This window comes from Tachypleus tridentatus, chromosome 10 (genome assembly GCF_004210375.1).
Source record: "Tachypleus tridentatus isolate NWPU-2018 chromosome 10, ASM421037v1, whole genome shotgun sequence".
Lineage (NCBI taxonomy): Eukaryota > Metazoa > Arthropoda > Merostomata > Xiphosura > Limulidae > Tachypleus > Tachypleus tridentatus.
The window spans coordinates 76,979,669-77,045,339 of NC_134834.1; the positions used below are offsets into that span (position 1 = coordinate 76,979,669).

The window sequence follows — 65,671 nt, forward strand, 5'->3', positions numbered from 1 at the left end:
ACATGCTCGCCCTTTCAGCCGTGGGGGCGTTATAATGTTATGGTGAATTCCAATATTCGTTGTAAATGAGTAGCCCAAGAGTTAGCGGTGGGTGGTGATAACCAGCTGTCTTCCCTCTGGTCGTTTCACTGCAAAATTAGGGACATCTACCTCGAGTAGCTTTGCGTGAAATTCAAAACAATCCAACGCTCGAATGAATGACTATGGCTTTTCACGAGTTTATAGGCGCTGTATTTGCTTAACGGATAGTTTTGTTTGTTTTAAAATTAAATTGAGAGATGTAGGATCATTTTTGTATCAACAATGGATGTCGTAAATTTATGAATATTGCTTTATAATGTAATGAAAACAAAAACAGTTAATTTCATGATTGCAAAATCCTGCTCACACCATCTCGACAGTCGTGATGTAAACAACGTCGTCGTGATATACAATTTAAAGATTATTTGGCGTTTAAAATCATGTTTGACATATACTGGAAAACAATCAGGGCTACACATATATATTTATTTAGGATAAAGATTCGTTTCACGTGGTTTGCGTCATTTGATTTGTTTGTCATCCATGTTTCAAAAACTGTATCAGATTGTTTCGCTATATAGATGCTACTTAAACGGATTCTTGAAGACAAGTGCAATAAAACTGTTCAATATAAATATGAAACAACTATGGTCGCCATAAAGGTAATTTGTGAGCTTCTTGTTACTTTAAAGTTTCGTGTTTAGTTTAAACTGATGAAAGAAGCATACTTCAATTGAAATAAAACATAATATGAAATATATCGACCATCACATAAATCTACCAGTTGTCTACCGATACTGAGTTCACTTGGTTGAACAAAAACAAAGAAGTTTTGTACGTTCCAGTATAAGACTCTGTTGAGTGAAGGGATTGTTTTGGAATTCCTTATACTTCTCTAAACACAAAGAAAAGGGTTTCAACATACTTGGGAACTCTTTTTAAAGGAAGAGTAAGAGGAAGATTCAAAATACGTTAAAATGAACCCAGTTCACAGAAGAAAGAAAATGGAAGGTTTTGAAATACTTTGAAATCCTCACTAAACAAAAAGGACATTAAAATAGCTTCTGTTTATAAGGTTTTAGGGTACGTTACATAACTTTAAGTGTTTTGGTTCTTCCTATGGTTTTATAGGACTTTGTATATCCGTGTAAAATGGTCCTTACACACACATATATTTATACGTGTATATACTTTCAAAGCGCAAATAATTTGCGATTGTACGTACCATGCGTACTTTTCTTATACGAATTTCTAACGTTGCATAATTGAGTGTAGACACAAGTGACATGTTCCATGCAGCAAAATCAACTCGCTTATAGGAAGAAACATATATGTGTTCGTTTGTTGACTTACACATAAAGCTACAAGAGAGCTATTTGCTCTAACCGTCCATAATTTTGAAGTGATAAACTAAAGGAAAGGTAGCTAGTCAACACCAACCTCTCCTAATTCTTGGACTAATCTTGTTAAACCAAACATATGTGAAATCGATGTCGTGGCAGGAAGCTTATACGATTACTTAAGTCTAATTGTTAATTAGTTACTAGCTAGTAGCGATAAGAATATAGTAACTTATAAGCAAGTAGAGTAACAAATCACGACTGATCACTGTAATCTTATTGTCCTCAAATAAACCGTATAACGATTTTCTTACCAAAATATTGTAATTAGTTGTTTTTGCACACTTGTCCAACGTAATAAATAATTCATAACCGGATAGTTATGCCCAACACATTTGGAAAATATTTGAATTTGAATATTACACATTTCAATTTATCCATTTAGTAAGCACAGCATATTTAACTTCTGTAGAATAGTTATAGAAGTGAAAGTGATGATACCAGAGATCAAACGTTTTCGAAGAGTGGTTTCTGTTTGTAAAGAAGTATCAGAAAACAGTGCTGAAAGAAAGCACTGAAAACTCGATTTTCTGGTCACATTGTTGCTTGCGGTGATTGGCACTCTCGTCTTCGTTTTATTTAATATTCATAAGAGATCCGAAGAGCGACTGCCTCCCAGTTAACTACGTTAAGGCTATGTCGATACAGGTTAAATTTTAAATGTAGTTTTTTGTTTAGAGTTAAGCACAAAGCTGACTACCACGGGTGTCAAAACTCTGTTTTTAGCGGTGTGAGTCCACAGACATACCGCTGTGCTACTGGGGGCTTTAGATGTAATCGCATTTCAAATTCATCTTCTTTATACCCAAATATATACTGGGGAATGAAAATACTTTTTGTTACATATATATGTATATGTATATTTTTAAGTGGAATATAAAATAGTATTGAAATGTATAGATAATTCGAACTTAAAACTGTTGGTTTTGAGAATGATACTGTAAACGTATCGTTAGTACCAGGCAATTAAACTATATAAATAAAACCGCTTAACCACATGTAGCCAAAAATATACTTGTCTCTCTAGGAATGAAGTTTTAGAGTTGTTGAAATTTAAAAAAAGCGTATAATTATTATATAATTAAACAAATATAGAATACACGACAACAAATGCATTTAAAATGGGCATCAGGTTTTTACTTACGTTTTAGAAATCTAATTTCATATTCAATATAAAGTTATACAACGATAAGATAGCCATTTTATCAGTAAAATAGTTGTACCACTTCGTTAAGATGTTGAAAATATTTTACAACTTAAAATTATTTTCGTTAAATAGGTATTGCGTTTAAGCCTTTTTTTCTACATTACAGAAATGACAAAGGCACTATAATTTTTAAATTCTATATCTGACGTATTCATAGTTAGACATATATCTGTATATTTCCTGATAGTTAAACGCGTCTGTATTTTTTATGGTTGTGAATTACGTATTTAAACCAGTTTTTACAAATATTTGACATGTGTTGTTATTTTATGATATTTAGTTATATAATTTCGTTCTGTAGGTAGAAGAAAAGTAGTTCCTACACCTTAATACAATATATCCAAGGGAGATGAAAATATCCACCACAACTCACATAACACAAGAATGAACGGTGTCGTTCATTTTTGTTTACACGAATCCTAATTAGGCGTCATACATACAGCTCTAGCTCTGCACATACGATAATCTGATGAACACATTTTCCACGTACAAAAACAGGCATGTTAGAATAAATCGATCAGCCGAATAAAATTGTAATGTCGAAAAAAAATTGTTATATAAAGGGGCAAACTATGTAAAAACCTTAAAAAAGTTAAACAAGAGAAAATTAGACAAAACTTGACCCCATATTATGTTCATGTTGTTGCTTGTTCCACTCGTAATATAAAAAGCAGCTAAGAGTCCCCTAGTTTTTTCTTCTTTAACTTAACGAAAAGAGCTTACCCGTTTATAAAACTTGCGTTTTTTTAACACCGCATTTTCATCTGACTTTATTCCAACTTGGTTCGTTTAGTACATGTAAAGAGCTTTAACCACACATCAGTATTTGTTTTGACTGTTATTTTAGAATTACTTACAAATAACATTTCCCAGTTATCTGAGAAAGTTCTTATATCCCCCACATCGTCTCAGACAACTGTACCATTCTATCGTTTCAGAATATTAATCTCTCCCTAGGCTTAGGCTCTTATGTTTACAGTTTTAACATAATAACTGTAGACAAGAATCCACAATCATAATTATTAAACATACTCACAATATATGTTAATATATATCTATTACAGTTGTCAAACCTGGTGGAAGTCTGTTTCGCGACTCACTTGTTTATTTTACGTCGTGTATTTTCAGAAAGAGAAGAAGAAATATTTACTCATTTTTAAACTGCTTATTTCGCTTAATTTAAAACATGTATAAAGAAGATATTCTAACGTGATGTTAAAGTGTTTATATATGTTCAGAAACATAAGATTAATGACATTTTAGCATTCGGAACAACAGTGGCAATAGCCACGATTTAGCCAAAAGGTTATTTCAGTGTTTAGAGTCATGGCATTGTTATCCTTATAATTTGCCTGAAGCCACTACATGCCTTTAGATTTATATATATATTTTATTTTGCTTTTTCAAATAACATAGGATAAATATCGACAACCGCCGCTAGACATACATAAGGGGTACCCTGGTCGAAACATAAGTCTAGATGCAAGACGTACAATATTTCATTTCTCTTGTTTGTTTTTTTGAGTGAGTATTAAATTATATTCGTCCCTTTAAAAAATAGAAAATAATTGTATATGGAATCTAGGAATGTAAGGAATTTCACATTTCTGATGGACAGTTTGCCTTCCTCTTTAGGATGTTTTTAAAGAATTTCTATTCATGTCTTCACATTTTTGTAAAAGTTAGACGTATTAATGTGATGCTGGTAAATGAAGCTTTGAATTGGTACTTTCAAACAAAAACAGTTTAGGAGTTAATGTGATGCTGGTAAATGAAGCTTTGAATTGGTACTTTCAAACAAAAACAGTTTAGGAGTTAATGTGATGCTGGTAAATGAAGCTTTGAATTGGTACTTTCAAACAAAAACAGTTTAGGAGTTAATGTGATGCTGGTAAATGAAGCTTTGAATTGGTACTTTCAAACAAAAACAGTTTAGGAGTTAATGTGATGTTGATATTATTAATTATTTCGGACGAGTCTCAGATTTATTACGTTATGTACGCTATTTCTTACGATCTTAAATCACTTGAAATCTGAATTTGAATTTAGTAGTTTATTAAATATTAACATGTATTAAATTTATGTTATTTTCCAACAAGATTGATACATAAAACTTTCATTTTTTGAAAACAAATATATTTTAATATACAATTTATAGTAACGGTTATTACTAATAATTATTACAAATGATGGTTTATATACTACAGTTTTACAAACTTACAATCTCTGCTGAGTCTTATATCTGGTCTAGAACTCAATATTTTATCTATAGTTCAGGTCCACGACGAGCAAATTAATTCTGAGTTGATATTCTTACGCCTCGCCTAAGCTAACGCTGTCTATTTTGGCTGGCCTCACACCGGTTAGAAGTTCGCATCTTATCGAAGAATATATTCAACGTCTTCGTAGAAACAATACCGTCCGAAATAATTCACTGAAGTTAAACGCTCTATAATGTTCATAATCTGTAATGTTTCTGGTCAAATTCTGTAATTTTCGATTAATAGACATTAATCGCAAATATAGCTTCCTAGGCCTATAGCATACTTACTGTAACTGTTCAGTAATATTCTCTTTTCCTTTTTCCGCGTATCTGCTAGCCGCTTTTTATAAGAATCATGCGAGTTTCTAGAAATTTTCATAATATTTTCGCACGCTTTCGTCAAACATGTATTGTTGAATTTGCATTCCAGAACGTTCTGCAAAATTCAGGACGGGCGGAACCTGTGCAATGCACAGTTAAGAACATACGTCACAGGGAAAATAGGAAAATTATACACAATCAAACTAGGCACCAAAATAAATGTATAACGGCAAATCTGTTACAATTGGTAAATTGAACATTAAATCTGTGTGTTCATATAAAAGTCATTTTTGCTGCGTTACATTTTTCAACAACTTACAAAGTTTCTTGTTTGTTCAAATTACATATTTTAATATTTCTATGAACTAATGAAGGAAAACAAAGAATAATATACAAAATCACGCCAAACAAGTTATATATGCCATATCCACCGTAGATGAGGCTTTCGCCAAATATCGGGGCTCATCAGATATTACTATAGGCATAGTAATAGTCTAAGCACTATTCATATCAACAGCTGCATGAGTAAAAGTTGTCATGAAACAAGCTACGTTATGTAAGTGGGGTGTAATTATTACTGATTTTATTTAATCATTTTCTATTTAGAATTAGGGTATGTTGACACTGTTACATTTGTGTATCACCAAATAATTTGATCACCATCTTAATAAGTTATATTTTTTACCTTCTAAATTCTTGTTACGAAGAAATATTTCCTCGAAATCATAGTCTTCTACAAATCTGTTAAATTAATCATTATTTTTTTTCTGTTGTTTAACGATCTAAGGCATTGTGACAATTCGAACCCAAATGCGAAACGTTCTGTTGTATTTTCATATGCCAGAAGCGTGTGCACACCTTCTGAACTATAACATTTGACTATAATTGATGTAACTTAACTATTGAAATTGAGCATTTATTTTTGCAATACTATTTTAATTTTGTTTGTCTGAAGTTAAGAACAAAGCAACACAATGGAATATCTGTGTTCTGCCCACCACTGTTACCGAAACAAAGTTTATAGCATTATAAGTCCGTAGAAATACCGCTGTACCACTGGAGAGGGAGGCCCTATACTCTTGAACCAGCTGAATAATCTTGATGTCTACTCTGGTGGTTCTTGAAGCTAATTCTTGTAAAACACGCCCATCAGCTTTGTAATGAAACTTTCACGTTGTACTTGTTAACCTTGTAGAACTTTAATTTATTTAAAAGGACGTAACAGTTTTGTTCTTTGCTACTAAACCTACGTTCAGTTACACTGACACAGACTATTTATTTCACAACTATTATGCAGAGACTTTAGTTAATGGAAACGTACAGCTGCGTGATAGCCAATTTCAGGTTTAATGCGAAACGTGAATTAACGGGAAATAGAAACGTAAGTACCTCCTTGTGTATGTATGTGTTCATGACATTTCTGTTGCGTTGAAAGTACGTATAGGTAACGCCACTCTATATGACTTCAGAATTTATTATTTTTTATATCTCAGCTCAAATCGTCAGGTGGCAAATGAATGATGTAAAACATTATGAAGAAATATAAAAGTATTTACATCTGTCTTTGTATATTATTAATTAAAACATATCAATGTACGTTAGGTATACAGAAGAAATATTTGCATTTGTGTGCGTTTGCCTAATTTCTAATTTTTTGGCGAAGAATGGTCCAATGAAGCAGCATGTTATAAAAAAAACACATGGTTAAAGAAGTTTATTCGCTTTATAAGACGTCGATAGTACTCAAAACTAAAAATGTATTGCATTTGTAGGATATACCGGAAGAGTTCCCGCGTATTATTATTCCCTTCAACTTTATTGGGTGAAAGAGCCTGTCTGGTGCCTGAAAGCAGCGCGTGCGCGATCAATATTACAGGTCTCGCGAAGCACACAGACAAAGCAATCGTTGGAAGGGTGCCAGATGAAGTATTCAGCCTAACACAGTATACCGTGTAATCAGTGATGTTGCTACCGCACGGTGAGTACTTAAATCAGGGGGTTTAACTTGTTTAGTAGCCTTTAGAAACGTTTATAATATGAAAACACAATGTATATTAAGTTAATATAGGAAGTTCTTGTAATTACTTGTTAAATCAAGTTCTAGCAATTATGTGAAATAAAACACACCAATCAATCAAAACTAGAATCGCTACTAAAGAACTGAAGAAATCGCTAAATGTTTACAGTTTACCTTTATCGTTCACGGAGTGTCAAAAGCAAGAATCGATAAGCAACGCGTTGAGATCTTTATATTTCAGATATTAACAAATATGGCACTCACTAAGACAGTCAGTAATGTACACTTAGAACCCAAATAACCAAAATATTTGCCATGTCATCCTCTTAACGATAATAACTCTTGTTAATTATTGATATTTTAAAACACTTGTAATGAAATTAGTTTCCATGGTAAATATTCTATCTCTATAGTGTGCTTCATTCCGACGTATAAAATATCTGTATTGGTTATTATTTTAATGTTCGACGGTTTTCCCATATAGTTGATTCATGTAGTGTTGCTTACTTAATTGCTTTGGATATAGATGTGACTGAAAGATATCTTTATAAAATTTAGCAAGCCCAGAACGTAAGGAAATGAAATTCTCTGTCAGAGAAATACAGTAAAGTGTTGTTATATAACTTCATTAAGAACAAAAATAACGGCAGAACTTTAGTTAATAACCTCTTAATAACAACAAGCTCAACAACTAGTCATAGTAACGATAAAAACCTCTCATTTGAGAGAGATTTAGTTGCTGGAATAACTATCATAGTATGTGATCCACGTATAGTTTTTTTTTCATCTATTTGGTGTGAAACCTTAGTCAACTGCATTACTTAAGAGTATTTATATTGTTAGGCTTGTTCGCTATTTTCTTTTCATTTTTTTATCTATGTGTTTGGAAGACGAGATGAATAAAGCATTGTAATAAACAATAACAAGCATTTCTTGAGATGCTCACACTGAATACGTGTCGAGTAATACTTCTACAGCGTAAGCGAAGGTGTCAGCAGCACTGAGCACCACGATATTCCTTTTTACTCTTATAAAATAACCTACTATGCAATTGCCTCGTAATAGAAAAGAATATCATCGCACTTTTCATTTCAAAACCTTTATTAAGAGACTGTTAGGTCCAAAAACACCCTTCCTGTTAAAGACTTTCCATATTTTGTCTATTTATTGTACCTCTACAACGGTTTACCAGCACTCGGTTCAACTTTTCTATTGCATAGAAATCTATATGCCCTATGCCCAGCAGCTTGACCAGTATGACTTCGTAAGGGATAGCATGAACATGCACTACGTTTTTCAGTTGCTGAAGAAGGTATGAATAGGTATGTCTTGGAAGCAGTTTGTATACCCGTTACTTGTGCCACTTTTACAGACGAAAATCATTATTGATTATGCTGCATATCATTGACTGGGACGGTTTTTGCCACTGGTCTTTGTGTTCGTGGATTCCTATCTGTTTTCAGACGCTGATTACCACGGTTAAGATATGACTTGTTACAGGTCCGTTTCTGGATGGTCCTGGTATCTTAAATTGATCCATATTTCTTTGTTTTGAAATGCCATTGAGAAAAAGCGATATTTCTCTCTTGAAAATTTTGAATCCCTGATCCAAAAACATGTTTGTGGTCTAAGTATTCAAATATTTTGCATTGGCAACAACTGTTGCATACTCTTCTCAACAACGATCGATTTTCGGTGGATTCACACTATCTACTACATGCCAAATGATATCAAAAAGGAAATGTGATATATACCATTCCACCGTTACTCTATATAGGCAGTAGATGTGTATAACTTGCTGTACTACATATTCAAGATTATTTTAATGTTACGTACCCAATCCCCTGGATTGTCATTAACAAGTCTTTTTCCCGATTTGTTTAACACAAGAACTATATATTTGTACGAGTTTTAGAATGGTGTGTTTTTCGTGCGTGTATGTCTTGTTTATTTGAGCAAATGACATAATTTAATTCTTTGAATTTATTTTGAGTAAATATTAAACTCACTCATTGTATTTGTTTGTCTTTCACCAAAGTGAAGACAGTTTTGAAAAAAGAAATTGAATCTATTATCCGCTATGTGGTAAAGAGTCGTAATGTTTACTTTATCACCTCTGCCAAAATGTGTCGTCTGAAACATTCCTGAACGAATGCTTAGCTCGGTAATATTGTCGTTTCAAGATTAAGATAGCTTTATCAGACACTAGCAAGAAAATATTCAAAAGCATTAAATAAAAGGTATTATAAGAAATATCATGTAAATTATAAATGTGTTATGAATTTAAATTAACGTGTCTCGCCTTATTTTTTCATAATGATTACATACTATGTTTGAAGTTAGAAGTCTTTATTGAAAGTATGTGCATATTATGTGAATATAATGAGGCTGGCCTATGAATTTTAACGTTACGTGATTATCTGGATATTATATATTGATTGTAAAGTTTGTGTTATTACATGTAATGAAGACACTACTACCAAAAAATGGTTGTTTGTATTGTTGAATTTCGCACAAAGCTACTCAAGGGCTATCTGTGCTAGCCGTCCCTAATTTAACAGTGTAAGACTAGAGGGAAGGCAGCTACTCATCACCACCCACCGCCAACTCTTGGGCTACTCTTTTACCAACGAATAGTGGGATTGACCGTCACATTATAAAGCCCCCACAGCTGGGAGGGCGAGCATGTTTGGCGCGACGGGGATGCGAACCCGCGACCCTCGGATTACAATTCGCACGCCTTAAAACGCTTGGCTATGCCGGGCCCTACCAAAAAAGCACATGCAGTATAAGCGCAGAAGAAGTATAGAACATATAAGTGACTAATTTTATATAACTTATTTAATTGGTTAGTCCTATGGGTAGATCTTTAACAGGTTAAATGGCTGCTTTATTCTATGTATATAAAATGTTCGAAAGATTTTCAAGCTAAAAATATTAGTGTGTGAAATGTATAATTCTCACTTAGTAAGATTTTATTATTCTAACTATACATTTCCAATACTCCACTACTATAATTATCAACGTTTTTCACAACTTGTTTTCGCTTCCCCTCGGTGGGCTCAGTAGATAGCCTATGTGGCTTTGCTATAAGAAAAACACAAACACACACACACAACTTGTTAAAATACTTTTCTGACTTTGATGTTAGTGATACAATTCTGATTCAAACCAGTACTGTTTTTGTTGGTTTGGAACTAAGCACAAAACTTAAAAATAAGCTATCTGTGCGCTGCCAAACATGGGTATCGAAACCCAGTTTCTAAAGTTGTAAGTCCGTAGACATATCGCTGTGGAGCGTTACTATTTTTTAAAAGATGAATTATAATCATATATGCTGCTATTATATCGTACCGGACCTCTAACCTTTGTGAAATAGCAGTTTAAGGACTGTATATAAAACTATAACTTTAGTACAAGTGAGAACATTGAAATACACTTTAAACCCACACCATATCTTTGAAACTGGTACTAAAATACTACAACATTGTAAGATAGGGAGACCAGAGATTTTTCAGTACTTTTGTAGGATATGTTTTTAGTGTAGAGGTCTCTAGTAAGTTGTATTTTGTTTTGCTGGAAGGAAGTTTAATGTAACCTGATTAATATTTCTTGGAACTTTCTCCAAATCTTAATACTCAATTTACGAAATAAATAAAAAAGCTGGTTACATTGGATAGACTAAGTGAGTCTGCCACTGTATCAGTAACTTAATGTGTAACCAGTGAATTTATCTAAATTATTTAGTTCGTTAGTCAATTTAGAGCTGTAAAATACTGTAAAATAGTGAATGTGTTTCGACAAAGAAAAAAATGAGAAAGTTACGCTGTTTAAGGAATTTGAAGTCGAAAAAATAAAACGTTTATTATCGTGGATTGGTCTTTGTATTATTATTATTATTGCTGAATAATCTAAAAGAACACGGAGAAAAATAGAAACATTAGGGTCAGAAGTGGGAATGTTTTGGCATTTGTAAAATCTAAACAAATATTCAGTATGACCACGAAATATGCTTGAAACGATATTGAAAACGTAATGGAAATGATAAAACAGTGGTAAGAAAATTAATTAATCAAATATTGAAAATGGGAATAAAAAGAGAATGAAATTATAAGAACATCAAAAATAAATGGTGAAACTTAGAAGAAAGAAAGAGGAACTTGTGAAGAAAATGTTCAAGAACCAAGCATAAATTTTATAGTTTGTTATTAACCACAAACCTAGACAACAGGTTCAGTGTCAACTACGAGTGTGGAACCTCTGGTCTGCGCTGAGACAATGGATGGGAATTCTGATAGTGTTATGGTGATCAAAAATTAATTTAATCAAAGACAAGATCAAGAATTCCATATGAAGTGTACAAAATGCAAGCAATAAATGAAGTAAAAAGAATTGAAGTTGTAAAGTACATCAGTAAAACAAAGAACACCGGTAAGTATCAGAAAGAGTATAACAACAAAATACCATCAGTACCAAGACATCTAGAAAATACGTTAGCGATCAAACTAGTCGCATTTCTGTTGATATTTGATCAAATATTCCATTTTTAAACTCTATTAACTATAGAGTGTTACCACTACTGGAGTGCCACATATGACATCAGGATGTTATCATATTGATCCAAATATACATCTAGCCCATCTTTTAACAATTTAGTAGGCTATTCCAATTGAGAAACTATCATATTACAATGGAAAAATAATATAGGAGGCACAGTTTAAATAATGTGCAAAGTAAATGGATGGAGTATTGAATAGTAAACCATTCATCTAGCTGCAAATTCAAAAGAACCAGTTTTAATAACTTTAAGCAGCCTTTTAACTGATAGTGTAACAATTGCCAGGGATTAATGACCATTTATCAAATACAACTAGAGTATCACAACAAAGAGAAGTATCTAAAACAAAGTCTAGAAGCAAAGGAAGGACGAGACTTTATCAAAAATTTCTAAAGAGAAAAAAAAAACTTTCCCAACTGTGTTCCCCAGATGATTAACGTGAAATGATGGATTTGTTGGTATATGACTAATTCATGAGCACCATAGTGTATTAGAGTATCCGAATTAACTGAAATAAATTAGGTGCACATGTTTAGAGTAAACGGACCAGTTGGAAATGAAATTTTAGTCAGTAAAAGTTGATGATAAAACCGAAAGTCGCTGTCATTGCTTTATGAGATGTTTAGATCAAACAGTGTGTTGTAATATCAATTCCATATAATGGAGGCCTAGAAAAACTCAATTGGTGAATTAGACAGCTCAGAATTAAAGAAATAAACCGTTAAACAGTAGGTGTTTTAATTTCAACTTAAGATAAAATATTGCAAGGAGTTCCAAACAAAGGTTCTTATGAAATAAACATTATTTATAAAGGTTGGCATGTAACGAAAACTGCTGTGAGTGTAGAAAACATTGATGTTATAGCTGAAGTTGTGATGAACCTAGCACATTCAATAAACCAAGGTGACAATGTACTGAAGATGAAGCCCTTCACAATATAAAACAAAAAAATAGCTGGATTTAAGAGATAAAGCTCAGCTCTTCAAGTGTCCAATTTACAAGAAGTACATTGATTAAAGAAACAAGTCCACAAGCCAGTGGATGCATTAGTGCAAAGTCTTGAAACATGTTGATTGACACTGGTTTTACAGAAACTACCTTTCAACTTGACCTGGTAATGAAAGATGGGAAACTGCTTCCAGAGATGAGGCGAGATGAAGGATTGTTGTGAACAGCAGGTGATTATAAAGTCTCACTAATTTACCTTTATCGGGTATCGACCACACACCTACATATCACGTTCAAAAGTGTTAAGTAAAAATAATTATACTCGGCATACGACATTAGTAGTAGACCTATTAAATGTTTAAACTCTGCATGATAGGCTTGATACCAAAACTTCACAGCAAGTGCAATTATAATCATACTTCGCCAACTTCTAAAAGGTATACGTACTCTAGCAATTGTTGTAGCAAATGGCTTACATAAATGGTGTTCCAACCAGTACTGTTCTCGTTGAATCCCAGCCGTCCTGAAGAGCTTTGATTGGAGTGAAACGTATTATTGGTAATGGATATAACAAATACGGTTTGGTTCGAATACCATTATTATACTCTTTTAATATTTGAAATTCCTTAAGGGACTAGATAAATAATGTATTGTTTGAAACTGTAATACGCTTAACACTAATATTTTATGGTATGTATAATAAAATCATGCTTCATCAACTGGTGAAAAGCATACATACTATAAAAATTCTTGAAGTAAAAATAATAATTCCAACTGTATTGAAAAAAACTGTTTGATGAACAAAATTTTATATCGACGTAGCTCCGGGAAGTCTCGCCTGCAAACAATGCACTTATCAATTTAAAAAAAAATCAGTTTATCCTAAAGCAGATATTTATTTTTACAAAGAAACACGAATCTTTCCCTCATGCTTTGTTTCTCTTTTCTCTGAATTTTATTAATGCAGCCCCTCGGTTCACACCCTTTTATGAGTGAGCAACGACTAATGAAACTCAACTTTTAACATAACTACAGACAGAGTTCAAGTAACATTGTTTAGAGCAGAATATAAACTATTTAAATCAATTTAAAGTGAAAAATGTAGCGTGAGAAGTGACTTATGGCTTTGTGGGAAAATGACAAGACCTAGGTACTGAGATAAAACATTTAAATGGAGTGGGAAGTTTAGAAAACTTAGAAACAATTCAAAGACCTGGAAATGTATTTAGTTTCTTTAGACGTGAAGCTATTTTCGTTTTAAATTATATTTGTTTGAAAATTATGAGCAGACATCAGGCACCTTTATAAGGTTTAAGGAGTACAGTAGCGACGGCAAAATATTTAAGTGATGTTCATTGAATATCATTGTTAAACTTGTTGTATTCAAACAATGCAAAAAAGTAAAACAACTATTAATTTATTTAAACAAAGTATATTTACTACACATAAATTTATTCCTACAAACAATATTTTAGATTGGTTTGTTTTGAATGTGGAATTGGCCGTAACATTATAACGCCACACGGCTGAAAGGGCAAGCATATTTGGTGTTATGGATATTTTTAGAAGAATTGTTTCACCTATTTTTATCTAACAATACTTAAAAAGGTTGGTATTAAATTATTAATGTGTTCGATAAAATAAAGTTTCAAAGGGAACATGATAACGAACATTAATAAAATGGAAACCATTGGATAATTAAAGTAGAACCTTCTAATCAACAATAAGAAATTCTAAAAGGAAAGAAAGAATAATATTTAATGTGCTTAACAAATGTACGTAATAACAAGATTTGGGAAGTTTCAGGACATAATATTGTTAGAAAACTAAGTTAAAATACATTATTTATTAAGCTGAAACTAGATACTGTTACTGCTCAGTAACTTTGTTCTAAGTTTCATGTAGTTCGCCTAAGTATTTCAATTCTGAGAGTGAAAGCATCATGAGATATAAGTGATCCTTCTCACTGGCTTGGAAACACCTAAATCTTTAACATGATTTGCTACTAGCTAAACAACAACAATAATTTTAAGAAACTTAAAGATTAAAATCATAGGCTACAATATCGCCTTCTCCCTGGAATAAAGTCCAGTAAACGATTACATTGTAAAGGAAAAAAATCGCACCTTACAATTTAACTTCTATAGTAAGCAGTGAAGTAATTCTTGACTATTAATAACATTAATATTCGTAGATATAAATGAAGTATGTAAAACTTAAAAGGAAATAACAGTTTTGGTGAATTGAAGAAAGTGATCTTTTCCGTGTCTTATGGTACAAATCTGTTATGACCTTTGGCCCTTTATCATTATATGCTGTCTAGTCACTGAAGGAGTGATCTTCGGATAGATGACTGAGAGAATCCGCTAGTGGTTACATTCTTAGCGATACTTTGGAAGTTATCTTGACAGGAACCCCTATATCTTTAGTGGGACTCAACAACTGTTCTGTTCTGTGGATATTGCTGTATCCTTCAGTGTATAAGTTGAATAAAAAATAAGCCTTTTCCGAAGCTAACGATTTGGTGGTTGTCTCGTCAGCCTGCTCCCAGCGATGATCACAGTGGATGACATTTGGCTTCTACTACCAATCTTTTTGAATTATAGAAACCACAATTCTGCATTATCGATTTTTCACCCCTATATCATAGGATCTTTCCTAATGTTTTGAAACTTTGGATGATGTTCAAGACATCAAACTTATGTCCTTTGGGTTACGTTAGACTTCCGATTAAACAACAATACAAATGTCTAGAAACAACCTATAACAGTAAGTTCACGCTTATCTCTAAACATTGTTTATATCAGATGTATAGGCTTCACATCAGTTTTATTTATTTCAAAATATTTTAAAACGTATTTAGAATCGTTTGTATCGAATAGAGTTATGTTAATTTACATTTATATATCTAACGCTTCATAACTTTTAAATTCATTTTAAATCGATTTTAGTGGTAGGCTATTACAGGATTTATTAGCCTAAAATCCTACTTCAAAATAGTTTAAAAAGTGTTTCAATTAAATTAGTAATACATTTTTCTTGATTAATTATCGGAGTAAAAGCCAAAAATTCTAGAGTAAATACTTAAATCAAAAAAGTAAAATCTTTTTCATATCTGCAGATCAGAAGATTTATCATTGTAATATCTTACGTCTATGGATTAACAAATTTGCTTAGATATGAGAGATAACTGGCCTCCAGCCAAAATAGCTGACCAATGGCCCTCGATTCATGGGCCCCAAACTCTAAATTAAAAATGTTCATATATATGTGCATGTTTTATATTTTATGAAACATGTAAAGGACATATTTTTTAATATTGTTTAATTTTCATTTATTACACGAAGAGCGATATATATATCTTAACATTAAAATCTGTGGCTTAGATTTCGTCTAAACTTGTTTGTTTGTTTTTTTTGAATTTTGCACAAAGCTACTCGAGGGCTATCTGCGCTAACCGTCCCTAATTCAGCAGTGTAAGACTAAAGGGAAGTAGCCACTACCAACTTTTGGGCTACTCTTTTACCAAGGAATAGTGGGGAATTGACCATCACATTATAAGGTCCTCGCATTTGAAAGGGCGGGTATGTTTGGTGTGACGGGGATTCGAACCCGCGACCCTCAGATTACGAGTCGAACGCCTAAATCCACCTAGCGATGCCGGGCCGTCGTCTAAACTTAGTTCATTGCGCTGCACCTTCACACTTTCACTTGTGATAAATGAGTTGTCATTCATTGAAATTCACTTTGATAAATGAGTTGTCATTCATTGAAAAGTCTTAGTTCTGCTTATTATCCATTCCATGTACGATATTTAAGAACATCCTTTTAGCAACTTAAATATATTCGAAAAAACACAATTTTGTATTTCCACCATTTAAATAATCCAAAACTTATCTATTTACATTTCAATAATTCATATACAACACTAGGCGTGCCAACCTTCTTGGAAGGTTTCCAAAATATCCACAATTTTCTAAAAATATTTTGCTTACAAATAAAAACACTTTCATGTTCCATACAAAAAATAAGTAAACAGTCATAGAAAAATATGTATCACATAGCTTGGTGTAATCGTTGTTGTTTTTTAAGTTCTAGTACATAAATATAAATTTAAATAAATATGTTTTACAACAACTCAGGAAGTTTAATTTGGTATTTTTGTACATATCTTTTTAAAATTAAATTCTTCATAATCTTGGAAATAGATTTATTTAAATCATGAATTGTCATTTTATCTCTTACATATTATTTTTTTTATGTACTTCCAATTTTTAAATACTACATATGTGCATAAAAGGTAACAGATTTCATCTTGCAACACAAGTTGCAACATGCATTTTATTACCTAGTTTTGTTCTAATAAGTACCGTCCAGTTAACAAGCATTCTCAAGCGTGAATAACTACTGTAAGCACCTTAGTGAAGCAAATTTATCAAATACAGATATTTAGTGACTTTTTGAAATGAAAATGTGTGATTATTTTAAATCACATTGTACAGTAAAAACTATGAAAAGAGTATATTTGTATAGTATAATAAAAAGGGAAGGAAAACCGAAAGAAAAAACATCTACAGAAGCAGAGTGGTGTAACTTCCCGTTTCCTGGAACACCGTTAGGCCTAATGAGAAGGAGTTTTAGTTTATTTGAGAAAACAACCGATGAAGATGCTGACGAATCTTTGATGATTAAATAAATACAGCTTTAACTGGCAATAATGAACTAATCCTAAATGAAGCTAAACTTTAAAAATATTGAAGTCCAGCTGTTAACTACTCACAGGATATTACTTTATGACCAGATATAATTTACCAACAAAGTTATTGAATGTTACATAATATAAAAATCGAAAATACTGAAGACACGAGCAAAGATGTGAGCATTAAGATCACCTCAGACCTTATTCGTCTAAAGTGAAGTGGTGAGAACGGAAAAAACCAATGTATTTTCTACAATACAACAAGCAAATGTGTGTATTATTACGTTTGAAAATTATTACCAAATAATAAAGTAAGCCTAACAAGTGACTTTATTACATGTTTTTGTGACTGGAAAAACGTACAAACAAATAAACTGAGCGTGAAATAGCCAAAGGCCACATATTTGCTACGTACAAAATTTCAAGGCATTATAACAATTGCGACCATATTGGGAAAGCAAATGGATAGTGTACAAAACAGTACCGTGTATTTTTCACACGCTTATAGCTGCTGTACAGTTGTTGTCCAAATTAGGATTAGGATTTAGAGACCATGAAGAAAATTTTAATTAAAACAAGAAAGGTAAGCTGTCTTGAGTACCGTAGTGGATTTGATGATTTAAAAAAATATATTTGGGATGTTATAATAATCAGTGTCCAGAAGGAATTACAAGCTATTTGTCACATCTGGAACAAATTTATTGTTATACATTTATTTTAATATCTACATTTGTTTCAGTTTCATTAATGTGACGTATTTCGTTGAATGTGTACTGGGCAAGTTCCGCCTTTCTTTAAATTTGTAGAATATTCTCGAGAGCAAGAATCAACAATATATGGTTTACGAAAATACTAGCGTGTCTGTGAACATTGTTAGCATTCGAGAATCTCGCACAATTTGTATAAAAGCTAGCCAAGAGAAAATAACAGAATATTTGTTGGTTAACTACAGTCAGTATACTATAAGCCTTGGAAACTATTATTGTGATTAACGCTTATTAAACGGAAAACTACAGAATTTGACGAGGAACGTTTATATGTTTTGAACATCACGAACATTTCAGAGAATTAACTTCTGACGTTAGCATTTCTACGAGGACCTTAAATATCTATCTTCTTCTATGAATAGGAAGCTTGTAAACGTTAGGCCAAACAAGAATAGAGCTAGCTAGCATCCCGTCAAGTAAAGTATATCTGTGTATCAACATAAAGGTAATTTGTGCCTCTTGGACCTGGATATAATATTTAGTTCCAGACCAGATAGAAGCCTAAATATTGTTTGTGAATTTGTAAAATTTTTGTACATAAATAATTATTTGCAATAATCGTTATTATAAATTGTATTGTTGTTTGTACATTAAAATATATTTGTGTCAAGAAAGAAAATTCTGTATTTCAATATTGTTGGTAAATATCATAAAATTGATACATATTAATATTCACTTAACTTCCAACTTCAAATTTCCGGATATTTGAAATCGTAATACTCAACGTATGTAACATAATAAATCGGAGACCCCTTCGAGATAAATTATAATACGTAAGGTTATACATCAAACTTGTGATGAGTGCGTAAAATTAATGTCAAATTAGCTTCAACTTACATTTATAAACGAATTTGAAAGTGCAGTTAATGTTTCCATGGTTATTGGTTTAACACCAGACGTCATATTGATCAACTTATTTTTATAACAAGATACATTGAGAAAAATGAGCAAATAAAGATGTTTTATTTATTCCAATAAACTCTCACACTGTCAAGAAATTAGAGGAGATTGTGCTAAATACCTTGTAAGTAGTAAACTGAGAAATCAAAAACTGTAGAAGACAAACCTACAATAATGCTTCACATCTGGCTGGTAAATGTTAGGAACGTCAATTAAGATACCTGATGTGACTTTTCTGTAAGACAAACACACTCTTCGTGTTAAAAATTGTTTGTTTTTTGAATTTCGCGCAAAGCTACACGAGAGTTATCTGCGCTAGCCGTCCCTAATTTAGCAGTGTAAGACTAGAGGGAAAGCAGCTTGTCATCAACACCCACCGCCAACTCTTGGGCTGCTTTTTTACCAACTAATAATGGGAATGACCGTCACTTTATAACGCCCCCACGGCCGAAAGGGCGAGCATGTTTGGTGCGACGGGAATTCGAACCCGCGACCCTCAGGTTATAAGTGGAGCGCCTTAACCACCTGGCCATGCTGGGCTGCAAACTCTACTGAGTTTTCTATCTGGTCTGGAACTGAATCTTTTATTGACGTTCACGTAGAGCGAATTATTTCTATGTTGGTACACTTTTCTTAACAGCTGGCCAGCTTGAAACCCACTTATGTCTTTCATCGACGACAATATTCAATGTTTTCTTACAAATACTTACGTCCGAAACTAATTCACGTAATTAATCAATTTGTAGTGTTCGAAATCTACAAACGTTTCTGGTCAAATTCTGTAGTTTTTTGATTAATAAGCGTTTATCACAATTATAGCTTCCGAGGTTTATATACATTGACTGTAGCAGACCAACAACATTATACTGTCTGTTGGCGCGTCGATTTATAATATTTAGGCGAAATTGTCGAAAGTTCAGTGGGCGATAATGCAAAACATATATTGTTAATTCTTACTCTTAAGAATCTTCTAAAAATTTAGAGAATAGGAGGGACTTGCGCAATACACATTTAACAATATAGATAAAACTGGAACAAACATAAATATTAAAATAATATTAAATTAGGTACAAAATAAAAACCTGAATGTTTGAAACTTTTATCTAACTTAGATGTGTGATGTAGACACTGAATCATTTAAAGAACCTCTTTATACAGGGTGTTCGGAAAGTCACTGTTCACTTGTATATTTATTAACAGACCTGTTTTAATATAGAATACAGGAGGTAAATATGAATGACAATTATAAACAATGTTGAAAGTGACCTCCTTTGGGATCAGTACAGGCTTGGATCCTTCTTATTTTGTTTCTAAACACCACTATCAGTTGCTGGCTTGAAATAGACTGAATGAATGCTGTTATCGCTGCTTTCAAGTCATCCAGCGTGCACGGACGATCTCGATACACTGCAGATTTTACTGCTCCCCATAGATAAAGATAAAAGTCTAGTGAATTAAGATCTGGTGAGCGCGGGGGCGACACGTCTTTGGAAATAATGCGATCTCCAAAACATTCCTTTAATAACTGCATAGATCTGTAAGATGTGTGGGTATGTGCACCATCCTGTTGAAACCATGAGTAATTGATTTCATCACTTGTCATCTGACCGATGAAGATGTGAAGAATCTCCGAACAATAGCGCTTGTTGTTTATTGTGTTTATAAAGAAAATAGGGCCAACAATTCGACGTTTGGAAATCACAACCCACAGACCAACCTTGAAATCATGTAGGGGTGTTTCGTGCAAACTGTGAGGATTATCGGATGACCACAATCTTGAATTTTGTGAAGTAACGTAACCCGAGAAATGGAACCATGCTCTGTCGGTGAAAAAGGTCACATCCAACACATTAGCTATATTCTTTTCGATAAATCGGTCAAACCATCTGCAATAGCGTATTTGTTTTTCATTATCAGTTGTTTCCAGTTCTTGTACCGCCATTATTTTGTATGGGAAGAGCTTTAATTTCTTTCTGACGGCCTTATGAGCAGTTCCAAGACCAATATCATGTTGCTGAGCTAACTTTCGTAATGATTTTGATGGACTCTGCATCACACTGTCAGAAATATCCAACAGTTTCTCCTCCGATAGCTTTGCTGGCCTTCCACAGCGTTTGGCATCATCCACTGATCCTGTTTCCCGAAACTTATCAACAAGGTTACGAACTGCATTGTGACGTGTAACAGGTGTATTTGGGAATTTTTCAGCAAATCACTGTCGCACCACATCTGTGTATCTACCATCTTCTCGGAATACGTGTTCGACGAGCCATACACGTTCTTCAGTTGTTAAAACCATACTGGGATCAAAATCTGAAATATGATTACAATACTGCACAGTGACTTTCCAAACACCCTGTAGTAAAGCACAAAATTTAACAATGGGCTATACTTGGTTTGCCCATAACAGGTATCGAAATCCGGCTTTTAGCGTTGTAAGCCCACAGACATATGATGTACCACTGGGGGGGTTAAATAATAGACAGTACACTTTTTAAAGTTTGCAAAGAAGAAAACGTTTCTTGCCCGAGTGACATGTATTGAATAGACTGCATTCGACATTTTCAAACGTAGAAACTGTGCTAATTTTTCTTTCACATCTATTAGCGATTCTACGGATGAAGCTTATTTTTTGTGTTGAGGAGTGAAAAGCTCTTTATGGAACAGAAAATCCCAAGATCGTTTAATTTATCTTTTCATTTTTAAACACAAGGAACGAGGAATTATAACATATGAACCACGAAGAAATTAGTCCTTCAGTGGCACAGAGGTATGTCTGTGGACCTATACCGCTAGAAACCGGGTTTTAATACCCGTTATGGACAAACCATAGATAGCGCATTGTGTAGCTTTGTGCTTCATTCGAAAAACAAACGAACAAATCAAATAATTCACTAGTTTGCTCTTAAAAAAACCTGAGGAAAGTTTCAGTGTGAGGTAGGTATGTATTTTCTTTATTTGTTTTAATTTATATGATATGAATATATATTAGATATATACACTAAAACACTTTAGGAATGCCTATCAGAACTATTTATTAATGAATGAACAGTCTGAAGTCCTCAATATGTCACATCAAGGTCCTATTTTACAACAACTATAATTTGTTTCAGTCCTTAAAATATTATGTATTACGAAACATTTATAAGGGTCTTTTCTTCTAAAATAATGCTTAATTTGTGCTAATCGCGTAATATATGAAACTTCTAGCTTTTCGTTCATTGACCATACGTCACACATTACTTCTTTTAGCTTATCCTTTTTTCTATCTGCTAGGAATGAGCAATCAGTGATGATTGGTCATCTTGCTTCTGGAAATTCATGTGTGAATTAAATCCAAGCATTGAATAAAAAGCCAGGTTGTAATAGACGTACAAGAATATGTTGATATTTTCATACTATTTCCAGGGTCAGTACTTATGATCCTGAAGCACAGTATACAATAAGCTATTGTTACTTCTGTACTTTGCAATATACAGAGCGACGCAAAATCAACCTACAATAAAAACTGTCATGTTTATATTTTCCCTCAGAATAATCAATGACTATATGATTAGAGTTTCCGATCGCTTAAACCAATCCATTCTTTTGAATAGGAGATCAGATTGTTCAATTAATTTAACAATGTCATAATGGGCCTTTTATATTTTGTAGTATTTTAAAGGCGTCAAAAGTTACGATCTACATGTAGAATAGCAATAAAAATCCACCCATTAGTCATACTACTCAAGTTGATAGTAGATATGTATCTGGAGGGATAATAGGTTTACACGTGTATGATTTAAGCAACATGTTCATAACCAGAATTCCTACAAATAACCTTGAGAATTTTGACTTCAATTTTTCTTGCATCCTTCTGTTTTAAGAAATATTTTGTAGCATACATTCATTCAGCTTCTACCTGTTTCTACTGCCAAGAAAGAACAGTTCGTGAAATAACAGCTTGATGACGAAGGTCAACTGCAGTTTCCTTATATCCAGATGAATATTTTATCTTTATTATTCATCAGTTTTCAGTTCGTTATCTTTACATTTGTTTTAACTCCAAAGATAGACCTCATTGGCTAATAGCCACAACGCAGGATATTCTAACTTATATATGTCCGAGATGGTGAACTTTATTAACTATATATGGTATAGGCGAAACAGTTCTAGTGCCAAATTTGTCCATAAAAATAGTCTGCCTTGTCATTTTCTAGCCTCATGCTAGTTTGTGCTAGTTATTGACCCTTATATTATGCTTTACCATCATTTGGAAAGTTAATTTAACTATTGTGCCTTGAACAAACAAGATTTAATCAGTTTTTACTGTACAGTGAATCATATCAGATTTATTCTTACGTAGGGCCCTCATGATGATTACTTCATAGTATACTATGTGGAACACGATTATAAATAATGTATGAATAATTTGTACATGGGTGTACAATGGCATAGATGTATTTTAGACACATCTCTACAATGATCACATCATTATAACTTCTTCCTCTGCTACGGCCAGTCTTACGTATATCCTGGAGTGTACATTCTTCAAGTGATTTGGATACATAGATATTTTAATGTAAGTTTCTCATACACCTGTTTTAGGTTGAGCTCAGCAGAACGTTCTGTTCTTGGTTTCTTCGATTGGTCTTGCAACGTGATAAGATGACTAGACCACCTTTCTGCATTAGTTGTTCAGCTACATCTAAATGTTAATTAAAACGGCCTCTGTCCTCGTTTGCCTGTAGCCCGTCATAACCATTATCTCATTTACATGTTAATGTAATTATCGGAAGACAAGTTTAAAAACGTTTGCTGTCTTTTTCACCATAAATAATTAGTTAAGTTTATTCCAGGTAGTAAACAAACCTAATCACTTATATACGTTATTTAGAAGGAATGGTATCTTTGAAGAAGAGCCAAGTTTTATTGCTGAGTTTCTTTATCAACCCTTCAGTGGTGAATAGAATCAGATTTCTTTTCTGACTTTCCTCTTCAGTGTTCAGATGATGAGAAATTGTGGTTAAGGTTAACGATTCAGGAGTTAATTCGAATCCACGGATAATGGAAGAATGGTGACGATCACTTTAAAGGCTTAACTCACTAACTGAGAAGATGTGTAACGGAAAACACAAGTATTAATTCTGTGCAAAACATGAAGTTAGCATTACACATGCTTCAGTAATAACTGAATAATGCACTGAAACAAATAGTTGATAACTCAACTGAAAATGAAATAAAAATAAACGTAAAAGACTTGAAAGAATAAAATTAAAGCTGTTTGTTTGTTTGTTTTGAATTTTGCTCAAAGCTGTTCAAGAAAATCTGCTCTAGCTATCCCTAATTTAGCAGTGTAAGAGTAGAACGAACTGGTCATCACCATTCACAGCCAACTCTTAGACTATTGTTTTATCAACGACTAGTGGGATTGACTATAACATTATAACGCCCACACAACTAAAAGGATGAGCAACTTGGGTCGGACGGGGACCAGAACTAAAAACCATCACATTGCGAGTGGAACGTCCTAACTACCTGGCCATGCCGGACCGGGGAAATCTGAAAAGACACGTAATGAGAGAAAGCTACATAAAGTGTTTTACAATAGTGGACATAAAGAGAGGAAGTGAATCGATAAATAGCATTCTCCAGAAAAGCTACAACTTCATAGTTTGACCAATCAGCTGAGGAGATCTAACACTCACACTCATCTGCCATTTAAGACGATTAAAAATGACAGCTTCTTCATCAGTTCCCTCGATTCATCTTCATAGAACGTTACTTTCAAATTAAAAATGGATAATGGGGGATCGTAAATGCAAACTGTTATTTTTATCAAGTTAAAATCCTAACTAGCTAACATAGACACAAGTTGACTATTCACCCGATGCCTACATGGCGTCACTACATAATAATGAGATTAAACAAACACCTCATACAGAACAAACAATGAATATTACAAAATTGTTTTTCACAGGCTGAGATAAAACAAGGCACAGAGAAAAATGAAATAGTGTCAAAACAAACGTTTTAGACAACATTTCAATATTTACTTCACTTCAGTGCACGAGCGTTTGAATAAAAACACTATTACAGAAAATAACAAAAGTCCAAATCCTGAAATCTTACAGGAAATTTGTAGTTACAAAACAATATTATCTGGTTATTTTAAATAACTCACTAGACATTATAATATAACAATCAAAATACAAATCAACACTCCAAAACAAGTTAGAACAATGCATTTTGTAATAACATGCTGCAAGTTTGAAAACTGTACAATGAAAATTTTAGGAAGCAAAGATTAATCATTTGATGATTGAAAAAATCACAGGAGTTGTAACAACAATATCAGTTAACACATAAACCTCGAATCTAAACTTGTATTAACACAAACAACTGTTAGTCGACCTTAAATAAAAAATCAAGAAGTAATTGAAAATATTATTTGGTAAAGTTAAATTAATAAATGCTTAAATTAAACTAATAAGCTGTAGACATAATAATACTTATTATTATATCGTGACTTCTGTATTACAAAAACATCTTAAAATTTACTTCTTCAAATCAGAAAAAGAGGAACAAAAATACATACTTAATAACGACTAAAATATATAAAGGGAAGAAATGGAATAAAATCATAACTATATGCAGAGTTAAATAAACAAAAACGGCATTATAATCCTTCAGCTTTGATAACAATGTTTTGTAATTAAATCAAACTCAGTGTCGTGAGTCGGTAAGAAAGTATTATATAATTTTCGTGTGAAATGAAATCGTATCATGTTTCATATTATAGATAGTGCTTTTAAGATGTGACGAACAATCACTATACTTTTATTACTCATAACAACAAGACACAAAATATCCACACTATGTATATGTTAGAACCATAAGAAATGTAGCCAAAAAAAAAAACTTCTACAACATATTGACTGTATGTGGTGAACTTTAAATGAAAAGTATATATCTAAGAATGCGCAGAATTCAGGAACTTCTCGTCATATGAACATATTTCTAAGCAAAACCAAAACTGACTGAGTTGTTGGATACTTAATGGTAACGTTGTAAATATCACTAAATGAATTTTCATCAGTGTAGTAACCAGAGTAAAGGTTAACATTCTTTGTTAGATAATCTTTAGATGTAGTTTACATAAACAGCTGGAATAACACAAAACTACATACGTATGTAACACGGTATCTTGGAGGATGGGTGTCAGCAAACACTGAGTCAGATGAGCTGTGTGAATATTCCTAGTTATTCACCCAATTTTCACACATGATGATACTCTTTGTTCATCTAAATTAGAGGTCACGTGTGGGTAATAAAGGTTTTCCTTGTTTTGAATTTCACGCAAAGCTACACGAGGGCTATCTGCGCTAGCTGTACCTAATTTAGTAGTGTAAGACTAGAGGGAAGCCATCTAGTCATCACCACCCACCGCCAACTCTTTCCCCAACGAATAGTGGGATTGACTGTCACAATACTACGTTCCCACGGCTGAAAAGGCGATCGTGTTTTGGTGTGACGGGGATTCGAACTCGCGACCCTTGGGTTACGAGTCGAGTGCCTTAGCCACCTGGCCATGCCGGGCCTACAATAAAGATAGCAAGGCCATAAATATACGATGTTCAATTTTACTAGCATTTCAGTTCCAAACCAAAGGATGGTTAACATTTGGCCATTTCTCCAACCTTTTGTGGATGAGAAGTCCTACTTAGGATAGATTCTAATTCAGTTGTCAGATGGTGTCAGTTGATCATCTACTAATTATAATCGCAATATATCCATACTGCCGAGATTTTAATAGCATAACCATTTCTATAATATAAATATTTTATCCCACGATTTCTGTAATAACAAAATATCCATGATCTCAAGATTTCATTACTCCTAAAATTTTCATAATATTAAGTCTAAGAAAACGTGATAGAGTTTTCATATCTAGAAAAAGTAGCTTTTGAGTTCAAATTGTAAGAGATTGGCCAAACTAAGGTGGCGGAACGCAGTGTATCAAAACTACATTTTGACTGTTTACCATTTCATAGTCTCATGCTATTAAGTATTGATCACTTTTAGAAAGGGTATGTAATAGTCGTACCCAGTGTAAAATAATTGTACACTGCAATCTCAAAGATGTGTTGAGATAGAGGACTTACAAGTTTCGAGTTTGACATCCGTCGTGATTAATGACATTGGAAAACAAAGAAATCCATATCAACTTAGGAAGACAGTACCGGCCAGAAAAACAAACAAACAAACCTACATAAAGTCTTATGTTAGCCGTCGTAAGCTGAGTGATAGTGATAGTCCACGACTACAGCTTAAACAACACAGTCAAAACGTTTTTACATCTGGTAAAGTGACTCAAGTAAAATGGGCACAAGTGACTTCAATGACATATCCATTTAACCATCAGATACATCAAGCAACCGGAGGGTCAAACATATATTCATACAGTTCTATACAAAACATGCCAGTCAAGTCATTGGAAGTAAAATCTATGGATTTCTGTGCAATAAGCTTATATTAGATGAATTATGAAGAGATACTAAGGAGAGCTGGTGTACTTTTAACACAGTAGAACCTGCTTTTTTCAATGAAAACTATGCTGTAGGGCTATTGTTAAGATTCACGGTTTTCTGGTAGAGTACGACCGGATCTGGTGACAGAGACTTAACGTACTCAACCTCTGTATGTTATAAAATTCAATATGTAAGAGTAAAGATTTAATACAAATCACTTTTCTCAAGTATTTTACCAGTAGAACTGGTAGGCGAGTTATTGATAATGGCCGAATGCTATTTTTGGTGATAAATTACATATCATAAGCATTTAAAAAACAAAAATTAGTTTTAGACGTAATTAAGGCCACATTGTAGTTACTCAAATCACAGAAGTTTAACGTTTAATTATCTCAGCTACTTACTATTTAAATAACACAGATTATATTAGTGTCTTTTGTACAAGACTTTCCCCAACTATTGATATTTTTGAGTACAATGGAAATACAGCAACTACACTAGTAGACAGTTAATTATCTCTCGAGGACGTCAATTAGATTGTCCTTTTCGAAAGTATAAGAACTAAGTATTATCGCATGCGTTAAGTTAGCCTGTAATTGACAGCTAGTTCCAAAGTAAATCTTTGCTTTTTATTTACACATCAAAACCTTGTTTTTTTTTCTGTTGATTTAGTTAAGAAATTTTTAGATGAATTACAAAGACGACTCTATCATTTGCTTGTAAAATATTTATATGTTGCTTTGACGAAAAATATTTAGGTCAAATATTTTAAGTAATCTTCATGGGTAATTCAGGAGTTCATTTCTAATTTAAGATTACAGGGCAAAATATTTAAGTCAAATATTTTAAGTTGTTGTTTTGAATTAAGCACAAAGCTACCCATCATGGGTATCGAAATCTAAATTTTAGCGTTGTAAGTCCGCAGACATACCGCTGAGCCACTGGGGAGGGCATATTTTAAGTAATTTTCATGGGTGATTTAGGAGTTCATTTCCGATTTGACATTACAGGGTGTCAAAAAATCTGGGAAAAATAGACGAATTACAGATTGTATTAATTTCAGATACGTGTCTGAATATGGTGTTGTCAAAGCATGAAAAGTTCAAGTTAAACCTGCTGTTAATCAAAACTTGTTTCGAATTACAATTACAGTATGTGAAACACATTAAAAACATTCCTCGGAGTATGCCTATGGTTTCAAATTTTTCGGACACCCTGTGTTACACTATATCTTCCATATAAAAACAAATAGTAATCGCTATTAGTAACTAACAGCAAGTCGTTATTTAATAATTTTCGTCCAAACAGACTCTAAGTATACCTGCGCTAGTCAAGAACACCCATCAACAACTCGTGGACTACGCTAATAAAATAAAAGGATTTGATTGTTCACTCTTATTACGCACCCACGGCCTGAAAGTTCTGAGTGCGAAACCTTCAAGCTTCGTATTGGCACGCTAACCACTAAGCCGCACTCAGCTTCTAATACCAAAGAAAACCAATGCATTTTAGGGCCTTTAAATATATTTTATTGTATCCTTTAACGAGAGTGCAATTAGTAACTTATCTTACTTAATTGTCTCCATTTTTATCAAAATACAATATTGTCTTATCTCATACTTCATAGTATATAACTTCATTATATCAGAAGTATTAAACGGTCATTTTTTATAAACAGTGTGTTGTCATGTATAAAATTAGGATGTACAAAATAAGGACAGAATTAGTATGATTCAGATAATTTTTACTATCAACATAACACCTTTTAAGTAAATATATTTTCTTCTTTTATTATAATGAATAATTTTTAAATACTTGAGATTATAAAGTGTTGTGTGATTAAAATCCATCGTGGGTCTCAAACTTAACTCCGAGAAAAACGATTAAAAACAAAAACTTTTCTATCAGCTTAACGGTAATTGCATATTTACCTATTTACAACATTATTTATTTGTTATATGAAATATTACATGTATTATTCTTGTTCAGGAGATAGAGACAGGTGCGTAAAAAAAAGATGTAGAGAAAACACAAAAAGTCAAAAACTGGGTAAGAATAAACATTTGTACTCGTTGACAAAAGTTTAGTAAGAAATGCCTTTTTTCCCCAAATTCCAAGTAGGAACCATACGTAGAGGTTTATCTTTTACTGTTTCAATCATATAGTTGTTTTTAAGCAATCATTCAATGGTAGTTATTTATTGGAAATTAATTATTAACACTTCTGGGAGAAACACCTAATTTCTTTCTCTACAGATTCTTATGTTTATCTTTAACCCATAACGAACAAAAATAACCCAGTCGTATACACTCTAAGTTTTACTAATAAACACAATTCGTGTTGTTAAAATAAAAACGAAACGTATTAAATACTTGCCACGAGAGGGCCCAGCATGGTCAAGCGTATTAAGGCGTTCGACTCGTAATCCGAGGGTCGCGGGTTCGAATCCCGGTCGCACCAAACATGCTCGCCCTTTCAGCCGTGGGGGCGTTATAATGTGACGGTCAATCCCACTATGCGTTGGTAAAAGAGTAGCCCAAGAGTTGGCGATGGGTGGTGATGACTAGCTGCCTTCCTTCTAGCCTTACACTGCTAAATTAGGGACGGCTAGCGCAGATAGCCCTCGAGTAGCTTTACGCGAAATTCAAAACAAACAAACAAAATACTTGCCACGCTTTTAAAGCAACTGTAAATAGATCATGAGTGCGATAGTATTCTAATTCATGAAGTCCACCAATCTTTGTTACTAACTTTTAGAACAACTGTCAATGCTAAATTCTGCTATAAGTAATCCAAGCTAGTCTTTTGGAATATCATTTTTACATACTGACGGAAAATTATTAGTGTTGCATAGTTGATAGCAACTACAAAAACCTAATGAGAAATAGAAATAGAATATTTCCTCAGAAATATACATTATGGGAACAAAAAATTGAAGTGGTAGAAGACTGCATTAAAATATAAATAACATAAAATTAATTTCTTAAAACTATCTAGTGGTTGAAAGAGAGTTAAAGGAGAGAAAATGCGTTTACTTCATACTAAATCCTTGTTTAAAAAATAAAGTGCAAAAGAATAATTTGATTGCTTTCTTGTTACGAAATGTTGAATCTAATTTTAAACTCAAATGCCTGGCTCATTTACAAATAATTTCTTATTCAAAGTAGTTCAAATGTTAACACTAACTTGCTGGAATTCAAAGTAGGATGTTTTTGATAGTTTAAATTTATTCTGGGCAATATTCAATATAATTCAGCTAATGATCCAAATAAAATTTTTGATTAAGGTAATCTATATACAAGACTATAGGAAACATAATTTAAAAAGAAGCTATTTGAACAGTTAAGTACGTTTATTAACTTTATTTGTCTGTTTGATGAAGCTCACACAAAGTTACTTGCTGGCTATTTGTATTAGTCTTCCGTAATTTTGAAATGATATACTAAAGGGAAAGAAGATAATTGATATCATCCTTCGCTATTTCGCTAGTCTTTAGAAACGAATATTAGGATTTACCGTCACATTATAAAGCCTCTACAGATGATAGAACGTGCATGTACGCCAACGGGATTCGAAATCTCGGTCCATAGGTTGCGAGTAAATTGTTCTAACCAGCAGGCCATATCAGGAGTACGTTTGTAGCAAAGTCTAAATTTGTAACAGAATTCGAAACTTCAGTCCAGAATAATCATAATGAAAATAAAGCTAAAAACTGTTACATTTTATAGAAACTTTGATTTCTAAATTTCGTGTATTTCAAAAACAAATATTTTTTGGTTGTGTGATTTTTTTATGAAAAAAGAACGTAAAGTTTGGAACTTCGAGCATGAAGTGTTTTGCATTTAACACTAGTTGTAAAAACCAATAACAAATTACAATCAAACGTGATTTTAATCACATTTTTAGCCTAATTAGAAAAAAACACACACGATAAAAATCAGTAACGTGCAATTATAATTAAACTGAGTACACTAATAATACAAAAAATAAAAAATAGAATCATTCGTGTAATTTGAAGGAACTGGATTCATTATCTTCATTTTGAAAGAGGAAAAAAAAATCGGTTTGTAATTGGTATCCACGTAGTTTTCTAATGTATTTCATGAATACAAATATGCAATAATTCAATTACAACATACATGAAACTACGTTTTTAATGTAATTCGAAGGGTTACAAAATACTGTAAGTATTTTAACGCGAAGTGGAGAACATCACGATTGTTGTGAGTTCAAATCTTCATATTTCGGATTATTTATAATTGCCTGCATGCTTTACTTCTACGATTTATATAACTCATTGCACCCTGTTCTAAGAAACAGCACTGTTTAAAATTGAAAATCTTGCAAGTTCTCTTTGTCAATTTATTGTTTATTTTACAGGAATAGCACTTGTTATTAACGTTATGCTCACTGGAAAATTTTCATTTTCCAAATAATGGATGTAGAACTAACAAGAAAGACTGTTCTTGAATTCTTCAACTTTCAAAATTCTGTTTACAAAAGATACGATAGAAAAATAACTCAAAATACAATTTTTCTTTAATAATGACACATCAGTTGCTGTCTTTACGAATGACGAAGAAAAAAAAACAAACTCGAGCATTGTTAAGTTTCATGTCTTCTCGTTTAATACGATAGAACGAACTGTAATTAAAAAAAAATCTTAAAGAACGGAAAATCTGGTGGGCTTATAACTTTTTTTTTTTCATTTTTGTCGAACCAGTGACAAGATCTGTAATCTCAGCAAACTTCTATATTTTGTTGGTTGAACTAAACTGATGTCTTGGGAAGAAAACCATTAGCGTTTCTACCTCAATGTGTGAACGTGTAGTTGACACGGAAAAGAGGCCCCGTGATCAATTGACAATGAGGAAACGAGACATTTTTTTTTCTTGTACAAGAGTAAAGAGATAAGCCTGTATTTGAAAAGAAAGGCAAAACTCGAGTGTTTAGGAGGATTTAGCTTACGTACGCTCTATTAAATAATGGTTGTTTAGGATTACTGCTGCGCTAAACATGCTTCAAAAAAGAGGTGATAAATACAATAACACTAAAAAGAAAAACTGGAAACAAAGAAGAAGCAGTTAAGATTTTATGCAATATCATTATTAATTATATTTTGTTCTATAGTATAGAAACCAACTTGTATATATATGTAATACGTATATATTTATTAATATTGAAATAAAGTAAATGCTTTGATATCTAGATTATAATTATTTTTGTAATTGCGCTACACTTTCGTTATTATTTCCACAATTATAACTTGAAACTTGGTATGAACACTCCTGTCGTACTTCAAACAGTAAAACCATGGAACCCTTCACACCAAACATGCTCGTCCTTTCAACCGTGGAGGCATTATAAAGTGACGGTCAATTTCACTATCTGTTGGTAAAAGAGTAGCCCAAGAGTTGGCGATGGGTGGTGAGGACTAGCTGCCTTCCCTTTAGTCTTACACTGCTAAATTAGGTACGGCTAGCGCAGATAGTCCTCGTGTAGCTGTGTGCGAAATTAAAAACAAACCAAACTAAAAACTGTTGCAAATAGTGCACCAGAATGGTTTGATTGTGTTTATAAATTGCGTATCATCGATACATTTTTGAATTTCGGTTTTAATCGTGACATAAGATAAGACCTGTAATTTCTTAAGGAGCAAAATAATTTAGCTGCTTTTATTTCAGTTTCAATTTAATATTTAAATTGCTGAAGAATAATGTAGTTCATTGTGGAAATATTTTTTTCAATAAAGTCGCCTGGTAAGCTTATTCATTAGGCTATATTATTTATATAACGATTGTAATACGCAGTAGAAGTGAACTTGTAAATGAAAATATTAGGCAGTAAACAGAATAGAGAAAAAGGCAAGGATGGTTAATTTAAGTAATTGAACTTAAGACAATTTTGGGTAGAACAAAGGAATGATAAATATATTATTAACCCAAGTTCGATAATTATTTTTTGTCGTTCTGAATTAGTAAAATAAGTACTTTGAAAACTAGATTGTAAGGGTATCGTTACATATGTGTTTCTATATTCTCGTGAAAGGTAAGTTAACGTGTTTCTACATTTAAGATATGTTGTATTTAGTCACTTCTGTCTAACAATACAGAATAGTTTTACTTAATGGCAGGTAAGTACACATTACTGTGTAAAGTAATCTAATATAATGTTACGACCAACAAGTTTACATGTGGATACAAGGTTGACACTTTCTCGTGTCCTTGTTAGCCAGCCAGGTGGGTTAAGTCGTTTGACTCGTAATCTGTAGGTCGCGGGTTCGAATCTCCGTCGCACCAAACATGGTCGCTTTTTCAGCCGTGGGGGCCTTATAATGTAACAGTCAATCCCACTATTCGTTTAGAAGTGTAAAACTAGAGACGGCTAGCGCAGATAGCCCTCGAGTAGCTTTGCGCGAAATTCAAAAAACAAATTAATTACTTTTGATGTTATCGTAACAAACAACAACTTTGAAAACGGTTTATGTATTATTTTCACGACGTATATAAAACATTCATAAGACAAGAATATCTTCTCAGTTAAGTTTTTTTTTTATTTAAATTAACTCTCTGACAATGACATAATATTTTTTATTAGGTACCCTTCTACTACCCGCAGTGAAGGACTGATTGTTTTCAACAAGTTGTGCGCTTTTTCTAAAATAATCATATTCGCAAATTGTACCAACAGTGACTTCCAGTTTTCCAGAATGGATAATAATTATTCTGGCTTAAATGGAGATATAGTTTTAGGAATTTCTGATGGACCACAACTTATGATGAAGGAAAGAGCTAAATCCAATACCAGCTTGATATCTAGGTGTTCTTCTACCGACAGTGAACAGAGTCAGAAACCAGAATGTTCCACAAATTTACTCGAGTCAGAAACCTTGCAGCCATTCGTTATCCGCCTATCACAGGAAGATAGACAGAGCACGTCCGCTGAGACTGACTCAAACTATTCTTTACGAACTAGAGAGTTTCCTTTAAGTTCCTGCCCATTAGATGTTCTGGTGTTTCAATGGAACTGGGCTGGATTCCGCTTGGGATGTTTTGTAGTGTTTGTGTGTGTCCTGGTTGGATTGTTTTGTGTGGTGCTGATGTCAGTGACGTCTCAGACATCCCACTGTATTCCGGCTAGAGAATGGTGGCAGGGTACTGTATCTTATGAAGTGTTTCCGGCTTCTTTTCAAGATTCTGATGACGATGGATTCGGTGACTTCGCCGGACTCCGCTGGAGGCTACCTTATATACAAAACTTAAACGTTGCTTCGATAAGATTGAATTCTATTTTCAGCGCGTTAGACTATCCTTTGGAGTATACACACGTTATTGACTTCAAGAATGTTGATCCGCATCTAGGCAGCATTGTTGACTTTGAAAAGCTTGTGCAAGACATTCACGCACGTGGTATACACGTGATATTGGACATTAACCCAACAATTACCAGCGACCAGCACCCTTGGGCAGCTCATTGGCAGCAGAATAAAAGTGGTAAATATAGACATTTTTACGCCGAAACCAGCGCAACAAAGGTAAAATAGTTTTTGAGAGTTACAAGCAAAGTAATTACAAATACATCTGTTGAATATAAAATAATTTAAAACTAATACACCTGTGGACTTAGAGTATAATATAAAAAAAAACGTCTCTGTGTTTATTGTTAAAAATCATGAGGATTTTTGATAAATTATTTGTAAAGAAGGTAAGTAAACAACATTTATTATTCGCAGAATAGTTGAACACGCGTTAACGTTTTTATCTGTTATTAGCAAGACATTGCTTGCTACAATTTTTTGCAGAATCGCTTAAGAAACGAATTATTTTCTTTAAAAAATCAACAAGAAAAACTTCGATGTTTTCATTTGTATCATCGAAACATTTTCAAGGCTAATGTAAATAAAAATAATTTGTTTATAAATGTATAGTATTAATGTTAAAGTTAAAATTATCATAAATTTATATATAAAACTGATGATTTACTCTTGTCTGTTACCGAACAGCCATTAAAAATCAATTTCAAATGCATAATATGTGTCGGCATCTTTTTAATCGTATAATAATATAGTAAAATATATTTCAAAAAGGAGAATATGTTATTACAGAGTTTTATTAAGTTCAAATATGAAATATATGTCACAGAATTCAGTAAGATTAGCTTGTTCAGTTTTTATTTGTAAAGGAAACATTAATTGATTAGCCTTTTATTGTGAAAAATTAAATCAAATAACGAAGTGGACATTTTGTACTTTCTGACTTCTAGGAAAAGATTACTAATTTTCAAGATGACCATGTCGAAGAAAAAAAAAGTCCTAACAGACCCTTTGGTGGAGAGTTGTTGTTAAATTGGTCACATCCTGATGTTCAAAAAGAAATGAACTCAGCTCTTGAATTTTGGCTGCAAAAAGGTGTAGATGGATTTTATATAAAAGGTCTAGAACATCTCCAGACCACAGTTGAGAAAGATTTCTTTGTTATAATGAAATACTGGCGCCTTCTGCTGAACAAGTACAGCACAGATACAAGAAGAAATATATTACTCGTCTCATCTCGCTTTGTTGAAACCATGAGAGAGAAAAAGTCTCGGTTTCTGATCTCCTTATTAAAATTTTGTGATATTTTAGACTTTCATTTAAACTTCAACCTTTCACATACGCTAGACATTAAAACGCAATTGACCGTGGCTGATGAATGGAGCACCTTCTCACAGTCGTCTTGGATTAATTGGCACTTAGGTAGCGCTGAGACTACGAGGCTGGCTACAAAGATAGGCACAACTTATACTCTGGGTGCCATGGTTCTACTATTGATGCTACCTGGGTCAGTTTCGTTGTTCTACGGAGACGAGATTAAACTCCAGGATTCGAAAGATGTCCTTACGGACAAGGTAACAAAACCTAGGTTATTGGATACAAATATGTTAGGTTTATACGCACACATATCTTTAAATATTTTTTGTTTGAAAAAAATCTAAAACGATTTGACACAATCACAGTGTGATCGTTTGAACTTTAAACTTTCACTGACCTCTCACAGTTGGAGAGTAATTTTACAGTTATGGACTTGAATTAAACAATATGAATGTTATCAATGTGTGTGTGTGTTTATCATATAGCAAAGCCACAACGGGCTATCTGCTCAGCCCACCGAGGGGAATCGAACCCCTGATTTTAGCGTTGTAAATCCGGAGACATACCGCTGTACTAGCGGGGGGCTTGTTATCAATACTTTTGAATAAAAATGAAACAAAATTTATGTGGGCTAAAAATATTCAAATTATTTTAGAAACAATAATTAAGCGAAAAGAACCTTTGTTAAGTCGCGAATTAGTTTTTTGATCTCAACCCCTACATAAAGAAAATCCATTTTCAAACAGGTATTTCAAGTCACTTAAAAGACGTTTCAAAAGCAAAACTCGACAGTTCTGGTAGTTTACAGTTACTCATAACGATTTGCATATAATTATATATAACTCCATCGAATATGTGAAAGATAAACTAAAAATGTGTAAGAATACATGTAAAAGTACCAGCCGCCAGGTTTCGACTTCTCAAGCCTTAACGTTTGGAATTCCACTCTATCAACTACTCCTTGACAGGAATGGGTATACAAAAAGAGATCGTGCTCTGAACCTGAATTTGTGGATTGTTCAGCCTGAAAAGTATTACATTGTCATGTTTTGAGATCTATTCTGAAAAAAAACATTTGCGTGTGTCAGCATTTTTAGGAAAGCTTTCTTATCAGCAATTCTTTCCATGTTGTACAGCTTTTATGTGAGTCTTAATACCACTAGAGTGTACACAACTCTGCTTGATGCCCGAGCTATTGGCAGTATACTCTATTAGACATCACCCCACATTAAGATCGTTTTAGTAAATTGTTGCTATACCCCAAGAAAAATGCTTCAAGACTTCAGCAGTAACAAGAAAAGTGAAATACGTTTCAAAAGTAAATAGAATATTAAAAAAAAAACACCGGAAAAATTCATATTTTATCTGTATAGATTTCTAGTAACACTCAGAACAGAATGTCACAAAGTAAATCAAAACAAAACCGCGTAGAAGTTAATTTTAGAAACACTTTGATAATAGTAATTCCGGGTTCCCCAGTGGCATAGCGGTATGTCTGCGAAGCTACAAAGCTTAAAACCGGGTTTCGATACCCGTAGTGGGCAGAGCACGGATAGCCCATTGTGTAGCTTTGTGCTTAATCCAAAACAACAACAACAGTAATCCCGGGAAATAAGTTTGCACTATAATACAAAATTGTATGATTAATAAATAATAAAGTATTTTAGTGGTGAGGAGTGTTTGGGTTTCAGTCCAGATAAACTGCAAAGGAAAGAAAACGGGTAAAAGTAGGAAAGTGCGTTTCCTAAAATGCAACTTTATAAAAACTAGTAATTTAAACAAAAATATTCCGAAACTTCTTAAGATTACATCTCATTTAATTTTATTTCTTTAAAAATAGTTCATTTTTACTTTGTGAATGAAAGAATTTTGTTAACAAACCGATACATGTTTTAGTTAGGTTATAAATTAGAGACGGATTTAAAAACATTAAATTATACTTAAATTTACAATTCGCTGTTATCTGCGTTAAGCATGTTATTTGTTTAGGTAATTCTACATATGTTGATAAAAAGGATTACAAAAAATAGAGTTATACTACAAATAATTATAAAGGAACTTTTTTATTTTAACTTATCTTTGCGGCTTCATCAGAGTTATAACACAGAACTGTTTAAAACTAGAACATTATTTAAATTATGAAACTGCTTGTAATGTTCAGTTTCTCGAATACGTCATAACGTGTGTCTAACAATATATAGATTATTATAAGTTTCACTATAGTTCTAATATTATATGTTGTATAATTATAATACTCACTAATTGCTATACTAAAATATAACACTTAGTACTTTTATAGGAGATATAAAAGTGAAAAAAACCACGATGTGTTTTAGAATTAGTTAAAAAACGCATAGACGGAAAATAGAAGCTGCTAAGAAACAGTAAGTGAAAATGATACATAGCTTACTATCAGTGTAGTGTTAAAAACAAGTTATAAGACTGTGTGATATTCCAGAGTACAAAAATGTTAAACTAAAAGTAACTGTGTCAAATATATTGCTTCGACGTGTTGTTTCTTGAATGGTGATTTAGTTACGTGTACCACCCATAGTTTGTATTTATTACAAGCAGTTTTGTTATCTAATGAATATTCTAATATCAATCAATTGTATGTACTAACCTCAATGAAGCTGTAAAGGTGAAACATTAGTTAAAATAAAAGTTATTTCATAATTATTTGGAGTTTAAAAGTTTTTTTCTTACCTTTTATTTAAATGTTATATATCCCTCTAGTATGCACTACAAATATTGAAGGATTTAGCCTTGTACTAGTTAGCAAGTAATGGCCTAAAGATGTGATTTTTGCAATATATATATATTTGTACCTGATAAAACCAAAAACTTTTAAGGATAATTGATTAAATTTAACATATTTAATTTGATCAATATAGATCAGTTATGGCTTTTTATACAATACCTGAACTTGCTTGAAACAATTAACAATAGCTTAGTAATATTTTCACACGTTGTATACGATCTTATTAAAATCCTAAACTAAGCTGTTTAAACTTAACATGTTCACAGCTACTCTAGAAAAGAGATATAGAGCATCTGCCAGTAACTTGTTTGTTAAAAGACAGAAATCTCTCGCTGGTGCAGCGGTAAGTCTAAGGATTTACATTGCTAAAATCAGGGGTTCTATTCCCCTCGGTGGATTAAGCAGGTAGCCTGATGTGGCCTTGTTATATTGGCCCAGCATAGCCAGGTGGTTAAGGCACTCGGTTCGTAATCCGAGGTTCAATAGTTCAAATCCCCGTCGCACAAAACATGCTCACTCTTTCAACCTATGGGCGTTATAATGTAACCATCAATCCTACTATTCGTTGGTAAAAGAGTAGCCAAGAGTTAGAAGTGAAGGGTGATGACTAGTTGCCTTCCTTCTAGTCTTAAAGTGCAAAATTTGAGACGGCTAGCGTAGATAACCCTCGTGTAACTTAGCGCGAAATTCAAAAACAAACAAACTTACAAATAAACGTTTTTAAATCAGTATGATGTTTAGATTCATATTTGTTTTGCAGGTTAGGGTAGAGTACAATAGTACAGACGTAAAAACTAACTCTATCAATCAAGATGAAAAACGTGACTGGATATAAATAAAATACGTGAGATAGGGTACATGCTAATACTGTTAAAGCACTAATTATTTGTATGATTAGCACATTAACTGTTTAGTTCAAATGGTCCAACAAGACAAAATATTGTTTGTTTATTGAATTTCGCTCAAAGCTACAGAAGGGCTATCTGCGCTAGCCGTCCGTAATTTAGTAGTATAAGAGTAGAGGGAAGGCAGCTAGTCATCACCACCTACCGCCAAATCTTCGGCTACTATTGTACCAACAAATAGTGGGATTGACCACCACATTTTAAAGCTTCCATGGCTGAAAGGACGGGCATTTTGGTGCGACCGGGATTCGAACCCGCGACCCTCAGATTACGAGTCGAACGCTTTAACTCACCTGACCATGCTGGGCCAAGACAATATATATATATGTGAAATTGCCAAAGAATTAAAACTGTATATAACTCTAAAAAAGTGTGATGTAGTCGTAATGTAAACAAAAACATATAATATAGTTAACTTTAGATGTATCAAAATTGTTAAAAATTAGATCACAAGTTTATGCAAGAGTTTTGTGTGTTTTATGTATTTTCTTGTTTATTTTTGTAAAAATGTTTTGGTCAGATATTGATTGGCATGTCACATCACAAAATCAAATGACGAAGAGAAAATTATGGCTGAAGGAGAAAAGTGAAATGGATTTGACGATGATAAAGAAAGAAAGAAATGGAAAACTTTGCAGTTCTTAGATAAGATAGAATTACCAAAAACAAATTCGTGTGTTCGATATGCAATCAAAGAATATTATATGTGTTTTATTAATGGAAAATCCAATATTTAGAATTATGTGTTTTGAAAATAATTGTCTCTTAATTGAAATTATTTTTATTTGTATTTTATTTCTCAACCTTTCTAATCAATCAATTCTGTATGCAATAAGTTCTTCAACATTTCATTTATTCAGAGCTTTAGTATATTTTAAGTTAAAACGAATTTATATTTAGTATTTATTACCTAATCAAAAACACCTTAGGTGTGAAAAAAGGTGCAGCCAAAAAACTGTCGATTGTACGACTCAAAGGAATGAACTCAAAATTGGCGATCAAACTGGTAGATACACTAATAGTACTGACAAGATTTTTACAGCAAATGTCTACTCAGTAGGTCGTATTTTTTCTTCAGTTGTTTCACACCTAAGGTGTTTTCGATTATACATCATGACTTTATTGTCAACAAACATCACAAACCAAACCAAATAAGAAAGTGGCACTTGTTAATAACCCACATTACTTTTATGATTGCAGCCCTATTATTCGGAATAAATTTTTACTTCACAGACCCAGTCAAATTATTTATAAAATATATGGTGATATTTTTTTCCTTTTAAAATATTAATGTTAATAGCTTCTTTATAGTAACGTCATGGAATCTAGATTAACTGTTTCTTGTCATCACTACCATCCAATCATTACAGCTGTATCAAGAATCATTATTTATGCTAATTTATGTTAATATTAAAAACAGCCATATCTTAGATGAAGCTGCAGTAAAAATGTTAGAACGATAGCTAAGTGGCTTTTCGCATAGGCGTGCGCATTTTAAAATATTTTTTTTTCAATAATGTAGCTCATATTTACACCACATAAGACTCATAATTGCAGGTTGAAAACATCTATCAGTGTATCAAATTTGAAAAAACTTCATAAAAGCATAAAACTGCATCACATTTAGACAATTACTCTGCAAAAGGTAGCCTAAACATGGTGTTAAATAGAAGTTTTAGCAAAGTCGTTAGGAATCATGTATATTATATTTAAATTTTAAAGAGAGGGCTATTTGAACACATAATTAAAATATCAAGAAAATTATTAAGGTAGAGAGTGTTATATAAGAATATATTTTGCAGAGAATATTTCCTTCTGTCATCAAATTATCAAGCGAAATTATTTAAATTACATAAAGTTACTTTAAGTTGTTATTAAGAGTTAATAAATTAATATATATATTTTTGAATTTATATGTTATTGTTGAGACTGCGTGGACTTCAGCTGTCTGGCTTATATGTCCGAGAAAGTTTCTATGTAGGTTTTACCTGGTAAGTAAAAACCAAGGATTTCTCTTGCTTGATATCAAAACCTGTCAAATACTTCCAAATCTTTTGCCACTGTCTTCGCAAAATTAATAAAGACAATACAAATTTTTTAGCTTTTATCAGTGTAAAGTTAAGACTTGATAAGACAAGCCAAATGTTCTGTTAATGTAAGTAAAGAGCTGATGAAGACAAGTCAAAATATTTCACGTCCTAATATATCAGAAAGTTGAAGCCCGAATAGTCTCAAGAACTAAAAATCAACTCATCCTCAGTTAAAGTAATGTATCTAAATTTGGCTAATATTATTGTTGTTACATTTTTAAGGGTTATCGAGAAGGTCAGTTATGTCCCATGCAATGGACTTCGAGTGTTGAAGCTAATTTTACCTCAAACTTAACCTCACCTTGGCTTCCTATTCATCCTGAGTTTTCTAGCCAAAATGTGGAAGAGTGCTCGGATGATGTTTCTCTAATAAGACAGTTAATAGCCACGCGGAACGAATCCGCTTCCTTGTGGATGAAAGCGATATACAACGGAAAGAGTGCTGTATGTGATGGAAGACCTTTCACTTACGTTCTTCATTTTGACGACGGTAAACTGATCACGTTAGAAAGGTACTTCCCTACCGAAGAAAGATACGTCATAGGTGTCAATTTCGGGATGAAATCACTGACTGCAAATTTTGCAAGATTCGTTTCTGAAGCGAACGTTTTATTCTCCATTGAGACAAATCTGTACCAGATAAAGAGAATGCGCAAACCGTGGAATCTACAAAATGTTTCTTTAAGTCGTGGTGACGCTTTACTCATAGGAACACGTACTTAGTTAATGTATCCAAAAGATACTTTTAAATATTCAGTAATGTGTTCCTCTTTAGTGTTCAACATGAGGGAAACCTGACTTACTGTTAAATATTTATATATATATATATATATATATATATTCACGATTATTTTCTTTTGTGTTTTATAAAGACGCTGTTAAATATTCGGGTTTTTTTGTTATATAGTTTGTATCCTTATTTAATTTAGTTATTTTGAACAACTGTGTTTGAATACACATTAGCATGTAAAGTATACATTAAAAATGGCCACACAAATACAATTTTCGCTAATTTTTCAGTGCGTACTATCAATACAAGTAACAGGCCTAAGCATTACCGTGAGTATAAATCAAGTCATACAGTGTAATAAAAATGCATTATGAAACACTAAAGAGTTATCGTATTGAGTTTTTTAATCAAGGTTATTTTCACGAGAAATATTTTGTGGGCAAGCAGTGTGATCACGAGAAAAAAATCAAGTTAAAGCTGGATAGAAGATGACCAAAGGGTTACCATAGCTACGCAGAATCTTCTTCAACGATAAGTATGTATTTGAAACAGATGCCTGTTTTGGTTCTATTTTAACAAGCAGTCGCGCCCATTATTATGTAGTGTTTATTTCATTCCTTGAGTGTACGTACGCGTGTGTATGTGAAATTTCTGAAATTAAATTATATATAATAGTTTTCCAGATCATGGAAATAAAAAGTAATGAACTCTGAAATCTTCTACGTAACAAGTACATTCATTGAATATTATGTCCATTAATTCTTCATTTATTTATTGTGTTGGTCAAAAATGCATACATATTGTACCAGAATAAGTTGTTTTATAAATCTAGAAAGCATCACATGGTTAATGGGAAATGTTCATGTTTTCTTGAGGTTTTTCTGGGTTAACATTTTTTTATCCTTTCAGTACTTAGCTGTGCAACGTAGTCTATTCTTTTCTTACATTTTCCTCTTATTTTTATTCACGCGCTGTATTTTAAAGACTTCTGCTGTGCTTACTTTAGAAATAATGAGTGTTATTCACTTTAGTTTACTCGTTTTGAGCAGTTTGTTTGGTAGGCTTGTTTTTTTTATATATTAAGACATGGGTTCGTTCAATTGGTAGCTATTTATTGTTACTACATCAAGGTAACTTGTGCAAAGTGTGTTGCATTATTTTATTTTAAGTTTCATAAGCTTGGACCTGAAAAAATTATTTTTATGTCTCAAGTTTGTTTGCTTTTTTTGTGACGGTATGATTTAGGAGATCATTTTTATTCCATAGTTGTATGTCTATGTCATCAAATTTTGTAGTTTTGTGGTAAAGTATACAGTAAGTATTGATCTAAACATCTTAGCTTTTAGGGTATGGCTGGACGAAGTTGGTTCAATGTCACCGTAAGTATAAAAGCAACCGTTAAAGTTCCATGATTTGTGTTGTCGCACATATTGATATGAAAGAAAAATAATCCTTCTTAATCATTATTACTTTCGTAGGATAAAGAGAATATTATTAATACTATGCTTTGTCAGAAAGAAGTATGATAGTGTCGAAAATGTTTGGATTTAGGCTGTAAAAGGGACATTGAAACTTATAAAGAGAATGAAAACAATTAAAGAGAATTACCAAGAAAATACGCGTTGTACTAATAATACATCAAAAATAAGTTTAAAGAAATATAACATTCTAAAGAAAATTACCTTAATCTTTACTCCATAACTTTTAAAATAGTCCATTGCCTGTTTTATATAAGTGAATAATATTGCAGTCAGTTACAAAAATATGACTCATAACGCTAGAAACCGGGTTTTGATACCCGTGGCGTGCACAGCATAGATGGCAAACGGTTCGTACACGATAATGTTTAGTGAATTTAGTGAACCATCGAGTGTTTAGTTCGTCAATAAATTAATATTAAATTAATATTAAGAGAGAGAAAATATTTCAAAAATATTCCAGACACACAATGTAGGTAAACAATTAACTGAAAAAGGAAATATACAATAAACAGGAAAGAAATGGATGATTAGGATTCTTAGCAGACAATATACTTTGTTATATATGTATTACCATTCCCACAATGCACTTAGTATTCTAGTTTAACTTGATTGCTCTATACGTAAACCTTTTTTATTATTATTGCTAATAATTTTATTTATTTACTTATGTATAAATAGCATGTTGATAAATAAACTTTAAAGTTCGAGACATAACGACATTGAACACGTTCTGCGGAGTGTTATAAAAGTAGCAGTTAATCTTGCTGTTCGATTCAAAGAGCCAGCACTGTTGACTGCCTGCATTCCCTGTGGTCAGTAGTTCAAACTTATGGAGTGCTACGGCTGAATCTTATGAATCATGGGCCTGGCCACTTAAATCAAAACAATCTGATATTAAACACACGTCATAAATCAGTACGTATACACATCTAGTAGCTTCTTAAGTTACAACAAACAAATACCTTGTTTTCTATGTATAAACAAGAAGTAAACGAATGGCGTGCTTGTGTACAGATCAAATTTCCAGACAGCTGAGCCAAAAAGCACAAACCGTCGCATACAGAAGTCAAGCAAATAAAATTATAATACAAAGTACACTGTGAGAATAGTAAAGGATACCAAGAGAATTTTTGTTCATTTTATGTTAAGTACAAAGCGACACAGTGGATTATCAGTGCTGTTCCAACCAAATATATCGAAATTTGATATTTATCGTACAAATTTTCAGACTCATCACTGAGCCGTTAAGAGTGATGGGCTACCGAAGAGGAAATGATGTGTGAATCTTTATCCACACAGCAATGGAAATACAGTCTATTAGGGTTAATATGTGATCGCGGCCACGAAAATGGAAAACGAAACCAAAACTATAGTAAATAACTTTTAAAATTATTATCTTATATGTGTGCTCAAAGAAACCTTCCCACAACTTAAGCTTCCATAAACCACCAGTCAGCCATTTGTGAATACGAAACTATTTATGATGAAATAAAAAAATTAAAGAAAACTAAATAGAAATAAAAACAAATTGGTAAAAACGGAAGATATGAATAAAAACTTATATCCTAAAGCTTGCATTATAGCTTCTTGATAGCCAACCACACGTTATATTCCAGCTTAAAATATATACGTCATTAAAACACTACTATTAACCCTAGTACACACACTCAAAAAAATTACTTGGCCCAAACTGGGGGTCATTTTTGACCCCCACCAAAAATATTTAAAAAAAATTATTTTCATATAAGTAAAGTATAAATTTGGACAAAATATTTATTCTATACAATTTATGCATACACTCTGGGTAACTTTATGGTCATTGCAAGCCATTTTACTACATTTGATACACTTTGAAGAAGTTTTTTTCCTTGAATCACGTGCACATATTTGACACCATTTCCTAACGTTCTCTTCAGCAACTTTGTGTCTTTTTGGAGGGATCACTTCATTTGTATCTTCTTCAGGCAGTAATTCATCAGTAAGCGACTTCAGAAATTCACGTCTTGCTCTTTTTTGGTACTTTGATGCGAATTCTGGATGGCGCTGGCGATAGAGAAGGTAAGCATTGTATGCGGCAGCATCAAGAATGTTATAAAATAGTGCCATTGGCCACCTTCTGGTCTTTCTTTTTGTGGAAAAGAATCTAACTATTTGGTCTAGTGTATCGACTCCTCCTTTGGTGGAGTTATAGTATGATATTATTTCAGGTTTTCCTGATTCATAATCATTGAGGGCTCTCTATTGCAACGTAGATAAGAATATTCTAGAATGCTCGAGAACATTTATAGAGTGTTCTAGAACACAAAATTTCATATCAATATATTATTTGATTGTTTACCAGAAATGTAATTGAGTTTTTTAAACGGGGGTCAAAAATGACCCCCAATGTGGAAAACGTGAATTTTGACATTAGACAAGGGGTGTAATACCCCATTTGCATAAAATACATGTTAAACGTATTAGTATAGTATGTTATTAGTATAGATTAAATTAGGTACATTTTTAAGCCCGAAAGTCACACCTTTGATATTTCTATAACAACTTAAACACAAGTGGGCCCATTTTTGACCCCCACCGTGTGTATGAGGGTTAAGAACACAGAATTTTGAACTTAGCCTCCAAATATTACTAACATAGCACCATGGTTTATGTGTATGTCCAGTTAGTACGACTCGTTTTATTTTATTTTTTCCAATTGTTTAGATATTAATACATATAGTCTTATTATTCTTGGTTCTACACATGTTTAAAAATTTCTGAAAATATTAGATATCAATAACATTAAAAGGGTTTAAAACTTGTTAATGTTTGTTCCCGTCTTTTATTCTGAAAAGGAGTGAATGCTCGTTCTATCGTAAGTTACATTTGGTGTTTCTGTCGATACATGGACACGTATACTCTAAGTATTTTCTGCCATCTTGTGGAATATTATAAAATCATTTCAAGCCGGAGGAAAAAATAAATCTATTGTTTGTTATAAGTCGTTACAGACTGAAGTTACGTACAAAATATACGTTATTTTTTATAGAAAAATAGAAGTATTTTGGATTAAAATTATCTTAATAATTAAACTACAATTACGTATAATTGTTTTTATTTGAAATCTCCTAGTGTTATAACAATATAAAACGGATCATCTGACTAAGCAAAAAAAATTTATTCTAGTTTCCGAACGTCATTGTCTCATCAATGCATGTTATATACCAAGAAAAATACTGCTGCACATTTTACTCTTTTAGAATGTGTTACTATATTCAACACATTAAGAACTCTTGTACGTCCTACAAATTGGAAACTGTTGGCTTACATACTCTACTTAGAGGAATAGCTCTATAAGATGAATCTCCACCAACTTAATAACACACAATGAGTACGTATTGTTCAAACACTGAAATGTGATTATTCAGTGAATTCAAATTATTGTTAGTGTTGATAAGTTTGTTTAGGTAAAATAACAATTAAAACATTAGACAGATTTAAACAAAGAATTAGTACGCGAGTAAATTAAATCTGTACGCACGCCCAGGTACGTATACTTTATACATACTCCAGAATGTAGACAACTGTTTACAAATTATACAATAACTCAACATTAGAGAAACGTGGGGTCATTCAGTGTACCTAATATACTCTAAGACTGAGTCTAAGTGATACGTTATTGATATGGATAGCTTTGGATAATACGAAAGCATAATAGTTAAACAAGAATAAAACGCTTTGAGTAGAAATCCGTTACTTATAGCTGTAAATGACCAATAAGAGCAACATGAAAAGGTTAAGAAACTGTTATGAGAAATACAGGTCACATAGCAACTATAAAAACTGTCATGAAAAATACAGGTCACATAGCAACTATAAGAAACTGTCATGAGAAATACAGGTCACATAGCAACTATAAGAAACTGTCATGAGAAATACAGGTCACATAGCAACTATAAAAAACTGTCATGAGAAATACAGGTCACATAGCAACTATAAAAAACTGTCATGAAAAATACAGGTCACATAGCAACCATAAGAAACTGTCATGAGAAATACAGGTCACATAGCAACTATAAGAAACTGTCATGAGAAATACAGGTCACATAGCAACTATAAAAAACTGTCATGAGAAATACAGGTCACATAGCAACTATAAGAAACTGTCTTTATAAGTAGTAATTACTTAAAGCTGTAATAAACTGTCTTTATAGTAGTAATAACCGATAGCTGTAAGAAAGTGTCTTGAGAAGTACTGGTTAATTTACTTATTTTGAACAATAAATACTGTAACTGGAAATATATGTATATTTTGTCTTTGTTTCACACGTCAACTTTAAAGAATAAAAATATTTTCTTTACAGGTTTGATGGCGTAAACAGCTTGTTCGGTTTGTACTGAAAATCTCATATTAACTTAGTCCTAAAGGTTTTCAGATACACGTTTATTTCAGAAACGTAGAGGACGGTTCAGTTCTGTTGTAGTATGTACATGCTTTACGCACACAGTGAGAAACTACATAATTCTATATATTTTTTAACCGGTCAGCAAATAGATTTCTTTTTTTTTACATACCTATTTGTTTATTTACATTTTATTCCACTAAGGTCAATAAGTTGTTTTACTGTTCTTTTTTATCCGTATTTTGGGAAATAGATTATTGCTGCACTGTTAGAATATTTACTTAAAAGCAAGAACCAGCAAACAACTATGGTTCTGGTAAGACAGCTAATATTATTTGGTTTGGATACAAAAAAAATCCGATGTTTTCTCTGCTGTGATCCACAGATTAAATCGTTTATTAATACTTGTAATATAACATGACAGAATGAGAACTATACATACAATATAACTACATTTTCCACAAAGTTCTTGCCAATGTAATAAGACTAAGCCACTATTATTATGTTGAGTTAAAAAGTATCTTTGTCTTTACGAAAAAGATCTACTTTTGGAAAGCCCTGGGATTACAGGGTATATTTTTATTTTTAAAATGTATTATACTGTTTATAACAACTACATTAACGAAAAATTCCACACTTTTTGAACAAAATGTTACTACAAAAACTTGAGTAGTTGTATAGAAACTTTCACGTTTCTATCAATGCTGCAGTATACTCTACCGACCAAGTATGCTTAAAAGGTATTTTAAAGGAGTTTCACGTACCTCGTGACAACCCTTATCATCATTTCTATTAACATCAGATTCAGAATCAGATGAACTTGTTTCAAAAGTCTCCGGTGGTGTAGGTACAGGTACATCAGGTCCATGAGCAACAGATCTTATAGCAGATTAAAGGTCAAAGTACATGCACAAACTAATATTAACCAGAAATGACACATCATGCGGCTTTTAACCGTTTAAATAAATAAATGTATTTCTCGCGAGTTCTAAAATGATCTATAAGACTCTCAAGTGGCATTTGATGTAGATAAATCTATTGCCAGCTATTGTTATCATCATAAGCATAACAAAGCGTCATTTCAATAAAAAATATTCACATATGTAAAAGTACATATGGCGTTTTGCGAAAAATTATGTTATGGATAAAAATGGATACTATTTGTGAATTTAGCGTTGAATAATTTCTGTAGAACATATAAAGTATTCAAGCCAATATAACCATCAAGGGTGTACGTTATATATATCATCTTATATGTTTAGAAAATGATATAGATATGATATATAAAATTCACACCAAAATTTACAAATCTTTGTAACTTTCAAGTAGAATAATTTGATTTAAAATCATTAAACTGCTTTACAAACAGAAACGCTTCTGATTCGTTTATTAAACACCGCGACAAATACTAATACATAAAAGTAAGAGAACAATCGAATGGCCATGCAACACGGTTGAACGGGATTTTACTCGTAGCTTAATCTGGAAACATTGGCTTATCAGAGTAGAAACTCACTTGGTTTTCGTTAATATTTTATGAGTATAACTTATTTTGCATGCGTAGGTAATTCAAACTCAAAATTTCGAAAAGTCGCTTCAACTATCTTGTAGTTTAAATATTTGTTTTAGATATTATGTTCGTATATAGATGTTATTGTTACCTATTTTATGGCATTCTTTTCTGATGGTATGTATGAAATTTGATTTATTCGTGGCTCACCTTAGTTTGCAACCACAGCTTGTTTTAAACATGGTAAACATAGTTACAAGTAGTACAGCTGCAATTTTGAAAGAAAAAGGCTTAAACATTATATCACAAAACCGTAAGTTTCATAAATTTTTAAATTATGAAATGGAAGACATTTTAGAGAAATTGTTTTGTTTTATTATGCCAGCAGAAAAAACTATTACTTTTATTTAGAGTAGGTGTATGGTTTTACTTTAAACCAAACAAGTGTTTCTACTTACTTGTACGAGAAAAAACTAACTAAAGAGACCATTCCACGAGGATGATTAATGTAATTTTAATTATTTGTGCACAATATTATTAGTAGGCATAGTGCTTGGCACAAGAAATCAAAATATATTTACCTGGTGGGCGTATAGTATAAGTTACCACGTCAGCTGCTATTTAGACTTCTTTACAATCATCTGACAAAAGGGACTCTGAACACCAACATTATTTTATTCAATGAACCAAAGATCATTAACTTTAAGTGGACTATTAACTGTTTGACTAATTCACACACTCAGAAGTCCAAGAGAGATAGTTGTGAATGGATGGTATAGAATGAATTTCTTTCTGCACGTTCGCCCTCAAGAGGAACAGGCATGTTGACTTGGATGCGTGGCTGAGTGCCTTGCCTTGTCGGAACCATATCTTATTTGTAGCCTTTCCCTAAAACGTAGGTATTTATTCCTGGTAAGGAGGTAAAGTAAATTAGTCTAATAGTAGATAAATTAAGTATTAAGTTTGGGTATTTTCTTAACTCTTCGGAAGCTTAAATTATCATTATAGTCATAAACTAGAGAAATCATACATACATAAAATCTTTCTTTATTGTTTTTGAAATGTGTTATCAATTACAAGAGAATAATAAGTTACTTCGAGTTTTGCAGACTCTTGAATAGACATATGATTCATTTATCACATATCGATCTGACATTGACTAGAAACTTGTGAACACAGTCCTTGGGATGTGCAAGTTATTTTGTTTACAGATTGGAGTGAAGCTCCTATTTTAACTGCATTTACTCATTGTTTTACTTCTATTGACAAGATGCCAAACTTTCTACACGAACTTTCGTATTTACTGATGGTAATCCGTAGTGAAGCAATCTGTTTTGATCTGGCTGGATTCAATCATTTCTTTATTTTAGTAAAAGTGCTGAACAATGTGACACGGGTCGTTTTTCGTAAGATTAAAAGGAAACAATGTGTAATATACACTTTCAAATTACCACTCCTTTACTGAATTATAACAAGTTTTTAGTCTGGTTAATTAAAGACCAAATGTCTGGCCAAAAAGTAGAGGAATGGGGTATGTAAAACAATAAAAGATACTGTGAAAGACGTTTTAAAAGACCAGTTGGCATAACAGGTTGTCCAAAACAAATATTTAAAAGTATTCCGATCACTGGTGAGGATCGCAAGACTTGCATACAGGACTTGTTTAAAGGTCTTCTTCAGAAATAAGTTTAAACGTGATATGATATCAATCGTTGCTAGAACGAAATGTAGTTTAAATGTGATTTAAAGTTGGTGCCTATAAATCAGTATTTGGAAAGTTCGTTTCATCATTTCTTTCTTAAGCTACACAAATTTAGAAATTTTAGTTCTGTTATCAGATTTGTTGCTTTAATCCATTAGGAAATCCTTTTCTTTTTTTAACAATGTTTAGGACAAACCTTCATTAGAATATTTAGTTTGTAGAAACTCAGAGTTCGAGCACTCACAGGAAGCAGTATTATTTTTTGTGGAGAGTCCGTCTGTGGGACAGCGGTAAGTCTTCGGATTTACAACCTTAGAATCAGAGTTTCGATTTCTCTCGGTGGCACAACAGTGTCCAATGTGGCTTTTTCATAAGGAAACACACGCATTACACAAAAGAAACACACCAAAACTTTAGAATAACTTTCAGTTTAAGTACGTAGTACATGTTATTTAAAACTATTTTGGCAAAAAAGTAACAAGAAGTCTTTTGTAAAACAGCGTTTTCCAAAAAAAGCCGTTTATATTGTTTTTGTTTTGTTTGTTTGCTTTTTGAATTTCGCGCAAAGCTACTCGAGGGCTATCTGCGCTAGCCGTCCCTAATGTAGAAGTGTAAGATTAGAGGGAAGGCAGCTAGTCATCACTACCCACCGCTAACTCTTTGGCTAGTCTTTTACCAACGAATAGTAGCATTGACCGTCAAATTATAACGCCCCCACGGCTGAAAGGAAGAGCATGTTTGGTGTAACGGGGATTTGAACCCGCGACCGTCAGATTATGACTCGAGTGCCTTAACCACGTGGCCATACTGGGCCCCCGGTATGGTAGTAGTTTAACAAAACAAACCCCTATCTACTGAATATATTTTTGAGAAACAGTCTGCACTCAAAATAAAGTTTTAATGAATGATACTATTATTAACTATTTATAGGCACTACACTATGAATCGCTGATTGGTCAATTTAATATCCGGGTAGAGCCATCTGTGTCCGTGGTAGTCGCCTTGGTACAAAAAGTTGAAAAATGCTTTTCTATTAAATCTATTAAAGAAGGATTGTAGTCTCTGCACCTGTCTCACAGAGTTTTTATTATTATTATTATTAAAGTTTGATTAAGGAAAGTAAAGCATATTTCTACGGAACATATTTTTATTTGTCAAGATAATTCTTAATCTATATTGATTTTGTATTTAGTGTTTCAAATTATTAAGTATTGTATTGTATATTTTCTTCGTAATGTGAATATTTTATCATCTTTTATTAATGATCAAGATTAGTCACAATGATAAACCTTTGAATCAAAATTAAAGCGCATACATGTGAAACTGAACTTCTTTTGAACACTATTGATTTAACTAAAGATGTGTGACCTGCACACAGTAAAAAAAAAAAAAAGTTAAACTACATTTATTTCTAAATGTATTGATTCCTTTCCTGGGTTCATGAGCATGTTGTAAAATGTGTCACATGGGTTTATGGTTGAGGTTGACGTTTTTCTTATAACAAAATTTTACAAATTTTAGTAATGACTTTTTATTTGCAAGTAATAATAGAGAATAAAATAGATTTACATTTACTACGTTCTTATCTTATAAGCCCATTCTTAGAGATGTTTTGTACACATTCTTCTTCTACTATTTATCTCCGACTCGAGTACTTTCATTGTCGTTCTTATTTTATTTTTTAAATTTATTAACTGCTTAAAAAACACGTACAGAATCTTGCAGATTACATTAAACTAAAAATTTAAACCGAAATTAAAATATCGTAGTTCGCTAGATAGTTTTCTTGAAGGGGGAGAAAGGTTGTACAATACCGATGATACACTTTTCAAGGAACTTTAAATGGATGGAAATGTTTGTTTGTTTTGAATTTCGCGCAAAGCTACACGAGAGCTATCTGCGATAGCCGTCCCTAATTTAGCAGTGTAAGGCCAGAGGGAAGGCAGCTAGTCATCATCACCCACCGCCAACTCTTGGGCTACTTTTTTACCAACGAATAGTGGGTCTCGCTTTAACATTATGACGTCCCCACAGCTGAAAGGGCGAGCATGTTTGGTTTGACAGGGTTTCGAACCCACGACCCACAGATTATTAGTCGAGCGCCTTGACCAACTGACCATGCCTGGCCATTAAATCAGGTAGGTTAATATTAGATTAATATTGACCCATCCTTGAATTATTTTTCTAACATTTTTGCGAACATCAGTTTCTCTTTAAGTTTTATTTCACAAATTATATATACAGGGGCGATGGGTATAAGATTATTGGGAAGATTTAATGTCTACAGTTATCTTCCCTCATGGGCATTATTCTCATTAATAAATAGTATATAATATATGTGGAGAGAGCTATCAGGAACGTGTGCATATCATTGAAGAGAGTTTATTTACACAGGGACTCGAACTTACAATTTCGAACAACGCAAACCTCCACCATAAATATACAATAGGAAATACGTATATGCCACACTTATATGAATGACAGGGTTGCCATGTTGACTGAAAGATCTGACTAGGGATTTGCAGCATAAAAATCTCAGAAATCACAATAATTTGTTTAATAACTAATATTCGCATTTTGTAATAATAATGACATTTTTGCATTATCATATGACAATAGAAAGTTATGAAAAAACTAGTATCCAAAATGAAATATAGTTTATCTAAAGAAAGGTACCCTTGTTGACCAGCGATATGTCTATGGGCTTACAACACCAAAATTCGGGGTTTAATTTTCTTCGACGTACCGAACGCAGATAGTCTATTGTTTGGCTTAGCGCTAACAATGAAAATTAAAAAAAAAAAAGCAGTTCGGGCTTTGTGTGACTTCTTTCTACATAGGATATTTTGTAATCAACTAAAGAAACATAGTGAAGAGCCACTGTATCAAAAGGAAAGACCAGCAGTACCTGTAGAGAGTGAATAGCAAAAATGTATGCATTTAGAACATACAATGTAAACATACCCTGACTTTATGGCCTGAAGAAGATACACAGTTACGACAGAAAGTGTTCGTACCACTGTGTCGTGAGCAGGTTTTTCCTCATAACTTTAAAAGTATCACGATTAGGATAATGAGAGTATAGTGTATTATGAATATACTAATACACATCTACATAATTGTTTTATGTAAATTAAACGACAAATAAACTGTTTATAAACAAATAACCAAACATAGGAGGGGCAGAAAGTGTTCGTGTGTCCACTTTAATGGTCAGTTGTGTAGCCTTTCAGGTGAATTACTTGGCGCAATCTCTCCTCATAGCCCTCCATGATCGTTTGACAGTACTCGACTGGTATTTTCTTCCATTCTTCTTTACAGAAGGCCTCCAACTCTTGCAAGTTTTTTGGATGATGCTGATGAACCCTGGTCTTCAACTCATGCCAAACGTTTTCAATTGGGTTGAGATCGGGTGACTGCAATGGCCACTCCAGAACGCTTATATGGTTCCTCTGCAACCAGGATTACACATATTTCGATGTGTGCTTAGGGTCATTGTCGTGCTGGAAGATCCGATGACGCCCAAACCGTAAGTTCCGAGCATCATAAGTGCCTAATATATCTACGTACTCTTCTTTTTTCATGATTCCCTTGACGCGGTGAAGGCTGCCCACACCAAAGGAGCTGATGGAACCCTATAGAATGATCGATCCGCCTCAGTGTTTAATTGTAGGGACGGTGTTCTTTGGAAGATTTCGTTCCCCTTCTTACGGAAAATATAGCGAACATCATTGTGGCCGAAAAGCTCGATTTTAGTCTTGTATGACCAAAGAATACTCTTCCAATAGATAAAGGGTTTATCTACATGCTATCTTGCATATACCTCAATCGTGCTTCTAAACAGATAATGACGGAAACGGCGCTAAATTGCCGAAAGTACATTATTTGCTGGCTAAATTCCAATCTTATGAACCCAGTGTCTAGTTCTGGAATGGTATAATGTAGTTTATCCGCCAAACTAGACAAAATTTTTACGGGAATATCAGTTTTTTCACACGTTCTGAAATGTATGAACACTTTCTGCTCCTCTTATGTTTGTTCATTTGTTTATAAACACTTTATTTGTCGTTCAATTTACATAAAAATTTATGTAGATGTGTGTTAGTATAATATTTATAATATACTCTACTTTCATTTTCCTAATCATGATATGTTTTAAGTTATTAGGAAAAACTACTCACGACGCAGGGCTACGAACACTTTCTGTTGTAACTGCAGCAAAAAATAACCGTAAAATGAAAAAAAAATTGATGCTGAAAAGTGTTATGGACGTTAAATATTTAAGTAAATTCAGTAACGTAAGATTTAGTTTATCCCGTCATTGAATTTACGTTAGAGTAAAATCAGCCCTGTAGTTAACTCTTAACATAATTTACAGTTTTGAGTACCTTTTCGAATCTAAGCATTTCTCAGTTGCTAAAGCGAACTGAGATCTAATTCTATAGACTGAATTTGAGACAAATAAATAAAATAAGTATATTTAGTCTATTGTTTAAACTAACCACCTATATGACCATCACTAGTACAGCGGTAAGTCTACGCATTTACACGCTAAAATTAGCGGTTCGATTCCCCTCGGTAGACTCAGTAGATAGCCCGATGTGGCTTTGCTTAAAAAACACATACACAGCCACGTATATATAACCACTTGCGTTACAATTAAAACAATCCATGTTGTTCATGGTAAGACATAAGAGGCTAGTCAGTGATGTCGAGAAAACCCACTTGTAGAGAAATATATATGCAAAAATGGCTCGTTTGGGTTGAGAAAATATTTTACATAGAAGAGCGAACAACGTTTCGACCTTCTTCGGTCATTGTCAGATACACAAAGAAAACTGACCGGTAACTTTTTGGAAGGGTTGTGTAACTGAGTGTCGGAATGTAGAGGGCGGTGTTAGATGTTTGAATATATAATTTTATTTATTTTATTATATTAATATAGGTATAAAGGCGTTCCTTTATATTGGTTTATTTTGGGTTTAAGTTGTTGTATAAGTAAGGCTTCTTTAATTTTGCGTTTCTTTATGTTTTCAAAAGAAAACGAAAAACGCAGTTAGTTCTGAAAGGTTTTAATATGATTTTATTTCCATACTTTCTTTGCTCAGGGATTCACTATGTGGAAGTACATTCATTTGTTGGTTCCCATGTAAAGTACTCTTAGAAACATAGCTGGTTGTAGGAAGATTAGATTAATTGATACCTTTTATTCCTACTCAAGTTTCCTCTTAGAATAAAAAAGATTTCCCTAATGGGCTGGTTCTTCTGGAGATTTCTTGAATCGAGAAGGATCAAATTACTTTTAATTAGGTTCTTTCCCCTCTTTTCTTTAGAAAAATAAAACCATCCAATGGCTACAAAACATATAGCCACCAATAACTCAATAAGTTTTACGAGGCTTACTATGCCTTAACAACATACTAAACACTAACGTCTCTAAAGTATCGCAAAATTAAATTAATTTTCTACAATTAATTTGGATATATTTCAGAATGTAAGAGAATTCGATGAAATGTAAAAAAAAAATGTTGTCTGAACAAGTTTCTTCCCATTTAAAACACGGGAGATATAAATAAGTTCTGAAACTGATGTCTGGCTAAACATCTTTTGAAATTACATTAATGGTAAAAAATAGGTAGGGGATTCATTGTAAATTTGATTTAAATTACTTTTTGAATTCATTCGACAGCAATTACGTTGATCTCTGAGGTTTTAGGTTTAAGTAATAAAATTAATAGAATAGGTTCTTTCATAAATTATGGCTATAAATTATAAGCAATCTTCTTATAATTGAAGCTATCAACAACTATTTAATAGAGGGTTAATACAATTTACTATCGTACAAGTACAAAAGAAAGTTAATAATCACATACAGTTTGGTCTGTAGTTTTCCATTGAATAAACCATTACCATTGTGCGCCTCGAGAAATTTAACATATAATATGTATTTTTCTTGTCTACGAAATACAGTTGATACATTTAAAAATGTTATTTGTTTAACCTCAAAAATACGCAAAAACTATCTGCGTTATGTTTGTTTGTTTTGAAATTCGTGCAAAGCTGCTCAAGGGCTATCTGTGCTATCCGCCCGTAATTTAGCAGTATAAGACTAGAGGGAAGACAGCTAGTCATCATCACCCACCGCTAACTCTTGGGCTACTTTTTTATCAACGATTAGTGGGATTAACCGTTACATTATAACGCCCCCACAGCTGTAAAGGCAAGCATGTTTGGTGCGTTGGGGATTCAAATCCGTGACCTTCGGATTACGAGTCGAACGCCTTAACACGATTGGCCATGCCGGGCCTCTGTGTTACGTCCATGCACCGCAGGCAATATAGAACCCTGAATACATCATTTTAAACCTTCAGTTTCATATCGCTGGACCTGAAGCAGAAATATGTTTCAAAATAAATATATATATATTTGCTGTATGCCCTTATGTAGCTTAAAACATCATTTTCTATTTCTGTGTATGCTGCTTTGTTTATTTGTGTTTAACTTTATTACATGTTTTTCTTCCTTGCTTTTACACTTGAGATCTTTGCGACTTAAATTATGGAATATTATTTAAAATGTTTGAAGCGTTTTTTCTCAATTGTATGTCTAGAAATTAGATTTACTTCAGTAATAAAATATCCATTGCAGATAGTGAAGTACTTAATGTTCTTGTGTTTGTAATTAAACATAAGCCGCCACTGTGATATTTTTTGCACCTTAAAACTTCATTTACACATGTTAAAAATAGTTTCAGGTTGGAATTGTTATTTCGTATATATTAAAGAATTGAATTGAGACTTTCTATGTATTACAATGTTATAGCTCTATTATATTTTCTCTTTTTTTGGCCCGGTATGGCCATGTGTGTTAAGAAGTTCGACACGTAAATTGAGGGTCGCGGGTTCGAATCTCTGTTGCACCAAACATGCTCGCGTATTTGGTAATTCTAACAAATAGTGATACTATGATGTTAATTCTAACAAGTAGTGATACTATGATGCTAATTCTAACAAGTAGTGATACTATGATGCTAATTCTAACAAATAGTAACACTATGATGTTAATTCTAACAAGTAGTGATACTATGATGCTAATTCTAACAAATAGTGATACTATGATGTTAATTCTAACAAATAGTGATACTATGATGCTAATTCTAACAAATAATGATACTATCATAGTAATTCTAACAAATAGTATACTATATCTATAACAAGTAGTGATACTATTGGTAATTCTAACAAATAGTGATACTATGATGCTAATTCTAACAAATAGCGATACTATGATGCTTATTCTTACAAGTAGGGATACTATGATGCTAATTCTAACAAGTAGTGATACTATGATGCTAATTCTAACAAATAGTGATACTATAATAGTAATTCTAACAAATAGTGATACTATGATGCTAATTCTAACAAATAGTGATACTATAATGGTAATTCTAACAAATAGTGATACTATGATGCTAATTCTAACAAGTAGTGATACTATGATGCTAATTCTAACAAATAGTGACACTATGATGTTAATTCTAACAAATAGTGATACTATGATGCTAATTCTAACAAATAGTGTACTATGACGCTAATTCTAACAAGTAGTGATACTATGTCCAAGATTTCCGTGCACTTACAGCTCTAACTGTAACACATATTTATGTAAAAACGGCTCGTTTGGGTTGAGAAAATATTTTACTTAGAGAAGCGAACAACGTTTCGACCTTCTTCGGTCATCGTCAGGTTTACAAAGAAAGATAGAGGTAACTGACCGGAAGCTGACCACATGTTTGAAAGGGGTTGTGTAACTGAGTGTCGGAATGCAGAGAGCGGTGTTAGATGTTTGAATGTATAATTTTATATTATTTATTATATTATTTTTTAAAATATAGGTATAAAGGTGTTCCTTTCTATTGGTTTATTTTGGGCTTGAGTTGTTGTATAAGTAAGGCTTCTTTAATTTTGCGTTTGTTTATGTTTATTTCTTTATTTAGTATTTTAGTGTTTTCTATGGTTATGTTGTGTTTATTTGACTTGCAGTGTTAGAAAACGTGTGAAGGTGACTTTTTATGTTCTTTGAATATGGTTTCCGTTTTTCTACTTGTTTCTCCAATATAGAAGTCGTGGCAATTATCACATTGTATTTTATAAATAATGTTGGTGTGGTGTTTGTCAGTGTAGTTTTTACATTGTATAGACCTCAGTTTAGTGCCTGGTTTTTGAATAAATTTGGAATTAACTAAAATGTCATATTTTGTTACTAGTTTTTGCCAAATGTTGGTTATTTTTCTGCTGATGTCGGGAATATATGATATGCAGCAGTATATGGTTTCGTGATTTTTTAAATCGTGTGGTATATTTACTTTTGTAAGTTGATTTTGCTTTTTGTCTAGGTGTGTGCGTATAATGTTTTCTACGGTTTGTGGAGGAAACTTATTGATGTTGACGAAGTATTGTTTTATTTTGTCTAATTCATCGTTAATTTTATCTGTTGAGCATAGTTTTATGGCTGTGTTTATTTGGTTTCTTAGTATATTGAGTTTTTGTTTTGTTTCATGTGCTGAGTCTCAAGGAATCTATAGTCCAGTATGGGTGATTTTTCGGTGGATTTCTGTTTTAAATTGTGTGTCGGTTTTTGTAATTTTGAGGTTAAGAAATGATATTTGATAGTTTTCTTCCTGTTCACATGTCAAATTAATGTTTGGATGTATAGAGTTAATGTGATTGAAAAAATTAAGTATGTGTTCTGTAGATCTGAATTCCGCAACCGTGTCATCTACATATCTGTACCAGTATAGTGGTGGATGTAATGCTGTGTTAATTGCTTGTGTTTCAACTTGTGTCATACAAATATTGGCTCGAACTGGTGATACTGGGTTGCCCATGCATAGGCCATTTGTTTGTATATAGTTGTTGTTGTTTTACATAAAGTTTGTCTTTATCGTGGTGAATTCTAGGAGGGTTGCTAATTGGTTGCTGGGAATATTTATAGTTGGGTTAGGGTGTCGGATATAGAGTTCTAAGGCTATCTTGCAGGCTTCAGTGGTTGGAACTTCTGTAAAGAGTGATATAACATCGAAACTGGCCATTAAGGCTTTATGATTAAGTTGATTTAGATTAGACTTGAAATTAAAAGAGTCTTTGATGAATGAGCTGGCTGATGTTACATATTCTAGCGTTATAAGTTCACAGACATGCTGTTGTGCCACTAGGGACGCAACACCCATAGACGGAATGGGTTCAGATACCATGTGGTACCCATTAAACTGTGAGGTAATGGACACAGTAGCATGACACAGGATACCCTTAAAGTCGTATCCATTCGTCTACGACTCCAGAAAGCAAAGTCACTTTTTCCCTTTCTTATTTACTCTTAGTCCAAAGCTATTTGAAGAACTAAACTAAAGATCTTGAATAACTTCACGAAGGTTTCTGCTCTCCCCTGTCTAGTATCAGCAGTAATTTAAAAAAGAGAATAGCACGCATCAGTATGCCATAATGATTGTTGGTGAGTCTGTTCATTATCGTTAAGTATATTACTGTAACAACATTCAAGTATAGCATAAAGTGCCATGCTTTCGTACATGCTGATGAAGGTGCAATTATTTTACATCTCCCAGATGGCTTCGTGAATTCAGAAACATAATAAAATTCAAGCTGTTTCTAGTAGATGAAAGGCACATGTCTGCGATATAATTTTTCATAATGTGATCACGTATAGCGCATGCGCTGTCACTAAATATGTTATTAAACAACTTGACGACAGAGAAAGCTGAGTGTGCCTTGCTGGCTGGCAGAGATGAGATTGCCTATTCCGGTGCAAAGACACTGTTTTAAATGTAGGAAAAAAAAAACAACAGTTAAAAATCCTAAAAGAATTACTGTCAACATTTTCAAAAATCAGGGAGAATGTTACACAACAACAACAAAAAAGAACTTTGATGAGCCGATCCCATGGTCTGTATGTACCTCAAATGTACTGACTTGGGAACACTGTGTAAATAAGCGAAAAGTGCAATAACTACTGTGATGCTCCCCCCTTCATAAACAGGTGGTTAAGGCGCTTAACTCGTTTTCTCAAGCATAAACTTTTAGCTCATAACTCAATCATCTCTTAACTGATTTCAAATCTAATTTAAGTTTTGGACTCATAAGCTCAAACCCTTTCGAATTATTTATTTGACCATGCCCAAGGTTTCAAAGATTAATTTGTTACAATCCTAATGATTAATAAAAGGCTCGGCATGGCCAGGTGGTTAAGGCACTTGACTCGTAATCCGAGGATCGCGTGTTCGAATACCCGTTACACCAAACATGCTCGCCCTTTCAGCCTTGGGAAATTATAATGTGATCGTCAATCCTACTATTTGTTAGTAAAAAAATAGCTCAAGAGTTGGCAGTGAGTTGGGATTACTAGTTTCTTTCCATCTAGTCTGTAAGTTCGTAACTGTTACTGTTTTATCGTGCTTTAATTTTATAATAAATTATATAATTTCCGGGCGCCCTTCATACAGTTATTAATAATGCAAATACCAAAAGTTTTAAAATATCGCTTTTATTGGGTGAGATACATCTCCTAAAATATTTAATGAAGTTGCTCCGCTAGAATTTATTAGAAGCAGTTTGATTATTTGAGTGATAAAAACGACCGAAAAATAATATAGCGTTTCGACACTAGAAATAGTTAAATTTCCAATCTCGTATAATTTTCTTGTAACTTTACTTATTGTCCATAAAATATTTTCTATTCTGACTAGATGTGCTTTGATAATGTTCATAAAATTGTCTTATATTTTATTAAACAAAACGAACATTTCTTCACAGTTCATGGAACCTGAATTTTTAGTAACCCGAAATTTTAGGGCTACTTATAAAGATTTAGTATTAAACAAAATTGGTAAAATTTGGATTACATCTCCTTGCGAGAAAACTCTCCACAATATATGTTTCTTTTTGTTTTCCAAGTTTAAATTGAATTCCTAGAATAGTTGGAAATCGTTACACGTTCTAAAGCGCACCTTTTTCTTCTACATCATTGACATATAACTTAACTTCTCCAGGTGTTGTGTTTTCGACTCTGTCATTTAGTTTAACATTCTTTGTTTCTGTAAGGTAAGTTTCATTTTTGTTGATGCCAATACTTCAAACTGGTTTCTGTTCAAATGAAGAATTTCTGTACAGTTGCTTTTTTTACAACCATTAAAAGTTATTGTTTGCTGTTATTATTCGTTTTATTGTATCTACAAGTATTCTGATAAAACTGCATCTTTAATTAGATGTTTTCTGTTCGTCTCTCCTCTTATATGCACATAGACATGTGTGTGTGTATTACTTTCATTTTGCTGTTCAACCCTTATTTGACGGACTTAAACACTAAAATGTGAGGTTCTATTTCACGTGTTGGGCAGAAAGCACGTAACTCATTGTGTAGCTTTGCACTGAGCAAACATATTAAAATATCTTATTTGTTAATATATATTTTGACTTCCTGTACCGTAGCGCTACACTTTATAAGGTTTTCCCTGAATAGTTTGTATTATTTGTCTATTCGAATATAAGTATAGACTAATTTTGATCTATTATTGGGCTGAATTAATTTTTAAAGCCTGTTAAGGTTGACACAGTTTTAGAGTTTAAGTCACGTTATAAACTGCAAATGTAAATGTATTTAAGAGGTCAGATGATTTAGCATTCTTCACAGAACTATAGAAAGTTTAATGTGTGTTTTCTTATAGCAAATCCACATCGGACTATCTAACGAGTCCACCGAGAGGAATCGAGCCCCTGATTTTAGCGTTGTAAATTCATAGATTTACCGCCGTACCAGCGGGGGACAGTTAAATATGTTCCAATTCTGTAAAAGCAAGTGATTTTTATTATATATTTACTGGGGAAAAATTAGTATAATATTACTTCCCAAACACAACGATGATATTCATAATCCTTTGTAACGTAGGTTTCATCCAGCCGATATAATCGGGAAGTTGTTAATCTAACATACTTAAACATCATTCATAGTTAAGCAAACATACCCATAGCTGAAATTGACGTTCCAGATTTTCAAGATGTTTGAATATTCTCTAACAGGTTTTGCAAGTTTCGTGTTAACTGATTTTATTTATATCTTTTAAAACTGTCCTACATATTATTGTACACGTTTTAGAGAAATAATTACAATGTGTACTTAAATTTATAATTATCAGTAGGAGTAAAATTCAACAAAAAAAATTGTATTGTGTAGCTTTTGGTAAATAATTAACAATTATTGTGATTTAAAACTCTTTATAAAATTAACACTCTTTCATTTTCTCTGCGTGACCCGAGACGATAAATTAAGATTGAAAAGAATTAATTTCTTTTATTGTTACGGGCCTGGCATGGCCAGGTGGTTTAAGACGTGCGACTCGTAATCCGAGGGTCGCGGGTTCGCATCCCCATCGCGCCAAGCATGTTCGCCCCTCCAGCCGTGGGGGCGTTATAATGTGCGGTCAATCGCACTATTCGTTGGTAAAAGAGTAGCCCAAGAGTTGGCGGTGGGTGGTGATGACTAGCTGCCTTCCCTTTAGTCTTACACTACTAAATTAGGGACAGCTGGCGCAGATAACCCTCGAGTAACTTTGCGCAAAATTCAAAACAAACATATTCTGTTGTTATGATACCATGAAGTGTACAAATCTTTCTAAATTTATTACAAATGCATTCAAACTTCTTTTTTTTAATATAACTGTTCAGAATTGACTTTCTGGACAAATAAAGTCAACTGGTGAATAAGAGAAAGAAAACGAAAAACGCAGTTAGTTCTGAAAGGTTTTAATATGATTTTATTTCAATACTTTCTTTGCTCAGGGATTCACTATGTGGAAGTACATTCATTTGTTCGTTCCCATGTAAAGTACTCTTAGAAACATAGCTGGTTGTAGGAAGATTAGATTAATTGATACCTTTTATTCCTACTCAAGTTTCCTCTTAGAATAAAAGATTTCCCTGATGGGCTGGTTCTTCTGGAGATTTCTTGGATCGAGAAGGATCAAATTACTTTTAATTAGGTTCTTTCCCCTCTTTTCTTTAGCAAAATAAAACCATCCAATGGCTACAAAACATATAGCCACCAATAACTCAATAAGTTTTACGAGGCTTACTATGCCTTAACAACATACTAAACACTAACGTCTCTAAAGTATCGCAAAATTAAATTAATTTTCTACAATTAATTTGCATATATTTCAGAATGTAAAGAATTCGATGAAATGTAAAAAAAAAATGTTGTCTGAACAAGTTTCTTCCCATTTAAAACACGGGAGATATAAATAAGTTCTGAAACTGATGTCTGGCTAAACATCTTTTGAAATTACATTAATGTTAAAAAAATAGGTAGGGGATTCATTGTAAATTTGATTTAAATTACTTTTTGAATTCATTCGTACAGCAATTACGTTGATCTCTGAGGTTTTAGGTTTAAGTAATAAAATTAATAGAATGGATTCTTTCATAAATTATGGCTATAAATTATAAGCAATCCTCTTATAATTGAAGCTATCAACAACTATTTAATAGAGGGTTAATACAATTTACTATCGTACAAGTACAAAAGAAAGTTAATAATCACATACAGTTTGGTCTGCAGTTTTCATTTGAATAAACCATTACCATTGTGCGCCTCGAGAAATTTAACATATAATATGTATTTTTCTTGTCTACGAAATACAGTTGATACATTTAAATATGTTATTTGTTTAACCACAAAATTACGCAAAAACTATCTGCATAATGTTTGTTTGTTTTGAAATTCGCGCAAAGCTGCTCAAGGGCTATCTGTGCTATCCGCCCGTAATTTAGCAGTATAAGACTAGAGGGAAGACAGCTAGTCA

The 65,671-nt window shown here is 32.8% G+C and overlaps 1 protein-coding gene across 1 annotated transcript; it reads left to right on the forward strand.

The window, feature by feature from the left end:
• The first annotated feature begins 7,099 nt into the window (after window positions 1–7,099).
• LOC143229633 (amino acid transporter heavy chain SLC3A1-like) lies at window positions 7,100–43,272 on the forward strand. Its single transcript, XM_076462228.1, has 4 exons — window positions 7,100–7,190; window positions 34,209–35,145; window positions 35,874–36,497; window positions 42,219–43,272. Exons 2-4 carry the CDS (start codon window positions 34,321–34,323, stop codon window positions 42,717–42,719), a joined length of 1,950 nt encoding a protein of 649 aa, XP_076318343.1. The 5' UTR covers window positions 7,100–7,190; window positions 34,209–34,320; the 3' UTR covers window positions 42,720–43,272.
• Window positions 43,273–65,671: the final 22,399 nt, after the last annotated feature.

Bases quoted from the DNA above. Each gene is read 5' to 3' on its own strand.
- LOC143229633 (XM_076462228.1), top strand. From the start codon at position 34,321: ATGGATAATAATTATTCTGGCTTAAATGGAGATATAGTTTTAGGAATT. The intron at 35,146-35,873 runs GTAAAATAGTTT...TCTGACTTCTAG, and splicing joins CCGAAACCAGCGCAACAAAG to GAAAAGATTACTAATTTTCA. The intron at 36,498-42,218 runs GTAACAAAACCT...TACATTTTTAAG, and splicing joins AAGATGTCCTTACGGACAAG to GGTTATCGAGAAGGTCAGTT.